Source organism: Ictalurus punctatus, chromosome 3 (genome assembly GCF_001660625.3).
Source record: "Ictalurus punctatus breed USDA103 chromosome 3, Coco_2.0, whole genome shotgun sequence".
Taxonomy (NCBI): domain Eukaryota; kingdom Metazoa; phylum Chordata; class Actinopteri; order Siluriformes; family Ictaluridae; genus Ictalurus; species Ictalurus punctatus.
The window spans coordinates 27735381-27796497 of NC_030418.2; the positions used below are offsets into that span (position 1 = coordinate 27735381).

At 37.2% G+C, this 61117-nt stretch overlaps 4 protein-coding genes across 8 annotated transcripts; 2 read left to right on the plus strand and 2 right to left on the minus strand.

The window, feature by feature from the left end:
* Window positions 1-5697: 5697 nt before the first annotated feature.
* Window positions 5698-19920, minus strand: vwa11 (von Willebrand factor A domain containing 11). The gene is made up of 17 exons (XM_017463093.3): window positions 19819-19920; window positions 18261-18451; window positions 17871-18149; window positions 17641-17734; window positions 16253-16381; window positions 15731-15917; window positions 15458-15627; window positions 13004-13116; window positions 12777-12893; window positions 12403-12582; window positions 10074-10206; window positions 9618-9770; window positions 8738-8830; window positions 7855-8123; window positions 7596-7729; window positions 7196-7355; window positions 5698-6463 (listed from the first exon to the last, which is right to left on the minus strand). Exons 1-17 carry the CDS (start codon window positions 19868-19870, stop codon window positions 6074-6076), a joined length of 2844 nt encoding a protein of 947 aa, XP_017318582.1. The 5' UTR covers window positions 19871-19920; the 3' UTR covers window positions 5698-6073.
* A 7259-nt stretch (window positions 19921-27179) lies between these two features.
* On the plus strand, window positions 27180-43941 carry cabp2a (calcium binding protein 2a). Of its 3 annotated transcripts, XM_017463130.3 has the most exons (7): window positions 27180-27488; window positions 28107-28292; window positions 41523-41553; window positions 41824-41958; window positions 42814-42923; window positions 43029-43176; window positions 43811-43941. In XM_017463130.3, exons 1-7 carry the CDS (start codon window positions 27432-27434, stop codon window positions 43834-43836), a joined length of 693 nt encoding a protein of 230 aa, XP_017318619.1. In that variant the 5' UTR covers window positions 27180-27431; the 3' UTR covers window positions 43837-43941. The 3 variants fall into 3 exon arrangements, with proteins under 3 accessions (XP_017318619.1, XP_053535826.1, XP_053535827.1); XM_053679851.1 differs by lacking the exon at window positions 43811-43941 and having other exon boundaries at window positions 43029-43302; XM_053679852.1 differs by lacking the exons at window positions 27180-27488; window positions 28107-28292 and adding an exon at window positions 33793-34116.
* On the plus strand, window positions 38480-40793 carry LOC108262804 (kelch-like protein 10). The gene is made up of 2 exons (XM_017463146.3): window positions 38480-38730; window positions 39263-40793. Exons 1-2 carry the CDS (start codon window positions 38573-38575, stop codon window positions 39534-39536), a joined length of 432 nt encoding a protein of 143 aa, XP_017318635.1. The 5' UTR covers window positions 38480-38572; the 3' UTR covers window positions 39537-40793.
* A 909-nt stretch (window positions 43942-44850) lies between the features above and the next one.
* Window positions 44851-53574, minus strand: slc43a3a (solute carrier family 43 member 3a). 3 transcript variants are annotated; one of them, XM_017463113.3, is made up of 12 exons: window positions 53074-53574; window positions 52458-52599; window positions 51038-51084; window positions 50872-50948; window positions 49049-49141; window positions 48761-48900; window positions 48507-48655; window positions 48187-48330; window positions 45867-45974; window positions 45588-45774; window positions 45388-45508; window positions 44851-45211 (listed from the first exon to the last, which is right to left on the minus strand). In XM_017463113.3, exons 1-12 carry the CDS (start codon window positions 53264-53266, stop codon window positions 45065-45067), a joined length of 1548 nt encoding a protein of 515 aa, XP_017318602.2. In that variant the 5' UTR covers window positions 53267-53574; the 3' UTR covers window positions 44851-45064. The 3 variants fall into 3 exon arrangements, with proteins under 3 accessions (XP_017318602.2, XP_017318603.2, XP_047009974.2); XM_017463114.3 differs by lacking the exon at window positions 48187-48330; XM_047154018.2 differs by lacking the exons at window positions 50872-50948; window positions 52458-52599 and having other exon boundaries at window positions 53074-53573.
* Between the last annotated feature and the right edge of the window lie 7543 nt (window positions 53575-61117).

Consider the following 61117-nt stretch of genomic DNA (forward strand, 5'->3'; position numbering starts at 1 on the left):
GTTATGTCACAGCCTTATTCCAAAATGGATTAAATTCATTATTTTCCTCAAAATTCTAGAAAAAATACCTCATAATGACAACATGAAAGAAGTTTGTTTGAAATCTTTGCAAATTTATTAAAAATAAAAAACAAAAAAAGCACATGTACATAAGTATTCAGCCTTTGCCATGACACTCACAATTGAGCTCAGGTGCATCCTGTTTCCACTGATCATCCTTGAGATGCTTCTACAACTTGATTGGAGTCCACCTGTGATAAATTCAGTTGATTGGACATGATTTGGAAAGGCACACACCTGTCTATATAAGGTCCCACAGTTAACAATGCATGTCAGAGCACCAGGACTCTTCCTAGAGCTGACCGCCCGGCCAAACTGAGCGATCAGGGGAGAAGGTCCTTAGTCGGGGAGGTGACCAAATACCCGATGGTCACTCTGACAAAGCTCCAGCGTGTCTTTGTGAAGAGAGGAGAACCTTCCAGAAGAACAACCATCTCTGCAGAACTCCATCAATCAGGCCTGAATGGTAGAGTGGCCAGGTGGAAGCCACTCCTCAGTAAAAGGCACATGACAGCACGCCTGGAGTTTGCCAAAAGGCACCTGAAGGACTCTCAGACCAAAGATTGAACAAAGATTGAACTCTGTGGCCTGAATGGCAAGCGTCATGTCCGGAGGAAACCAAGCACCACTCATCACCTGGCCAATACCATCCCCACAGTGAAGCATGGTGGTGGCAGCATCATGCTGTGGGGATGTTTTTCAGCAACAGGAACTGGAAGACTAGTCAGGATCGAGGAAAATATGAATGCAGCAATGTACAGAGACATCCTTGATGAAAACCTGCTCCAGAGCGCTCTGTACCTCAGACTGGGGCGAAGGTTCATCTTCCAACAGGATAACGACCCTAAGCACACATTCAAAATAACAAAGTCGTGGCTACAGGACAACTCTGTGAATGTCCTTGAGTGGCCAACCAGAGCCCAGACTTGAACCCGATTGAACATCTCTGGAGAGATCTGAAAAATGGCTGTGCACCAACGCTGATAGAGCTTGAGAGATCCTGCAAAGAAGAATGGGAGAAACTGCCCAGAAATATGTGTGCCAAGCTTGTAGCATCATACTCAAAAATACTTGAGGCTGTAATTGGTGCAAAAGGTGCTTCAACAAAGTATTGAGCAAAGGCTGTGAATACTTATGTACATGTGCTTTCTTTTTGTTGTTTTTAAAAAATAAATTTGCAAAGATTTCAAATAAACTTCTTTCATGTTGTCATTATGGGGTATTGTTTGTAGAATTTTGAGGAAAATAATGAATTTAATCCATTTTGGAATAAGGCTGTAACATAACAAAATGTGGAAAAAGTGAAGCGCAGTGAATACTTTCCGGATGCACTGTATATACAGTGTTCACATAACAATATACACAGTATAAATGTAGAACTCAATGGACAGATGTACTCAATGTACTGTCCTGTATAATCCTTTTTCAAGTCTATAATTATCCAACACCCAGACCTCAACTATGCCTCATACCAGATTAGAGATGTAACGGTATGAAAATTTCATTTTACGATTATCATGGCCAAAACTATCACAGTTATCAGTATTATCATGGTATTGTTAAAATGTGCTGAAAATGTACAAACAGTACTGACACACACACTGAAATCATTTAAACAGGTTTGATATTAACAATATAAACAAATATAATGAACAGCATAACACTTGCTCGAGTGTCTGTGTCACAAGTGTAGATGAGCATCACTGGGTTTACCTGCTGCATGCACACTCTGTAAATATTGGAACAGCAAGTGCAGTATAATAATAATAATAATAATAATAATAATAATAATAATAATAATAATAATAATAATAATAATAATAATAATAATAATTATTATTATTATTATTATTATTATTATTATTATTATTATTATTTTTATTATTATTATTATGCTCACCATGGCTTAGTGGTTAGCATGTTCGCCTCACACCTCTAGGGTCTGGGGTTTGATTCCCGCTGTGGCCCTGTGTGTGTGGAGTGTGCATGTTCTCCCTGTGCTGCGGGGGTTTCCTCCGGGTACTCTGGTTTCCTCTCCCAGTCCAAAGACCTGCATGGTAGGCTGATTGTCATGTCCAAAGTGTCTGTAGTGTATGAATGGGTATGTGAGTGTGCCCTGTGATGGATTGGCACCCTGTCCAGGGTTTATCATGAATCCGGTAACCGTTCCATCCCTATACCAGATATATTATTATTATTGTATGATATAATAATAGTCATTCATTCATTTATATTATTCATTCATTTATAATATTCAACTGGCTGTGATTTGTTTCCAGTCATGGAGTCTTGAGCAGTTTGCAGTGGAATCACATCAGTCCCATCTTCAGTCCTAGTTTTTTAATGCTGTCAGTAAGCCTTCACATTGCTAAACCAGCATATTCACTGTCACAAAAGCAGTCATAAAATTGTAATGATGTGTTAGGGTTAGGGTTATGAAGTGTAGAATAGGCTACTCAGTAACAATCCAGGTTACTTATTGCTGTGATCACATGTGGAACAACACACAGTTGAAAGTGTTCATGCCCCTTATTTTCTGCATGACTGTTTCCAGCTATTGCAGATATAAACTACTGCGTGTGGTTCTAGAAAGAAATAATAATAAGCTACTTTTCTTTGTATATTTGAGTTATAAAATGTTTGAACTAATTAGCTAAATGTTTACTTCTCAGGTAAATGACTTTAATAATAATTTTCAGGGTGGTCTATAGACTTTGGCAGAGTAGCATACATCTGCTATCAGGAAAGCCAAATCAGATTATTACCTGACCTTATTACAAGCTCTCATTCTTATACTGAAAGTCTTTGGAAGGCTGAAAATTCCATAAAAATTGATAATATCACCTGTGTACCTCATTACTGTATGCTTGATGAGTGCATAGTCTCTGAACAAAAAGAGGGTCTGTTTAGGATTTAACAAGCACCATTATTAGGGATCATGTGCCCCCTGCTGGCCATAGACCTAAATACATACAGTGTTGATGACAAATTATTTATTAGCACTGTGTATTGTTGCTGAAGACAAAACTGCTCAATACTGTAAAACCCCAAAATGTTCACTAGTGAGTATTGATGTAGACGGTTTAATAAGGTGTATATCAATGTTAAACAGTATTTTTAATATATATTTGTCTGATTGAATTTGTAATTACTTTACAGTATCGACAAACAATTTCTTGTAGTTCTTTTAACTTTTACGTTTTTACTGTTTGTCAATTTTAAATGTCTGCTTTATACTTCTGCACCTGCTGTTGCAAGATGTGATGTCATGAACTTCAAGTAATTCTCTTTGTAAAATAAGCTTTATGAATAAAATTGCATTTCTGTAAGCAATGTCAATGTCTTCAATATCTTTTAAGATATTTTTTTTGCCACCCAAAGGTTCAAAATGGCTCTGTCACTGGGGTGATACCCTAAAGATTCAAAATTGTACCGTTTATTAAGGTACAATTTTGTGTCTTCATTGCAGTGTGCACAATTGGTCCTTGGGGTACAAAATTGCCGGTTAATAGTACAAAGTTAGAAGGTACAATTTTGTTCTTCTAACTAGAGGCACAAAAAGGTCCCCTTAAGAGTAACACCCCAGCGACCGCCACTTGTACTTTAAAAGGTACAGTTTGGTACTTTTTTTTTCTGAGAGTGTGTGGCTGAATGAGCAAATCCCCCAACCATGCTCCAAAATCTAGTGTAAAGCTTTCCCAGAAGAGTGGAGCTTATTATAACAGCAAAAAAATGGGGAATGAATCTGTAATGGGATGTTCAACAAACAAAAAGAAGAAACAAGCAATACACTTTAAACCCTTGATTAAAAAACCTGATCTTGACCGTCTCAATTGTCCAACTATAGACCAATATCAAATCTCGCCTTCATCTCTAAGATTTTAGAAAAGGTTGTAGCAAAGCAGTTATGCTCGTACTTAGATAGGAATAACATTCACGAAATGTATCAGTCAGGATTTAGACCTCATCATAGCATAGAGACAGCGTTAGTTAAAGTAGTAAATGACCTTCTACTGACTTACGATCAGGGTTGTGTCTCGCTGCTTGTGTTACTCGACCTTAGTGCAGCTTTTGATACTATAGATCACACTATTCTACTTGATAGATTAGAAAATGTTGTTGGTATTAAGGGAACAGTCCTCTCCTGGCTCAGGTCTTATCTGACCGATCGTTATCAGTTCGTAGATGTAAATGGTGATTTCTCCATGCGTACTGAGGTTACTTTTGGAGTTCCACAAGGTTCTGTTTTAGGCCCACTGCTCTTTACTTTATATATGCTACCCCTAGGTCAAATTATTCGTAAACATGGAATTAGCTTCCACTGTTATGCTGATGATACACAGTTGTATGTTTCAGCGAAGCCAGAGGACAGACAGAAGCTTAGTAAAGTTGAGGATTGTGTAAAGGACATTAGACATTGGATGTTAATTAACTTCCTTCTACTTAATTCTGATAAAACAGAAATACTTTTATTAGGCCCACGTGTAGCTAGAAGTAATCTTTCTGATCACATGGTTACTCTGGATGGTCTTTCTGTTTCATCATGTACAGCAGTTAAAGACCTTGGAGTGATTATTGACTCCAGCCTATCATTTGATGCTCATGTAGATAATATTACTAGGATAGCCTTCTTTCATCTCAGAAATATTTCTAAAATAAGAAACATATTGTCACTACATGATGCGGAAATACTAGTTCATGCATTCATCACCTCTAGATTAGATTACTGTAATGCCTTACTGTCTGGATGTTCCAGTAGGAATATAAATAAGCTCCAGTTAGTCCAGAATGCAGCTGCTAGAGTCCTAACTAGAACTAGGAGATACGACCATATCACACCAATATTATCAATACTGCATTGACTCCCAGTAAAATCTCGCATTAATTATAAAATACTTTTATTAACCTATAAAGCACTAAATGGTCTCGCGCCACAATACCTTTTGGTTTTATATGATCCGCCACGCCTACTTAGATCAAAAGATGCAGGCTATTTGACGGTACCTCGAATAGTGAAGGCTACAGCAGGGGGAAGAGCTTTCTCTTATAGAGCCCCGCAGTTATGGAACAGTCTTCCAATTAGTGTTCGGGACTCTGACACAGTCTCAGTGTTTAAGTCTAGGCTTAAAACGTATTTGTTTACTCAAGCCTACCCTGACTAGATTCTGTTCTACTACTTCGCAGTCATAATTATCTTTTTTCTTCCTCTCTCCTTTCGCCGAGCCCCACACGAATTTATGGAGATACTAGAGATCCAGATCCTTTCTGCCTCTGGATGCAGCTCAAATCTTCTTTAATTCCAGGCCGCTGGGACTACGGCTGCTCCTAACGCCATACAGACTTCATATAAATCCATAATGAACTTTTTCACACTATCTGTTGTTACCCAGATGAGGACGGGTTCCCTTCTGAGTCGGGTTCCTATCAAGGTTTCTTCCTCTTAAAACATCTTAGGGAGTTTTTCCTTGCCACCGTCGCCACTCAGTGGCTTGCTCAGTTGGGATAAATTCGCACCTTTAATATCTGTATACCATGTTGAAATTTCTGTAAAGCTGCTTTGAGACAATGTCTATTGTAAAAAGCGCTATACAAATAAAATTGAATTGAATTGAATTGAATTGAACACTTTTGGCCATATAGTGTATTTATGAATATTTATACGCATGCACTCATAAGCAAAAGCAGAGTATAGATTAAAACTTGCTAAACAGATTCTCAGTTCATATTTAATTAATAGTTGAATAAGATATGGATGGCCATTTAGTGACTGAATAAATTTAGGCTTTGGCGTATCAAGTATCTTTGCCAGAAAAAAGATTTAAATTGGTTTAAATAGAAATGTATAGCATTTCTAGCAATTTATTAAATTAAACTGATTTAAAATAATATTTGACAATAATGTGATAGTATTTCACTCACCTTTGACCTTAAACACTGTGGTGTAAGTCATTTTTATTGTATCGGGGACGTTTTTTATGTGCTTGCTCAAGGACTTTATTATTTATATTTTTCATTACATTGGAAGCACATCACGCATTATGTTCAGGGCTGAAACCACCAGACAGGCCCACAGAAGCAGAGACAGACTGTGGGAAACCCCTCCGCTCCTCTGGACAGAGTGTGTGCATTTCCCTACATTTCCCACATTATCAACAGCAGTCACAATTACATCAGGTGAGCAGCAGGAGGCAGTGTAGTAACCCATCACTACGGTTATACCCCCATCCTCCACAGTCTCAGAGAAGAATTTGCCACTGCCTTTCTGGATGGAGATATGTTCAATACCAGTACCATTGCCGTCTGTGATGTTGAAAGACAGGTTCCAGCTTGACTGGGAGCAGTTAGATGGACAGATAGCAGTTGTGCTAATAATCTCACACTTCGGAGGAGCAAAGTCAGTCACCTGTTCAGAATAAAGAAAAAAAAGATGAATAACCAGTTAAAGAATAGTGAATGCTGAACTGTCTATGCTGTACATGTGTTCACAAGAAGAGGATGATACAGTGTGAAAGTTTGAATTTTTTTGAAGACACTTCTATACAGATGTATCCCACATCAAGACAACAATGAAATGTGTTACAATTAAACAAATGATTTAGTTCTGTGCTTTTTTTTTGTAATGATTAAATGCCTCATAAATACATGCCTTCAAATCAAAACCCTCATTCATGAAAACATTCATAGGGTGAATGTGCAGTGGGGTGGGAGTTTGAGATTGGGGGAGTTATAAAGTTATAAAGACAAAGGGTGGATTTCCAAGGTATTAGAAGATACTGAAATTATTGAAGCCATATCATTCAGATTTTGTCCACTATTAATAAGCTCACATGGACCATTTGCTCCTTTTCTTAATTGTAACGTCATTGCAATGAAAGAATGTCTGTGAAAGCTAACATGTTAAATGTCTTGTTGCTATAAATGAAATTTCTTTGTCTTCTTTATTCTGTCATAAAGGGATGCCTTTTTCTGTACCACATTGGAAGATCATTCTCAATCATTAATAATAATGACCTATTATTTATAAGGTCTTTATATTCTTTAATAATATATTACCAAATCTTTATAAGGTTCCTAAGATCTGCTTCAAGCCCCTCAAAGGTCTTAGTTACTATGGTAACAAATACAGGCAAGTTACCTCGGCGAGGACTGAAAGGCGGAGCACGGCATAGTTAGAATCAGCAGCTCCGGGCCCTTCAGCCAGAATGGTCAGTGTAACATCACTTCCTGACGTGGTGTTTGCAGGAGGTTTGACAGTCACTGTGCCTGAAGTATTACCTCCTGTGTTCACGGTAAGGCTGAAATAACACAGAAATATTATACATGTTTTTGTGCAGATCTGATACCAATATTAGTCTTGCTTCTACATGTGTTAAGACTAGAACTATATGTCTTATAGCTATATGCTGTATGTCTATATGCAGCTAAAATATCCAGCATTTCAAAATAATTTCAGCAGTGAAGTCAAGGATTACACTTAAATTTGGATTGATGCACTGACTGATTTGATTCATCACAAAATGAGGTACTATATTTACCTGGGGTCATATGTCAGAGGAAAATCTTTGTCATTCTTAGCATTGATGCTGAAGACTCCACCGGCTCCATTAGTAGTTACTGTAAAAAGTACTTTAAAGTCTTTTCCTGGCACCATTGTGCTGCTTACTACAGCCTAGAGGGAGGGGGAAATGAAATATATTCGATGAGACAAAAGAGAAATGAGGGAATAGCCTATTCTGTGTGTATTTGAAGTATTGAGATTTCTTAATGCCATGTAAAATAAGAGGAGAGTTGTACCTTGACAGTGACTTTGGTCTGGGACATCTGTGTTGTAGTCTGCCTTTGGAAGTAGCTTGAGGTGGTTGTATCTTCTCCATTCATCATAACCACAAATTCTCCTTCTGGAACTTGATTTACAGTAACCAGAAAGTTTCCACCATCCATTTGTTCCATGGTTCCATTCGCCACATTGCTGTTTGAAACGTCCACTAGAGCAACTTCCTGTAGCTTCAGAGCTTCAGCACCCTTCTGTCCAGTTACTGTCAGTAACAGCTTAGCAGGTAAGCCTAAAGTACCAAATAAAGGACAGGCATAGGGATTAGAGAGATAGATACTATGTTTAGGTTTTTATTGAATTTTATTCTATACATTCATAAAATGGATGTATGTTTGTCCACCAAGCATAATAATGAATATGTATAAACCAGGGGTATTTAACTAATTTGGAAAGGTCCAGTTATTTAAAACAGCTTGCCTACAAAGGTCAGGATAAGCAACTAACAGGACCGAATTCATGTATTCAGCAGTTACTTTTCAATGCATTACCATGACTGATTAGTTTCTGGCTATAAATGAGACAATCTGAAGTTTTTAGGTTTCAGTGGCATGGTGGTGCAGTGGCTAGCCACCGGTTCGATCATGAGCTGAGGTTATCCTATGTGTGGATTTCTCGCCTTGTCTGCATGGGTTTCTTCCAGGTACTCCGTTTTCCTCCCAAAACCATGCCTGTAGAATGACTGCCTGTGCTAAATACTAATGAACATGTGTGTGTGCCATTACTTCATACAATTATCATGCATTTGCTTCTGGTCAGTTGGTGGACCGTTCAGCATTTAATTTTATGCTTGGCTAAGTTGGATTAAAACAAATAAACTGAATGAAATGTAGTGACTACTCCAACCTTTCTGCGGGCGACCATCAATAATAGCAAATCCTGAGTGGGGTCCACTGAATTCCTCCACGAAGTTGTAAATGAAAGTTATTGCACTTTGACCTGAAATGAAAAAAAACCAAAAAACGTTTCCCTTCAACCAGTGTTGTTATCAAGTTATTCTTATTTCTACTCTTTGTTACATGTTAAATGGATAAATGGCGATATGACACAAATATCATATCCTGATACTTACAGACATTTCTGCACGACATGATATGTATGTAGGTTAGCTTCCAATTACAGTTATAATTTGTTGGTGTTGTTATTTAAAAAGCATTAAAATGTTATTTTTAAAAAATGTGACTCATTGTGACACTATTATATTGTCATATTGCCCAATTCTATCTCTTTTCCAACCTGATGAAGACATTCTCAGATTATTTACTCATTTATAGCGAACTAGAAAGCTAGGTTACTACTTCATTTTGTACTCAATTTCCTGTAGCAACTGTAGGGTAAATCTCACTAGAAGTCTCACAAGTCACACCTCTACCATTTGCTAGAAATTCTTTTGACAATAAATATGGCCAAAAAAAAGCTAATTTGACAAAAGAGGCAATTTGACTCACATCGGAAATGACCGATATGGCTGAATTTTTCCTAAGGCCAACATGCAAGATTATCTTGTTTACCTGCCAGTAAGTACTTCATAGAAAACTTTTAAATAATTTTGAAAGATGGGATTCTGTTATATTATACAAGAAAAACTCACTGTCCCATGTTAAAAAATGTGTCTTCCTGCTGGAAACCAGCACACAGAATTGCAGCGATCCCAATCAGATTGCAACCTTCAGGATCCTGAATGTTGTCACCAGAAAAGTGTTCAAAAGTTATCAGACTAGCTCACCTGTCACTTTGATGGTGTAGGCCTCTGTGGATTCCATGCTGATGCGCCACAGGCCCGTTTCAGTTAAATTGTTCAAGTGAAGCCGCTGAAGGTTCCCCACGGTCTGAATCGTAGCGAGAGGCCCATTATTTGCAGTGTAAGGCTGAGACACACCTGATAAACACCTTTAGTTAATGTCAGGTCAGAACTGTTCTTGGTGAAATATTTTAAACTGAAGCAAACCTCTCAGCCTCTCAGGATTTCCCAATTCCAAAACCACTAATAATTAATACAATATATTATTATTCTGTTAGTACAAAAGTTGATGAAATGATGAGATTTGCTGGTGAGATTTATTATTTACAAAGCATTGATGTGGTATATCATTGGTGTTGTTATAGTATATTTGATTTACACTTCAGTTAATATAACATTCAATAATTGTGCAGTACAATTCCAATGCTATGTTGGACTCACCTGATGGGCTATAGAGAGTGAACCTGAGGTTATTTCCTGTCAAATAAGCAATAACATTGGACAAAGATGCATCTAATAGGAAGGGGAAATTCTCCACACGACCTGGGTTCCTGGCTCGTTGCAGGATCGTTACCTGGGATAGACAAATAACACACCATGGATAGACAATTTCCTCATTATTCTTGCTCGGCCTGGTTCTGAGCTGGTAATACACTTCTGCTGGCTAAACAGACAGCTGATAAACAGAAGGAAAGGAAATGTATTTCAGGCTAACCAAGCTAACAATACATGTATACAGTGAATATAAAAAGTCTACACCCCTGTTAAATTGCATGTTTTTGTGATGTAGAAGTGCAATCATGTCAAAACCTTTTCTACCATTATTGTGAAATTGCAACATATAAAAATCAAGTGACAGAAATGTTTTAGGAGTAAAACTAAAAACAAAAAAGCTTCCAATATCCAGCTTGCATAAGCGTGCACACCCTTTTATAACTGGGAATGTGGCAGTGTTCACAATTAACCAATCACATTCAAACGCATGTTAAATACTAATTAGTATACACCTGCCATCAATTCAAGTGACTGATTACATCCAAATAAAGTACAGCTGTTCCTATAGGATTTTCCGGACATTGGTAACATCCAACTGGAAAAGTCATGGGCTACAAAGAGCTGACAAAGCAGGTACAGGACCTCATTGTTGAAAAATATCAATCAGGAGTGTTACAAAAAATTCCAAGGCATTTGATATACCATGGAACACTGTGAAGACAATAATCAACAAGTGGAGAAAATATGGCACAACAATGACACTACTAAGAACAGGACGTCCCTCTAAAATTGATGAGAAGATCAGGAGAAAACCAGTCAGGGAGGCTGCCAAGAGTCCTACAGCAACATTAAATAATTGCAGCAATTTCAGGCAAGTACTGGTTGCTACCTACATGTAACAAAAACATCCTGAATTCTTCATATCTCTTTATGGCATGATGGAAGCCTTTTTTTTTTTTTTTTTTTTTTTTTTACCAAAAAGTAAATAAAAAAAATAATCCAATCCCAAACCATATGGAATAATGTGTTATGGTCTGATGAGACCAAAGTTTAATTTTTGGTCACAATATCTAAAGATATGTTTGGCAAAAAAAACCAAAACAAAACAAAACACAGCACATCACCAAAAGTACACCATCCCCATGGGGAAGCATGGTGGTGGCAGCATCGTACTTTGGGGCTGTTCTTCTTCAGCTGGAAATGGAGGGAATAATGAATATCTCCAAATACCAGTCAATTTTGGTGCAAAACCTTAAGTCTTCTGCTAAAACACTCAAGATGAAGAGGAATGTCACCTTTCAGCATGACAACAACCCAAAGCAAACCTCCAGATCAACAAAGGAATGGCTTCACCAAAAAAAACTTAAGGTTTTGTAATGGCCCAGCCAGAGTCCAGACCTAAATCCAATCAAAAATCTGTGGGGTGACCTGAAGAGAGCTGTGCACAAGACATGCCTAGCCAGTTTCACAGAGTTTGAATGCTTTTGCAAGGAAGAATGGCAAAATATTGCTAAGTCAAGATGTGCCAAATTGATAGACTCTTACCCAAAAAGATTGAATGTTGTGATAAAATCTAAAGGGGCTTCAACTAAGCATTAGTTTAGGAGTGTGCACTCTTATGCAACCAGGTTATTGTACTTTTTTTATTTTTTCCCATAAACTGATTCTTATCATTTTTCACTTTAATTAATAGGTTAAAAATTCACAATGTAGGTAGAAAAAGTTCTGACATGATTTATCTTGGTTGAATTTTTTTACATCACAAAATCCTGCCATTTTAACAGGGGTGTGTAGACTTTTTATATCCACTGTATGGTTTTCTGATAACAATACAAGATATATAAAATGATGCTATATGGTGAAGACCATGTGAGGACGGCCAATCATCAAGTGGTAATAATTGGATATAAGAGGAGAAGTTTTCTACCAGAGCTCAAAAGAGTCTTTTACCAATGGTTGAACTACTGAATTTTGCTTTGATGTGAGGTATCATGACTGCCTCAGATATTACCAAACAAATTGTAAAAACATGGCACTAGATTTGTTGCACACCTACCCCTGCATGTAATGCACAGAATAAAGGTGGGGTTACAAAGAAAGTAACTAAGGAAAGAACCTCAGGAAACAGTGACCTCTCAGAGATGATAAGCTAGAACATTATGAAAATCTTCAACCAACCCAATGTCCATATTGTGTGAAGGTACAACACTGTAAAGCAATAATGGGGCCAAATATGTTTATGCATTCCTGCTTCAACATAAATTAGATTTCTTACCAAAGCAGATGTGGAGGTGTCTAAGATGATGTCAGTAGCACTGGGCAGGCTGGCTTTAGAGACTTCTATAGCTTGACCTCCAGAGGCCAAAGCCATGTTATAATACACCAGGAAACCTGAGCGTACCTGCGTGCTCAAAGATCTTGCTGTTCTCTTAGTTTTTGTTATGAAGAAAGAGACCTGAGTGTAAGAGGGAATGAGTAGAATGGCACAAGTTATAAAAAAAAACAACAACAACAAAAAAAGACTATTTCACATTTTATAATATTTAAACATTGTATATGTTTTCTACAAATAATAATAATAATAATAATAATAATAATAATAATATTTTCTGTAATCATCATGTGAACTCTAAAAACTGAAGTGTTTACTGTGGACTTGGTGCTGCGGATGAGGGCGATGACGGTTCTTTCTAAGTGTATGTCTTTTGCAGAGGCGTCAGTAAAAACGTAAATTTGAGAGGATGAAGGAGCTCCAGTCAGAGCCAGCTGAGAGAGACAGAACCACAAATGCATCATTTCAAAGCTATATAAATTCAATTGTGGTTTAGTCTATGTTGGATTCTAAGTATCTTAGTAACTGCATCAGGTTGTTATACCTGCAGTCCTGACAAACACATTTCTGGTTCATCGCCACCATCCTTTGCATTGAGTTTTGAAATCTCAGTCTTCATCTTGTCTGAGTTTGTTGTCCTTATAAGTGGTCCAAAGCCTATAAAGAACACAAAAAGTAACAAAGCATGCACAGTTAAAATAATATAAAAAAACAACAACAACAACTGTAGGTCTGTGAATCAATTTTTATAATCACTGCTATGCACAGGTTTGAGTGGTAACTACTCTTAAAACACCTGACCAAGCTTGTGAGCTAACTAAAGAGGTACCTTAACAGTTAAGGCTCTGGGCTACTGTTTGGAAGGTTGTGAGTTCAGCTTCCTCCACTACTTAGGGCTGTTATTGCTGGGCAGTGGTAGCTGTTGGCTTACTGATCAGAGGATCAGGAGTTCAAATCCCAGCATTGCCAGGCTTCTACTGCTAGGCCCTTGAGCTTCAACTGCTCAGTTGTATAAATGAGATAAATGTAAGTTGCTCTGGATAAGGGTGTCTGCCAAATGCTGTAAATGTAAATAAGGTGTCATACTTGTGTGATGTTCTTAGTTTCTCAGTTGTAAGGTGCTTTGGATTTTAAAAAATGAGCTATTATAATTCTGAAGATCATTAGTCCAGGGTTGGTGCAGTCCCCAGTCCATTCCTGAGCTTGATAGGCTATCTGGCACTGTGTACAGTTTTAGATGTTCTTCCTGTGTCTGCATGGGTTTCCTTCCATTTCCCAAAAACATGACGGTAAGTAAACAGACTAAATCTCCCCTTGTGTAAATACAGTATACAGTGAATCTGGAAAGTATTCACAGCGCTTCACTTTTCCCACATTTTGTTATGTTACAGCCTCATACCAAAATGGATTAAATTCATTATTTTCCTCAAAATTCTACAAAGAATACCCCATAATCACAACGTGAAAGAAGTTTGTTTGAAATCTTTACAAATTTATTAAAAATAAAAAACAAAAAAGCACATGTACATAAGTATTCAGCCTTTGCCCAATACTTTGTTGAAGCACCTTTGGCACCAATTACAGCCTCAAGTATTTTTGAGTATGATGCTACAAGCTTGGCACACCTATTTTTGGGCAGTTTCTCCCATTCTTCTTTGCAGGACCTCTCAAGCTCTATCAGCGTTGGTGCACAGCCATTTTTCAGATCTCTCCAGAGATGTTCAATCGGTTCAAGTCTGGGCTCTGGCTGGGCCACTCAAGGACATTCACAGAGTTGTCCTGTAGCCACTCCTGTGTTATCTTGGCTGTGTGCTTAGGGTCGTTGTCCTGTTGGAAGATGAACCTTCGCCCCAGTCTGAGGTCCAGAGCGCTCTGGAGCAGGTTTTCATCAAGGATGTCTCTGTACATTGCTGCATTCATATTTTCCTCGATCCTGACTAGTCTTCCAGTTCCTGTTGCTGAAAAACATCCCCACAGCACGATGCTTCCACCACCATGCTTCACTGTAGGGATGGTATTGGCCAGGTGATGAGTGGTGCCTGGTTTCCTCCAGACATGACGCTTGCCATTCAGGCCACAGAGTTCAATCTTTGTTTCATCATGGTCTGTGAGTCCTTCAGGTGCCTTTTAGCAAACTCCAGTCGGGCTGTCATGTGCCTTTTACTGAGGAGTGGCTTCAGTCTGGCCACTCTACCATACAGGCCTGATTGGTGGAGTGCTGCAGAGATCGTTGCTCTTCTGGAAGGTTCTCCTCTCTCCACAAAGACACGCTGGAGCTCTGTCAGAGTGACCATCGGGTATTTGGTCACCTCCCCGACTAAGGACCTTCTCCCCCGATCGCTCAGTTTGGCCGGGCGGTCAGCTCTAGGAAGAGTCCTGGTGCTCTGACATGCATTGTTAACTGTGGGACCTTATATAGACAGGTGTGTGCCTTTCCAAATCATGTCCAATCAACTGAATTTATCACAGGTAGACTCCAATCAAGTTGTAGAAACATCTCAAGGATGATCAGTGGAAACAGGATGCACCTGAGCTCAATTTTGAGTGTCATGGCAAAGGCTGTGAATATTTATGTACATGTGCATTTTTGTTTTTATTTTTAATAAATTTGCAAAGATTTCAAACAAACTTCTTTCATGTTGTCATTATGGGGTATTGTTTGTAGAATTTTGAGGACAATAATGAATTTAATCCATTTTGGAATAAGGCTGTGACATAACAAAATGTGGGAAAAGTGAAGCGCTGTGAATACTTTCCGGATGCACTGTTAATATATGGCGCGATGGACTGGTGTATTCCTGCCTCCCACCCAGTGCTCCCAGGATAGGCTCTGGATCCACTATGTCCATGTTACTAAAGAGGAATGAATGAATGAATAAGTTGGGACTCTAGTACTGGAGTTGAGAAGCCCTGTGCTATGAAAATGATAGTTGTAGTGATGCGTTTGAGACAGAAAGAATATGCAAATGTGGAAAAGTGGAATTGGACATTCACTTACTGGGATCATTAAATGGGACCAATATATATTCTGAAGGTTCATCCTGTGTCCCTTTCTTACTGTCAATGATTTGGTATGCAACTCTCTTGGCCTCGGCAATATCATCAGACATGCTGCCTGTTGTGTCAATTACAAAGCATAAGACAGCAGTACGAGCAATGCCCATCATCCTGAGACAGAAATGTGGGGAGATAAAAAGAGAGGGAGAACATGTTAAAAACAACAAGTTCTACATGTTATTGACGTCCTCCAGCACTCAATCCTGTCTCCTACCGCAAATAATCTTTATTGCCAATGGCTCCACGAATATCCTCCAGGAGCTCAAGAGTAGCATCTGTTGCCAGTGCAACTGCGGTGTCGTGTAGGGCTGCGTTATGGGCACGGCGCTCATCTTTACTGATCCCACCACGAGGATTCTGGGTACTGCTCAGATCATCATTTCCACCATGACTGCATTTACCTAAAATAAATACAAAAAAGGGTTTTACGAGTAACAATACTCTCACAGGTGTAAACAGAGAGGGGTTGGTTTGTTATTCTACTAATCATGTGTATCATGTGTGGCTTTCTTCTCTCCCAGAAATTAGCTCAGCTTTATTTCTCTTTAAAAATTAAACCATAACATTGCATAATGTTTGAAAAGAGGTGGATTCAAGAGATTCATTTGGGAGCAAAGGGAGACAAGTGGGTGTTTTAATTGCAATTGCAATTGCAATTCACTTTACAGGCAGCGGAGGTCTCTAATATTACAGTCTGCTCTGTTAAGTGTAGAGTACTGCATATGTTAATCCACACCTTTAGGTTTGTTGGAAGAAAACAGGCCCATGTATCCTGATGTGAGTTTCCTCTGTTTTATAATAGAGGGCAGCACAGGGTTTGAACAAGTACCGCTGGCACAGTCACTGCAGGTTGGGGTGTCCACATCTACAGTACACACACATATATTCAGGGTGAGTGTAATGTGGGTCAGTGATCATAAAAAGGAAGTCAATAAGCAAAACAAAATAGATATTTAAAAAAAAAAAAGCAAGGTCAAAATTTAAAAGCAATGTTAAAACACACAAATAGAATATAGAATTCAGGCAATTTTACTGGGGTTATCTCATACAGTGTAGCAAGTAATAATCTGGAAAGACCTTTGTAATATGACAGTCTAAAACTGGATTTACAGAGAAGCATTAGTAAATGAATCACATGTAAATGAATCACATGTAAATGAATTACTTGAATATGAATCACATGAATATGAATCACATGTAAATGAATGACATGTAAATGAATCATATGAAAATTAATAAATAAATTAAAGACAAAACATGAAAACACACAAATACAAATAAGATCAAATAAAATAGAAGAAAAATATATGAAAGAACAGATTAGATAAAACAACATATTACAAGGCTGAGTTAGCTGAGCTACAGAGAGCTGAGTAAAAAGGAATGTCTTAAGCATTTTTTTTAAAGGACACAGTAGCGGCAGGTCTTAGGTTGACAGACAGTGTGTTCCGCAAAGAAGGATGACTTAAAACACTTTCACCTATTTTAGTTTTAATTCTGGAAATGACTAAAAGACCAGCCTTTGACCTGCGAGCAGGGAGCAGGTCTGAAATTTGTGAGTAAAGCCATTAAAAACCTTTTAGGCATTAAAAGTACTTAAAAATAAATTCTGTATTTGATTAGAAGTGGAGTTGTCTATGCATAGAAGCAATATGACAGCTGAGTAACACAGAATTATAAGGATGAGAGAAAAGAAAACCTAAAAATTGTGACATAAATAAAAATAATTCTAGAGGAATCCAGAGACATGTTAAGGACTGGAACACTTGCACTGAACAAAATATAGATTATGTACTAGTAAAATTTAAAATAAAACAATGCAAAATTTAAAAAAGGGTTGTTTTTTTTTTCATTTGATTCTTGAAACTTGTAGTATAGTATAATATCCACTTATGTATTTATTTTGTTCCTCCATCCATCCATATTCCACTTTGTGGATGTTGTTGGGGAGCCTGTAGCCTGTAGGATTCGAACCCCCAACCCTGGAGGTGTGAGGCAAATGTGCGAACCACTAATTCAAATAATTTTACTACCAATTATTTCTCACTTAACTCATTTAATATAACTTATTTGCTACAAGCCATTGCAAAGGGGAATTTGACAGTGTTATCACACAACATTTACCTGCAACATTGTCGATGGTGAGATCTGCTCTAATGAGGTTGACATATATTTTCTTGTTACCCAGATCCACCCAATTAGTGTGGCTGTAAAAATCCTGAAAGACACATCTGTACATTAGTCTACAATTAGGTTGTAATATTACAGCATTTTTTCCCCAAGGAAAGCAAATTGAAGTTATATACTTACACTTGATTTAGTTGATCAATTCTTTAACAGTGGGATTCTCTCACCTGTAGAGTGTGTAAGACTCTTCCTAGTGTTTCCCGAGCAGCCTGTAAGTTATCTTTACGAATGCTGGCTTTGACTGAGGCGATACCCTGGATGATCAGAGAATGTCCCTCCTTAAAAGCCTCACTGTTGAAGTGATGCGGGTTACTGGACACATAGTCACGATCCACTAGTCCATTCTGCATGTAAATCTGATTCAGGGCTTCATGGAACTTGGCACCTGACACCTGACCAGTGTCTGTACCCAAACACGCACGTAACAGTTCCTCTGCAGAGGAACCCTACATCACAGAGCACAAGAGGAAAGGAGACGAAAAAGTTCAGAGCTTAACTCATAGCTTAACCCATAAATTAATAATGAGACAATAAAGTTTAATCAAAAGCATACTCACTGTTGGTTTGAATGGTCTTCCTTCTGACTCAGCCACCGCCTCACATACTTCAGAGATCTTTTTCATCACAGCATTGCCGGTGATGGTCACATGCGTGTTGCCACTACCTATTGGCACAAATGTGTGCACGCCAGGCAGAACCAGAACCACCAGAGCAATAATGCACACTGATGACCTCATCTTCAGCTGACCTATAAGAAAGCATATCACTTTACTGTATGTTGGTGCGTTTGAATTTCATTAGCAAATACAGTGCTCTCTACTAATATTGGCACCCTTGGTAAAAGTGAGCAAAGAATGCTGTGAAAAATTGCCTCTCAAAAAATTCACAAAAAATACTCTGCTACTACTCAACAGATATTAAATGAAAATCTGACTGCCTCTGCCAGAAAGATTAAAATGGGCTGTGGTTGGATTTTCCAGCATGACGATGGTCCAAAACACACATCAAAATCAACACAAAAATGGTTTACTGACCAATAAATCAAGGTTCTGCCATGGCCATCCCAGTCCCCTGACTTGAAACCCATAGAAAACCTGTGGGTTGAACTGAAGAGGACAGTCCACCAGCGTGGACCTTGAAATTATAAGGATCTGGAGAGATCTGTAGATTCTGTATGGAGGAATGGTCTCAGATCCATTGCCATGTATTCTCCAACCTCATCAGGCATTATAGAAGACTCAGAGCTGTTATCTTGGCAAAGGGAGGTAGCACAAAGTCTTGACTAAAAGGGTGCCAATAATTGTTGCACACATATTTAACAAAGATTTTTTTTTTAACAAACCTGTGATTTGTTTGCAATTGTTTGATATCCATGAAAGCAGAGTGAATTGTTTTATTATTTATTTATTTATTTATTTATTTTTTACAAAATATCAAAAGATTAAACAATAAAGACAATTTTTCACAGCCTTCTTTGCTTATATTTACCAAGGGTCCCAATATTACTGGAGGACACATTAAATGCTTAGCTCTGGTATAATTTTCCAATATTCTAATTGGAAAACAAAGACAAATTATACAATTCATCATGCCATACACTTAGTAACATGGGATTTTCACTATTTATTCCACCAATCCAGCACCAATCACTTCAGATTTTTCTGATTTTACCAACATATTTACCAACACATTTTTAATTTGAAAACGGTCTTAATACTCTATGCCATATTTTGCATGCATTTGTATATCAGAGAAAAAACTTTCCACCTCTCATTCATTGATTAATAAAACATGGAAATAAGAATTTTTACTATTATGTCACACTAATAATGTAAATATAGTGTATATATTTCTTTCCTTTCTCTGGTGCCTGATTTTTAAATGCAACCTCTTTAATTCGCTAAAGATATTTGTAGTTACATTTACAATTAATAGCATACATTTTTATACAGTCTGTCCATCTGCAGTCAAAGATATCCTAGAGATTTTAAAGTAATCCAGAAATCATGACGTAGATGATACACTATCAACATTGTTGTTGTTGTTTTTTTTTTGTTGTTGTTTGTTTGTTTTTTAAAGCAATACTACTAAATCCTAGTATGTAATTTTTCCTACCTTCACAGATCCCACACTGGCTCTGAACTTTAACTTTTTTCTGAGATAGCATATACTATAATACAGTCTACTGACCATATATAGATGTTGTAGTGCAGGGTGTGGCACTGTTCTGCAAGGTAATCAACTGTTAGGAGGGTTACATTAGTGTCTATTTGATGTTGCAATCACAGTAATCAGATACAAGACATACACAATAATGGGAAACACAGGGACATTGCGACATTTCTGTCATCTGTTTTTCATCATTCTGCTTACAGAATTACACCACAATGTCAACTATCACAATGATACAGTGAATTAATTAACATTAGGATTGTTGGACTTGACAAAAAATAAACTTGTAAACTGGCGATTATAGAATTATGATAGAGTCAGTATCCAATAATGTTTATTGCATAGTGAATTTACAGAATGTCACTGGGAGTGGATCTTTTTTTTTTCCCCAATCCTCACCACATAAACCACATAATATCCTTGTTTTGAAAGAGATTTTGTGCCATGATAAGAATAAAAGTTCTCCATTTAATGTGTCTGTAATCCCTATATCCAAGGTAATATATAATGATGTCTTCCAATATAGCTCACAGATATATGCACTTGCAGAAATGGCTTTATGACTGCTATTCAAAGGTGAAGTTCCGTGCAACGATCATCTTATTTTGAAGAGCTCTTATTTGATTACATTTAGGATCATATTTTAGTCTTTACCAGGTCTATGATGTACTGTATATGTGGATATACAACCCCAATTCTGAAAAAGTTATGACAGTATGGAAAATGCAAAAAAAAAAAAAAAAAAGCTTCATTTGAAAATTCAATTCATCCTGTACTCTATCGAAAACACTTTATTAACACATTATTTATGCTTTACTTTGTGAATTGAATTTATTTTTGAAAATATACACTCTTTTCAAATCTGATGACTGCAACACACTCCAAAAAAGTTGGGACAGTGGACTGTTTACCAATGTGTAACATCACCTTTTCTTTTAATAACACTTATTAAGTGCTTGGGCGCTGAAGACAGCAGTTGGTTAAATTTAGCAAGCAGAATTTTCCCTTATTCATCCATTATGCATTATACACATTCTCAATCGGAGATAGGTCACGACTGGAGGCAGGCCACCCAAATTTCTCTGTCTGGGCATGAATAAAATATGATCTTATTATTTTATCTTATCTTATCTTATCTTATGCTAGCACCCACATTCTCTGATTATGCAACCATGCACTTGTAATCTGGGCAGAATGTGGTTTGGCATTGTCCTGCTCTGGATGGCAGCATATGTTGCTCCACAATGTGTACATATCTTTCTGCATTAATGATGCTTTCACAGATGTGCAAATTATCCATGCCATGGGATCTGACACACCCCCATACCATGACAGACGCTGGCTTTTGGACCTGACGCTCATAACAGCTTGGATGGCCCTCTTGAAGGACTAGGCCTTTTTTGGAGGCTCCTTATATACTATGATTAGACGATTGCCTCACGTGTTTCACATCACCTTCTTATTTCACCTTGTCACATCGCTATTAGTCCTAAATTGCCCCTGTCCCAACTTATTTGGAACGTGTTGTATGCATCAATTTCAAAATAAATTTTTACCTTCAAAGAGCTAACATTTAATTAGGTAAAACATCAAATACCTTGTCTTTATACAGTTTCTATTTAAATACAAATAAAGTACATTTACAAATTACTCCTCTTTGTTTTTATATTAGTATTTTCCATACTGTCCCAACTTTTTCGTAATTGGGGTTGTAGCTCGGTCAGTATATAATCTATTTTCAACATTTCATAGTACATATCTAATATTAGTGACTTTTCCATTTATGGCAACTCATAATGGCTCAGTTAGATCCTAAAATAATATATTTTGCATTATGTGCAATCCTTCATAATATCTTCCAATATAAAGTTGTGTTCAAAGTGTGCTCAAAAAGTCTCCATACATAGGGGACTATGTTTGCCAACATCACATTGGTTGTACCTTCATCAGTGGATGTTCACTGACATTGTGTTGGTCTAGAGACTTTTGGGTCAAACGGTAGAATAATGACACTGTTCACATTTATTGCCTCTGTAGATAGAGAACTGAAAAATTTACCACAAAAAAGCTTTATGTAATATCCTGCAAAAAGGCACAAGTGTGGCCATATCTACTAATCACGCACAAGTTTCATAATTTCTTTCCTGCTGTGCAGCTAAAGATAAGGTTGCATACACGGGTATTACGTGCAAAAAGACACAAAGGCATACTGTAGACTTAACCAGTTATTCAGATAACTTAGCATCCGTGCCTAATGTGTAGAGAAACATATCAGGATTTTAAGTGTGTACAGATATGACTGCATAGCAGACAATTAGTAATGAGATCATGTATGAGAATTTTGTTCAATAAAATATCTGCACAGTAAAATAAAAACGTCACAGTTGTTTTTCCTAAGTTTTGGGGTTAAAACACAATAAATTCATTGAAGTTAGCCACTTAGTAGATTATAGTATAACTAGATTGTTGTGCCACATTGTCTTCCTACAAGTGAGAAACAGTATCTCATCTACAATATTGTAAACCAGTCATGTGTTCCGAGTGTGACCGGCCCTGTTCTCATGTTTTGTTGTGAGTTTATACCATGTGCATTTGGTTTATATTGCATTGTGCCTTTGTTTTGGTCTTGTCTCTGCCCCTGCCTTGTCATTGGTCTGTTACTTAATGTGTACACCTGTTCTGACTTCAGCCCTTGATTAGTTTTACCTATTAGTTTTTCATATTCATTCTAGATTTTGACTATTTCTCGTGTTTTGGTTTTGACCACGGATTATCCTTGTTTGATACTATCTGCCTATTATCTGGAATATTGATTAGTGTTTTTGGATTTTTCCTATTAAACAACATGCTGAGTTTATGCACTTACAGTTCCAATCAAAATTATTCAACCCACATTGAAAATCAGGTTTATTGTCAAAATGTACAGACTTTCTTTCTTTTTTTTTTTTACAGAATTGAATCCATCACAACAGCACAAATATGCAAAACAGGTGTTGTCTCAGGCACACCGGAAAATAACTGGAAGGGGCAGAACATGGAAGCTATCAATGGCTGCAACTAGATTTCTGAGAAGGTAGTTTGTGAAAACCCTCGAGTGATTGCAAAAGACCTGCAACAAGACTTGGTGGCAACAGGCACTGAGGTTACACTGAGCACAGTAAGGCATGTACTAAAAGCAGAAATTTTCAGTGCCAGAACTCCAGGACGTACACCACTACTGACCCAAAAGCACAAGAAAAGTCGACTCAAAATCATAAATAAACCACAGAAGTTTTGGGATTCTGTTCTGTGGAGCGTTGAAACAAACTGGAACTTTTCGGCACGATGGATCAGAAGTATGTCTGGAGGAAGAAGAATGAAGAAAGAACACTCTGTCCACAGTCAAGCATGGTGGTGACTCTGTGATGCTCTGGGGCTGCTTTGCATCCTCTGGCACTGGAAACCTGCAGCGTGTGGAAGGCAAAATGAAGTATCAGAAAATCCTAGGAGAAAATGTCATGCCATCTCTGAGGAAGCTGAAGCTTGAGCGTCATTGGACCTTCCAACAGGACAATAATCCCAAGCATGCCTCAAAATCCACCAAGGCTTGGTTGCAGAACAAGTCCTGGAAGATTCTACAAGGCCATCACAGTCACCTGACTTGATCCCCATAGAAAATCTCTGGTGGGATTTGAAAAAGGCAGTTGCAGCACACAAACCCAAGAATATTACTGAACTGGAGGCCATTTCTCATGAGGAATGGAATAAGATTACTCAGGAATGCTGCCAGAAACTGGTGTCTGGCTATGCATCTCATTTGCTGCAGGTCATAACAGCAAATGGGTGCTCTACTAAGTACTAAAGATGCATTAAGTACTAAAGATGCTTGCCATGAAGGGGCATTACAAGTTGCATATTCAGTTGAATTTGGGGAAACCACTTGAAGCATTCGTTGTGTTGAACAATTTAAATTGCTTTTGCTTGATTTGTTCATTGCAAACAGCTGAAAGTCTGTAAATTTTGACAGTAAACCTGATTTGCAATAGGGGTTGAATAATTTTGATTGCAACTGTACATCCTGCCTGTGACTCATATACATGGACACTACAGTGTGATTGCAGGCTGTGGCACAGAATGTAGTTGCATCCTTAGTCAACATACCTATAAGTTAATCCCACATGTTCTACTGCGACATGCTTTCTGGAAGAGGTAGGAGAGCATTAAGCAATCATAAAGGATAACTAAAACAGGTGGGCTGAGGACATGCCCTATTTTTCTACTGCTTCATTATCAGCTGACTTGAGTTTTTTAGGCAATCTATATTACAGGAATTTGACAGACGCTCTATCGACTTATTTCATTTATACAACTGAGCAGTTGTGGGTTAATATTTTGCTCATGAACTGGGAAGTGCTGGGATTTTAAGTCACAGTCTTCAAAGTCCAATATCATAACCACTGAGCTTATATCATACCTTGCTAAACTTTTTGCTTTAGTCACTACAATGATTGCCCTCTGTTGCTCACCAAGCCACATTTTCTATTTGTTTTGGGTGGTGGCTCAGTATTCCTCAGAGAAAACAGCTGTGGTAGTGGTGGGTTTGCCTGCATCAACTGTCTTTGCCTTTCTTAACCGTATTTATGCTTTCTTCTGCCTGCACATCTGCCAGCACATCTGTCTTAGGATTAGGCAGTCTTTGCTTTTTTAATGGGCTGGTGGGGAAAGTCACAACTCTAGTCTTGAGTAACAGAAGAAGGAAGAGTTCTCCATTTCTCTCAACCCCAAGCAGTTCACTCAACCTCACAGCTACCAAATATCAAAAAGCTTTGTGAGCCATTTCAGCTTTAAGAGTTTCTTTAAGAGAATCAAGTCAAACTTGATGAGAGATTCCAGTGTTTAGCTCAGGAGCTTTCACTAGATTACTCTGGAAGAATAGTAGCATTGCCCTTTAATTAAAAACAACATAGGTCAAAGAAGTTACAGTGTAAGCATTGCATTGTTATATAATTTAACCTTTTTGACAATTTTCTTCTTTCAAATCAGATGCGACAGTCAGTCATATGAACTTTTATAAATCAAACTTAGGATTTATTTGAGCTAAAACTAAAAATAAGATCAGAATAAGAATATATAGTTAAACATCTATACTCCTAATACACGTATTTCTTCTGACACATGTTATATTTGCATAAACAGATTCAGAAATTCAGAAATTGCCTTGTCCAAGTATGTCAGCAAATAACAGAATGTGATAAATGAGCAATGGAAGAAGGACCTCACCACATTGTTTACGAAGAGGGGAAACAAGAGAGTATTAGCAGGTTAGATGATGGTAGGAATATCCTTTTTGATTTTCCCCAATACCAAAATTATAAGAATATTATAAATAACTGGAGGGGAAATAGCTATCTGATAATCTGATAATAATTTCCTTCACAAGTGTATTCTATGAAGCTTTATTTTGTAACCAGAAAAATCTGTTGATCTGTAATGTGTAGCTCATGCTTACAGTGTAGTAGTAGTAGTGGTATTCTGAGTAACATGGAGAGGCTATTGCTCACAAATACCATTAATGTCATGCTAATTTTAAAGCATTTTAAAATAATAGATATGTAATAGATATCTACCCATTCTGATAACAGTACTAAAATCAGATCCTAGTTCAGCAGTGCTACTTTTCAATGCTTTATAAATAAATAAAAACAACCATCAAAAACAAAAACATACTGATATTAACTTGAGTGATGGGGAAAGGGACATCACTCCACTCTTCATATATGACAGATTCTCTTAGTGGTATTAAAGCTGCATACATGCATCACTGGAACAAAATACAGACATCCAGAGATGAACACATTAAGCCTTACATTTGCTCACAATCCTCAAATACATATTTCTATGATCCTTTTTTTTTTTTTTTTAACAAAAAGGGGTTTGTTATTTTTATGCTGCAGTGGTTGAGCAGTAGTGATAATTAGCATGGAATTAGATTGAAAAAGGTAAGGAGAGTTGTATGCGTTTGTGAACTTTTTTGTGTTTTTGGACTACTCTCAAACAGAATTTTTTTTTTTTTTTTTAAAGATGAACACTTTTTTTTTTTTTTTTTTTAAAGATGAAATGGGACAGCAGTAAAGCACCTACTATAACAGAAAACACTCAAACCAGGTACACTCAAAACGGAGCACACTTAACTGGGTCAATTGACACAAAGCACACTCATACATATTCAGATTTTTTTTTTAAACAGTGAAGCTATTAAAACTACAAGGAAGGAGGGATGTATTCAAATGACAGTTAATGTACTGAGATTTTGAATAAACTGAAAGTGGTTAACTATCCACTGATAAAGATTTGACCTCTAGAAATAACATTTGTGAGATCTTACCTGCAGAAAAGAACTAGAACATGATCAATATGCTAACTGTCTCAAAACGAGGGACATTTTCACACTTATCCTTCCGACATATAGCTTTACACAGGTGCACCTTCCCTACAGAGAATTAGAGGTGTTGCTTGAATTCAAATGACAGTCAGATTTATCTTATGAGACATTATTACAAGCTGGACCTTAAGAGAAATGTTCTGAACTGCCAACACTTTAGCTACACTACCCAACTTCGAGACTTCACTGGAAGGTCAGTGCTGCATCAACAGAACAATGCTGTTCCAAAAGCTTACAAGGGAAGTTATCTCTTGTAGACTGTATGTGACCTTTGGCACACAGGCATGGATGGTTCACAGGAGTGTTTTTACAGTGGGAGGTTATATACAGGTGGTTATCTGTATGCATAAAACATCACTAAAACCATCTACGCTTTCCTAAGTGTAGTGCCTGCCTACATTTTTTTAAACTTCTTTTCTAAATATATAAATGGGACAAAGGTTTATAATCTAACAACTTGGTCTCAGGGTCGTACAAATATTATATGACTGAAATGCTATGATTTTTTATTACTGTTTTTAACTGAAAATTTCATACAGAAGACAAAGGCTGGTGTAGCACTAATTAGTGAAAATGTAGTGAGGCCTTAATATTGAACTTTAAGAATTAATGGAGGTGGAGGTGAGGAGGACAATAGACAAGATGAATTAAATAATTTGTATGCACTGCATATAGGACAGGAAATGCTGTGGAATTAGATCTAGATGCCCATTTGATCATTATGGATGCTGTGGATATCCACATATGCTGTGGATATATGCATTGCATATAGGACAGGAAATGCTGTGGATAGCATGTAAGTTAGAGCGCTAGAACCAACAAAATTGGTGTTTGATGGGAAGGTGCCATGTTTATATTTTGGTATTTTGATAACTGCGGAAAGGTTAGATTATTACACCAGGGAACTCATTTGTTAATTTAGCAATTCCTTCACCAAGCACAAACTGTGTATGCTGGAAATGTGAAAAGAGAATGAATAGAGAAAGAGGAGGGGCAAGTGATTACGAGACAGAGATGCTTTCCAAAGCTGCTTTCTGAAGCAGAATGTGGAGGGGAAAGGGACAACGAGAAACAGGGCCAGAAAGACAGCTGGACTGAGGGTTGGATATTGATGGTAATGTAAGTAATAATCACAATGGAAGCAGGAAGCATGGATACTCTCAACGTCCCACAGGATAAGATTGTAAAAAAGGTGAGCATTTTGTCTTTTCTTTATATTTATATTACTTGTACTTGTACATTTTCTTTAGAACATACGGTTACATTTTCACACTGTGATTATAAATTATTAGTAAAGTTACTTCAGCACTTGATTATAATGTGCAACACAGTTTGGAAGTTTGTTGCCCTCACACTATTTGATTAAAAATAGTCTCACATGACCAGATATTATTTGAAGCTTTTTAAGAAAGATTTTTTTTTTTTGAGATTTCTGAAACTCTAAAACTGTTTATGTTTGTGGCTTTAAATTGCCGTGTATTATGTAAATAGTAATCACAGGTGGTTCATTTATTAGTCAATGTTCTTAAATAAAAAATATCACACACTTTGCAAGTTCCTGGGCATTTTTACTTTATTTAAACTGCAAATCGGGAAATTCATGTTGTTGACAGTTGCATTCCAACTAATATTTCATTCCATTTTTAAATCATATAATTTGACAAGGACTCCCCCACTTAGTTGAGTATAGCCTAGTGAGATTATGCTTTTTCATTCTGGATCCATTAATTTCTTACTTTACTTAATGATTTTGAGTATTAGGACCATTTTTTGCCAGATGATTTTAATTCCCTGGTTTGTCTCCATGCAGGGATCAATTAAAAACAAGGTTGAGAAACTGAGGAGATGGAGCACCGCCCCAGGTGGGAGCTTCCAACACCCGTCCAAAATGAAGACCCTCAGCTTGAGGTCACCCACAGAGGCAGAAGAAGACCTACGTAATGACGAGACTGAGCGGAGGAAACTCAGACCTATGGTGGCGTCTGTTTTTGGTCAGGTATAAAAAAAAAAAGCAGCGGGGTCATGGCATTGGCTCTAAGACAATTTTTGTACAGGAGATACTTTGGTAGCCATCCTCTGACATATCATTGTGATTCTTGGTGATTATGTGCAGTGAGTGGTACACATCTAGGTGTTTTTGGTCATTTCCACTAAGTTTAATCATAGATTGTTTCTTATTGTTGTCTGAGAGTGCAAAGGCTGCAAAAACTGAGCGCATAAAGCATACAATACATGTCATCTTTTGCTTTGGTTGTCATCTGTGTGTCTCAGATCTCTCAGATCTCAAAGATCTTAAAGGGCATTTGCTCTCAGGTCACAATGGTGAAATGAAGGTTATTTATTGACTCAGTGCAGAGAAAAAAGTTTGGAATAAAGAGCGATTGTGCATTTGCTGGTCCACTGGTAAGGTCTGTGTGCTTGTAAACATGAACAATGAGTTTGCAGCTTCCATTCTTGTGTGAATCTGTGTCATGGAAAATAAGGGAGAGAAGTCCTAATGCCGGGCTGAGCATATGGACAGAGCATTTGTTGTTTCTGGCTTCATACCCAGTGTGCAGCTTTCTTATGTTTGCTCCATATGTGCTGCCAGCCTGGAATTCTTGATATACTCATCACCTTTCAGCTGTGAATGGCTTCACAGTACCTGTCGAGAGTAGGTAGAGAGTAATGACTCCCACTGAAATAGCTGAGCTAGAGCTTCTAAGAATAAAACAACTCATTTGTGTAATTTTCTCGAGTCAATTCATATTAGCATAAAAGACACTTTTGCTGCCAATCCTGAGTTTGGTTACTGTCAATGAAGAGTTTCCCATAGTCTCCTAAAATGTGTGGTTTTCTCCAGTTTGCTGTTACCTCCCAAAACATGCTGGTAGGTGGATTGATGACCCTAAATTGCCACTAAATATGAGTGTGTGCATAGTGCTCTGCTATGGGCTGACGTCCCATCCAGGGTGTATTCCCACCTCGTATTATAACCCTGCACAATATAAAGAGGTATGTCCTGCAAACTGCATACCAGGGTATACTCCAGCTTTGTACCCAGTGTTTCTATCTTTAGCTCTGAATTGCTGAATTGCATCATGTAAACTGAATGCATAAATGAATTCATTAAAAAAACAAATTAGTTAAAGTTAAAGGCAAAACTTTGATCTGAGTAATTTACATCAATATGTATTCTAAAATAATTTACAGGCTGCTTACCTCTAAGCCTAAATTTCTGGCAAGCATTCTTATGTGTGTTCAGGCATCCTCTACATCTCCACTGAGATGATGAAAGAAGATGTGTGTGACAGATTTAAATGCACAAATTATTTGTTGCCCTTAAAGGCAAGTCGGGGCAGGATTACAGCATTAGTCACCAACCTTGTTGGATTTTACACACACAAAAAAACTGATAAGAAAGATTAGAAGGCTGGATGTTATGTTGGATCTGTAATGTCACTCCCTGGCTGTAATGTTACATAATGGCATAAGGTTGTATAAGCATTGTAAAAAAAAAAAAAAAAGCAATGCATTCCAGTCAACAGTGATAAACCAATGTTGTTACCATTTTACTATGACTCAAAAGAGGTTGTAACTTTACAGCACTGGTTAGTTTTTAATTGACACCAATCAACCCATCCATTTCACCCACTGAGTATTGCTCCTCTGTTTTTCGCTCTTTTTCTCACCCACTCACCCTTCAGCCATTTGGGCTTTGCTGTAATCCACTGGCAAACCACCTGTGTGTGGACTATGACCCAAATCCCAGATAATAAAACATAACACACACACACACACACACACACACACACACACACACACACAGAGTGAGAGAGAGAGAGAGAGAGAGAGAGAGAGAGAGAGAGAGAGAGAGAGATTTACACAAGGCATTAGTAACAAAATGAGATGCACTAAATCTTGTTGTTTGTAGAATGGGAGCCAGAATTGTCTGGCATAGCCCTTATTCACGGAGCAGAGTTCTGCTTGTAACCCTAATCAGTTTGGCAGATAAATCATTATTTATACCATTTACAGATTCTCTCATTTGCTTTCACACATTTCAACTGTCAAATGTACTAAAATTTCTTTAAAAAATAAATAAATAAATAAATAAAATTATTTAAAAAAAATCTTTTTAAAACCTTTTTCAGATCTTCCAAAATTGTTAACAAAACAAGACTACTTGATGTTTTAAGCAGACACTACCTTCAAAAACATGATCACTTAATTAATTATTGATTATTAAAAATGAAGATTGCTAATTTACACACAATCTGATACAGTGTGTGTGTGTGTGTGTGTGTGTGTGTGTGTGTGTGTTGTAGGTGATTTACAAATAGTCCATTAATAATATCCAGTATTATGTTTGGAATGTTCAGTAGTCCTATTTAAAATGATTAGTAGTCCTGTTTGGAGTGTTCAGTAGTTCTATTATTTCAAATGTTCAGAATGTCCAGTCATCCTGTTTGGAGTGTTCAGTAGTCCTGTTTGGAATGTTCAGTAGTCCTGTTTGGAGTGTTCAGTAGTCCTGTTTGGAATGTGCACTGGTCCTGTTTGGAGTGTTCAGTAGTCCTATTTCAAATGTTCAGAATGTCCAGTCATCCTGTTTGGAGTGTTCAGAAGTCCTGTTTGGAATGTCCAGTAGTCCTGTTTGGAATGTCCACTGGTCCTGTTTGGAGTGTTCAGTAGTCCTGTTTGGAGTGTTCAGTAGTCCTGTTTGGAGTGTTCAGTAGTCCTGCTTGGAGTGTTCAGTAGTCCTGTTTGGAGTGTTCAGTAGTCCTGCTTGGAGTGTTCAGTAGTCCTGTTTGGAGTGTTCAGTAGTCCTGCTTGGAGTGTTCAGTAGTCCTGTTTGGAGTGTTCAGTAGTCCTGTTTGGAATGTGCACTGGTCCTGTTTGGAGTGTTCAGAAGTCCTGTTTGGAATGTTGAGTAGTCCTGTTTGGAGTGTTCAGTGGTCCTGTTTGGAGTGTTCAGTAGTCCTGTTTGGAATGTCCAGTAATCCTGTTTGAAATGTTTAGTATTCCTCTTTGAAGTGTTGGGTAGTCCTGTTTGGAGTGTTCAGTGGTCCTGTTTGGAGTGTTCAGTAGTCATGTTTGGAGTGTTCAGTAGTCTTGTTTGGATTGTTCAGTAGTCCTGTTTGGATTGTTCAGTAGTCCTGTTTGGAATGTTCAGTAGTCCTGTTTGGAGTGTTCAGTAGTCTTGTTTGAATTGTTCAGTAGTCCTGTTTGGAATGTCCAGAATTTTCAGTTGTCCTGTTTGGAATGTCCAGAATGTTCAGTAGTCCTGTTTGGAATGTCCAGAATGTTTAGTAGTCCAATCTGAAATGTTCAGTAGTCCCACTTAGAAGCTCTTTAGCTAAGCATTGTCTGGCAGGTGCTGTCAAGAAATATTTCATTAAATAAATGATTGTTTGGTTTTTCATATAAACTGCATACATGAAAAACATTTATTTATGTTGTAGTGTTTCTGTCTGATTTGAAAATTGTTACATCTACAGCTGTGCTTTAGTTTTTAGCACCATCTTATTATTTGTAAATTTGGATGGGTTGTTGGTGGCCTGGTCTTAATCTGCCAGCTGGTGGTGAAATAAGTGCACTACAGTGTATGTGTATCATTTATTTCAGTGTATACAACGACAGGAGCCCTCTAGTGGTTCGAATTATATACATGCCAAAGTAAAAATATGCACTACACTGAAACAAATCAGTTGGAAACTTCACTCCCCATCCAGATTACAGGATTAAGTGTGTGAGCATCTGTGTTCAGTTAGCATTTAATATTGTGTGTATGTAGGGTCTATAAATTACCTTACAATTTCTGGTGACCTGTTGCCGATAAACGCTTGCAGAGGTGTAAACAAACGTTTTAAAAGCAACAATATTAGTACAATTAAGTACAATTTAAGTACAACACATTTGGTAATAGTGTGATTTCCTATAGTACAGAAATGTTTTTCATTGCTATGTGGATGAACAGCGATTTATCATTTTGAAACGTATAGTCTAGTTTAAAAAAAAAATAAAGAAATATTTTTTGCAAGTAATCCTTCTATGTAGTTCTTGTAAGGGTAAAATGCAACAATGCTGAATGCTGTCTGCAAAACCCGAGGGGATCAAATTGTATTTTTGCAGGCTGTGGCTCTGTAATATACTAATAATTTATCTGGACAGGGGAACTCATCTTCCTGCTTCATATGGGCAGAGGTAAGGGAATGCCGGCATCGTTTAGATATATTCCTTTCAGCCCTTTTTAAACAGTGGTCAGGCTAAATGTAAGGACAAATGTTAGCTTTTGGAGCAATGTTTAAGTCTTGTGACGTAAATTGGTGCTAGAACACTTTTGGATTAAACACAAAGCATTCAATTTATTAGACAAAGTACTAGCAAGACTCTTTCTTGTCTATTCAAATCTTTTTTTAGTCAGTTCTCATTCTTTTTACCCTTCTTCTTGTGTCCCAAAACCACCACCTAGCTAGCCTCATCTTTCACTTCATCGGTTGCTCTTTCTTTCATCCCTGCACCTTATCTTCATTTTCTGTCAGTGGAATTTATCTCTATCTCTGTTGTTTGGTCTTCAGCAGTCCTGCTGGTGCCAGTCCAACTTCTCTCTCTCTCTCTCTCTCTCTCTCTCTCTCTCTCTCTCTCTCTCCCTGTGTGTGTGTGTATTTGTTTACTTTGTCAGCACTCAGCTCCTGTCATCAGCACCAATGTGATTTCACTCGCTGTGTAATCTCAAATTTTCCAGATTTAACAAACCCTCCAGTGTCCCCATATATCCTCATCCCCACCTTCCTCCATGTCACCCCTCCCATTTCCCTCTCTATCTCTCTCTTTCTCTCTCCATTCATCACCTTCATGCTGATGCGGAATCAGTAGCTTGTAGTTCTATATAGTAGAAGGTATATTTTTGGAAAGAAAAAAATAACCTACATTGACAAAGTGAGGCAGAAAACTCTATGCTGAAAGGATGAAACGTGACAGAGAGAAAATGGACAACAAATCCAAGACGAAGGTAAAGAGATTAGAACAGGTTAGATAACCGGATAGCTGCTTTCATCATCTGATGTATAGAACTGCAAAGGAGATCTAAAGTTTGTCTAATATCCGATCACAGGAAGTAAGAGTGAGTTAAGGGGAACGAAGGAGGGAGCAAAGGGAGGGAGTGAGAAAAAAGTTGAAGGCAGGGGGATGTAGAGCAAAAACTGGGAATGGGAGCCAAGCCATCCAAAAGAGATAATATGATAAAGGTAAGACATGTCCAGTTTTCTTTTATATATATATATATATATATATATATATATATATATATATATATATATATATATATATATATATATATATCTGACCATACTGGAAAAGAGAAAAAGAAAAACGTGTGATCTAGTGGTAGAATCTTAATGCAAATCGTAACACCATCAACGTATTTGAATGCCTTTTAGAATGCATTGTATAGTCAGTTGTTTGAAATCGAAAGCTGTATTTCAAACTGTGTGCTATACCTTTAAGCAGCACAGCTGGCTAATCTCATTAAACCAATAATTACTACTGCGGGGATAATAAAGCTGTGAGCTTGGTGTTTGATTGCTGGATAAATGGCACTTGGCTCTGTTCTGACTGTTTGGTTCCTGCTAAAGGGTGTTGTGCCCCTAGACTCTGGCACAGTGGCGATGCTTGGAGTGCTGCAGGGTACAAGGGGTGAAAACGATGAGGATGAGGAGTCAGGGAGTGAGAGAGAGTTTGATGAGCCCCTATGTGCTCTGGTCCAGAACTGTACCATGCTGCACAACATCTTAGGTCCTGCCTGCATCTTTCTCCGACAGGGCTTTGCTCAGTCCCAGCTTGTATGTACACACACACACACACACACACACACACACACACAGGCATACTCACATACTTTCATACATGCACTATACACTATAGCAGTTCCTCTTTCAGCTAATTGCTATGCCTTTACATAAAATCCAATGTGTTAGTGTTTCTAACATCTGGAGTATCAAACTACTTTTTTTTTTTTTACAACAGTAAGTACATTGTGTATCCACACTGTACATAATTGCATATATGCTTCATGGCCTCCACCTTCCAACAGTGTGACTGCCAAAATGGAAAAGGACTCAGGAAGTTCATGGGGCTGAGAGCCACTGCTATTAAGTATCTGGCATGACTGGCATGATGTGTTTACATATCAACACATTTGAACAACACATGCACACAGTTATTTATCCCCCAAACGCTAATATATGTTGACATCCCTGACCATATGTCGGTTCGTCCATTTGTTTCACCTTCTCAATCTCCAGTCATTCCTTCATAACCACCACATTCCAGAGTTTCCCTCCCCCTTCAGCCCAACATCATCACCTCTCTCCTGATGAACCCTGAGATTGGATACTTGTCTACTGACAAGCAGCTTTTCATGTGAGTTTGTTTTTAAATGTGTGTTAATGTTCCACAGCGCTGAAGGACTCTAAAGACAATTGTTTTAATCCTGCAATTACGATCATGTTAATTCAAAGCATAAGTCTTCCTTCATGTCCGAGCTTCAGCACTGACCTCACACTGCCTAAAATGTGACTAGTTTCCATTGGCTTTATACACATAATTGAGTTCTAAAATGAAAATGCATGTAAAACGTTTGAGTTTTGCTTCAGACAGCTCAATTTTATTATGTTAGAATTTCTGATATAAAAATAGTTTCATTTTAAAAATGTTGTTGGATTGTGTTGGGTTGTTCTCCATGTTTCTTTCATATATATCAATTGCCTGATAAAGGTGACAAAAACAATATGGACAAAATCTGCACACAAAACAAAGCTTAATGTTTCTTAGCTTCTTATCATTCTAATCTCCACACTCAAAGCTGACTATATATATATATATATATATATACACACACACCACACACACACACAAACACATACATATATTACGCTGCCTTTAGTTCATCATACAGTTAAATTTGTTGTGCTGCATCGAATTTTCTTGGACTGGCAGCCAGTCATGTGGTTTTAGCACATATTGTTAAACTGGGAAATTTAAATGCAATAAACATGTGGTTAACTTGATTATCAGGATTATTATTAGGATCCTTTCCACCTCCTGGTCATGACAATTATACTCTTGATATATTTGCAATATAGATGTTTATTTCCATCTTTGCTTACTTCAATTGTACATGATCATATCATCCTACCTATGTGTTAAAGTATGTGATGAGTATGTCATAAAGAGAGAACACAATTTTGGCCAGAATTTGGTTTTGGCAGCTTGACAGAATTCACACACAGTGACATTTGCACTGCATACATGATAAAATAAATAACAGGTCCCAGCCTATGCTATCTGATAGTCCTTTAAGTGTATTGTGTGTTGTTGAACATTTGAATGTGATTACTAATGACAGTAACTTACGTAATGCCAACTGTTCCCTGACTGCCTGTGCACTTACTAAATGAAACATTTAGCAGAAACAAAGGATCTGAGCTTTAATATGTAATACTTGATCAATATACACGACTGCATGAGAATCCCACTATCCTTTTTAGTATGGCTAGTGAACTACACCCACTCATTCCTTTAAATTTATAGCAGATATTATACTGCTCTCTCAACTCTCTCTCTCAAAGAGAGAGAGAGAGAGAGAGAGAGAGAGAGAGAGAGAGACAGTGTGCTCCTGATTGGTCTCTCTTTGTGCTAACTAACCTATCAGTTTACTCGGTAGGCGGGCTTTGCAATCTACCTCTCTCTCTCTCTCTACCTCTCTCTCTCTCTCTCTCTCTCTCTGTGTGTGTGTGTGTGTGTGTGTGTGTGTGTTAAATTGCATTTTAATTGCATTCAAATGTGTGTGTACTTTCAAATACTCATGTATCTGTGCATTATGTAAGCATGCTGGCGAGTATTTGAACATGTTCAAGCTCCATTAGTTGCCTGGTTGTAATCTGCCAGCTGCAGCCTTGCCAATTCACAACAGTAATAATCCTAAATATGCAGAGATTCAGCCAGGAGGTCACACTCAGTCACTGCCAAAACAGAGGCTCAGTCCATCCTATTACAGCTTAAATCTATTTTTATCAGATAAGACAAAATAATAAATAAAGAATTGCGGGTGGTTTTCATGGACAAGTAAGACAGTGAATTAGATTTGGAACAATTAAAAAGTAGAAGAGGAGTAGAATATTAACAAAAGACGAATAACCTAAATAAATAATGTATCTATTAAATATTAGACAGAGTCTTATTTAACAAACAAAACACAAGACATTATATAGTGCCACATATATTAGACCATTTGTCATCTCAGAAATATGATTTTTAAAATTTTAAACTCCTGGTAACTATTATTTAAACCTTTCAATTTAAATTCTTTATGGATGGTAGTTACTGTTTGGGAAATGCATCATATGAGCTCAGTTTGTGATTTCATGAAATACCAAAACTTGCATGCAAAACTAGCCAGTAATTTTGCTCCAATCATTTTGATTAGTTTGGTATATTTTAAAGTTTTTCTCAATTTAGCACTAGTTATGACTTTTGAAAAACAGCACCAAACCCCTATTGCATCTGTTGATTAACAAAATTAATTAGACACAAATGTTGAAAACAGACAAAAATATTAAACAGTGATTAAACAAATTAACTAATAATTGCATAGATCCCCCCCACCCCACCCCCCAAGTGGGAGCTAACACCATTTTAAACCTCATTAATACACTTATTATATTGTGGACCTTTTCATACTGTGCCTATACTATTCCCAAAATAGCCCCACAGCATTGTACACCCTACACCATGCTTCACTGATGGAATGCAGGGGGTTTGTTCGTGATATCCAGGTTTGCATGAGCATAATATCCAAAAAATCTTTATTTATTTTTATTCATTTATTTATTTATTTATTTACTTTTTCCAATCTTGTGAGCTTGGAAAAAATCTTTTGAAAGAGCCATTTAACAACAATCTATTCTGTATTCTGAATAGCAGGAAGTATTTTTATATATGTAAAGATAAGTAGAACTAGTAAACTATAATTAATTTCAATTCAATGCTATTTAAGTGTTTTATTTGAATGTTACTGTCAGGTTTTCCACATAATGAAGGTTAGAGAGAGAAATAGTTTGCAGGTTTTGTATGCTAGCAAAAATCACTTGTCTGCCTCTCTCTCTTTATTAAAAGCGCTTATCTGCACTTGCATCCGTCCTAACCAGGGAGAGATACTTTGTATATTTCGTATATCACTAATTGGATAATTGGATGTGACAGATCTAGGTCAAAAGTCATCATCAAATATAATTATGTTGACGGGTGAAAGGTCATCACCAACTGTCATTTTCTTAACAGTTGTCGTTAACGGTCATCATCATCAAACCTAATTATGTTGAGAGTTGTATATCAAAGATAATGTTATATACATTCTGCACTTATGGTCTGCACTTAGATCAATCAATCCTAATTATGTTGAGAGAATCACTCCAAAGATAATATTACATATGATCTACACTTATGTCATTAAAGGTTATTAGCAACCGTCATTATCTTAACAGATGAAAGTTAAAAATGGATAATGTTTTATGTAATAAAGGTTTGTTTTAATCTGTTGCGTCCCCCCCCCCTCCACACACACACACACACACACACACACACACACACACGCGCGCACACACACACACACACACACACACGCATACACACACCCACAGAGAAGATAACCACTGACCAATCAGAACAAAAGAAATTAAAACGCTACATCCAGTAGGTGGCGGTAAATCAATGAGAATTATTTTTATTTTATTTTATTTTTTTTTACAAGTAAAAATATAAAAATAAAATCTATAAAGTTCTGTAATATATTCAGCCAGGTGAATGTGGTACTTCCAGGTTTATTATAATATCAATGTCATTATAATATACTATGTTTGATGTTGGGCAACTTAAACACTAATGATGAAATCATGCAGTGATGTAGTTTGAGGCCACAGCTTAGTGACGTAAAGCAGAGGGTTTATTTCACAGGCTTCTCTCCGATAAATAAAAAGGACAGCAATAATAATAATAATAATAATAATAATAATAATAATAATAAAACAATGGCCATCAAAAATAAGTAAATAAATAAATAAGCTAATAAATAAATAAGAGAAGCTGCTGTTGATTCTGAGATCCTTCACTATGAGCTGATTCTAAGAATGCTGGAATTCCGTGATGCTGGAATTCTAGAGATTCGGGTCTTTATAAAACAGCCCTGTGTGAACGCTCATCATCATCACGGCCTTTTACAAAGAAAATTACAGATCTGATATGAGTTTTGAGAGAGAGAGGAGTGCAGCCCTGACAATGTGCAGTGTGCTGAACGACATACGGTTGGAGGAGGAGCTATGCGACGCGGTCCTCAGAGTGGACGAGGTGGAATTCAACGTCCACAAGACCGTCCTCTGTGCGCACAGCCCATATTTCAGGTAAAAGCAAGAAAACCCCAATCACATTTATTCGTAAAAGTGTTAGCTAATGGGAAAAACTATACAGCAGATGAGCGAAGGGTGAAATGATGTGACTAAAAAGAGAAAACTGAGTAATAAAAAAAAAACGATATAATACAGCAGCTAATAAGTAGAGTAAAATAAAACCAGTTCATAACTAGACAGGAAACTCAGTAAAACTTTCACATCACCACCATAGCAACTCGTGATGCACTGAGATTACAATAATTCACTGACGTACAGTGTTTGTAAATACACAGATCCTCTTTAGTTGGTCGCTAATACCCTCATCGACACCATCGTACATCATCTCGTGTTTGCACTGTACCTGAGCGAACACACTTGATCGGCTACTCTGATTGACAGGCCAGAGACACGCCCTCTATTTAAACTCTCTAAAAATACAGCTTTCACATCACCATCATCATCATCATCAGGATTCCAATTCGTGATTTCCAGACTATAGAGCAAACTGTTGTTCCTAATATGTTTCCTCTTCCTGATATTCCAGAACCCTGTTCATGACAGGGAGCAGCTCAGATCAGAAGGTGTACACCATGACGAATGTATCTCCAGACATTATGGCGATTATAATCCATTACATCTACACCCAGGAGATTCGAGTCACCACTGATAACGTGCAGGCTGTGTTGGTCATGGCCGATTACCTGCTCATGCGAGACCTTGTTCGTGACTGCTACGACTTCCTGAACGCACATCTCAGCCCGGAAAATCGCTTCAGGATTTGGCAGGACGCCGACGTTCACTTGTACAGGGAGCTGTAGGATCAGGCCTACACCTACACGTTGCACATCACGTCCTGGACATGAATATCGTTGAGCTGCTGTGTGATATCCGGGCTTCCCGACGTACACCGTCCTGTATGATGACCTTCTCTAGACGTGGAGCTTTTAAAAACGCTATTAAACTACATCCCATTGGCAGAACCTCTGTCTCCGGCTGTTTATTTCAAACGAGTTTATTCGTAGAACCGTTCCGGAGAGGTGAGGGGGTGATAAAACATCTGAGGCTGTTAAAAATCATTTCAAAATCAATGATCGTTTGAACTATGACTCACAAAAAAAAAAAAACCCACAACACTTTATTACAAAGGTTATCTTTTTATTGCAGTCCACATCTTGATTTTAGCCCCATACCCATAGCAAAGTGAACAGTGGCATGTTTTTTTTCTCCAGTGGATGTGACCCGGGACCGAGAACTTGAAAAGCACAACGTCTCCTTTTTCTGCATCAAAAAAATCTTTACATGTTCTAAAATTTTTTCTAATCTTCCCCAAAAAAAGAGTGAACTTTTTTCAGTTCATTAGGGCAAGCCATGTTGAAAGCTCATACATGTTGTGTTGTAAGTACAAAGTATTTTAAATCAAGAGGGTGGGTGTGGTCTTCTTCTTCTATAAAATTATGGTGTATATACCACCACCTACTGGATGTAGCATTTTAATTTCTTTTGTTCTGATTGGTCAGGGGGTATCTTCTCTGTGGGTGTGTGTGTATGTATGTCTGTGTGTGGGAACACAACAGATTAAAACAAACCTTTATTATATAAACCATTATCCATTTTTAACAACTGTTAAGAAAATGAGGGTTGGTGATGACCTATATCTGTTAAGATAATGACGGTTGCTAATAACCTTTAATGACATAAGTGTAGACCATATGTAATATTATCTTTGGAGTGATTCTCTCAACATAATATGATTGCTTGATCTAAGTGCAGACCATAAATGCAGAATGTATGTAACATTATCTTTGATATACAACTCTCAACATAATTAGGTTTCATGATGAGGACCGTTAACGACAACTGTTAAGAAAATGACGGTTGGTGATGACCTTTGACCTGTCAACATAATTATATTTGATGATGACCTTTGACCTAGACCTGTCACATCCAATTATCCAATTAGTGATATACGAAATATACAAAGTATCTCTCCCTATTTAGGACGGATGCAAGTGCAGATAAACGCTTTTAATAAAGAGAGAGAGGCAGACAATCCAAATCATAAGACAATAGCATGGTCAAAAACCGGTAATGGGTCAGGCAATCAACAAACAGGCAAAAACGATTCAAGGCAAGAATCGAGAACGAGACACCAGAAATAAGATCAAAGAACATGAATCAAAACGAGGAACAGGGAACAAACACTTGTTATGGTGATAACACTAATACTTCGCAAAGTCATTGTGTTCAAACAGTTTCTTTACACTGTTGTTGTGAGTGCTGTGAATTTGATGCAGGTGCGCGTGATTAGAATGAATGAGTGTTCTGGGAATTGCAGTCCATGGCGGCCCTGTTTGTAGGCCACAGTACAGGATGGGAAAGGTAGTCACTGGTTTGCTGTGACAGGACAGTTACTTGTTATTTGTTAAGTCACAAATTTTTGAACACACAGTATACACTCTCTGTGTACACACAGTACACACACATATCACTACATTAATACTTACAAACACATATCAAATTAAATGATGTTTGTAAAAATTTAAATCCATTTTTTATGATCTTGTTTCAATGTATGTAATAAGAGACAAAACAGCTATTCTATTCCCAAACCTAGCACCCTTCCATCTCTGTCACTCAGGTAATGTGTAATATTCCACTGTGTGTCCCAACATAAGTAGATTTAAGTTTCAATTTTCACACTGTAAACATGAATGGGTATACTTCTGTAAGTTTGGGGTGTGGTTCTGTCTGTCCTAAATTACTGTTTGTCTCTGTGTGTTTGTTGTAATTGGTAATCACTACAGGACAGAGATCTAAGGCCAGAAGAAATTGAAGGTACAATAATCTGTTACATTTCACCTTTCTCCTGTAACCATGATTATAACAAATAAAGGCTTAATAATCAGCGTCATCCGTCCATTAACCAATCTGACCGAAGCTCCCTTTTCTGTCCTTTTTTCTAGCCATTTCTCCATCCTCTCTCTGCTTTCACCCACTCTGTGCTAAACTGTAACCTTCAGTATCCTCCAGCTGCACACCGCTTAACCAATTCTTCTAAACATTCTCAAACCTATTAAACAAAGCTAACAACTCTTTCTCTCTTAGAGCTGAAGGAAGCCTTCAAGGAGTTTGACAGGGATAAGGACGGCTTCATCACCTGTAAAGATTTGGGCGAGTGCATGAGGACAATGGGATACATGCCTACAGAGATGGAGCTGATTGAGCTCAGTCAGCAAATATGTATGTACAACTGGATGCATGATGTAACACAGAGACAGATACTCAAGTTTACATTCGGAACAAAACATGGTCATAGGAAAATAATCAGCCTCGTGGTGGTGTGATGGCACTCAAGTTTAGATTATTTTTGTTAAAACAGCACATAAGTGCTCCCTCTTTTACCACAGCAATTTACCAGCAATTGCAATTTTTATTTTATTAATGAATGCCATGAGTTACATTTAATGTTGTGGAATGTCCATGAAACAAGTTAGTTGCTTTTATCGCTTGCATTATAGCATCTATATGCAGTCACTGCCTCACCAGAGTCTCTTTTTTTTTTTCTCTTAAAGTTAATAAGTAACAATAAAATGCAGCACAATGTTCTCTGTCCTGAACACCTTGTGCAAAATGTACTGATTGTGTACTGGAGACTCCTTCCATAAATGTTACATAATCATCTCATCATAGAAAGATTCACCATGTAAACAATTATACTTTTCTTTCTTAAAAAAGAAAAAACAAAACATTTTTGTATGTTTATTATAAGCCTTAGATTATTTAGGTCATCTGCTATACTAGTCCATGTGAATGAGATGTTACTACAACAACAACAAAAACCCAAAACACACAAACATAAAAACCAACACTAATATAAACCAGTGACTTAAATGCTGGCCATCCTGAAATAAAAAGCAAAAGTGGCAGGAAGAGTGTCGTGCATAATAAATTGCCAGTGAACATAAACAGAAGACTTCTTTCATGCTTTTATGTACTAAAGCACACAGACAGTCAATACACACAGCATGCACATGAACTGTTTCATGAATATTCAAATTCAGAAAAAACCTGTGCTGCTGTGCTGTCGTTGTTTAGGTGGAGGCCGAGTGGACTTTGATGATTTTGTGGAACTAATGGGGCCTAAAATGTTGGCTGAGACAGCAGATATGATTGGAGTGAAGGAACTGAGAGATGCTTTTAGAGAGGTTTGTGAATTGGTGTTCTACAAATCAATTAAACGAGGCTGATGCATATAAAATGCACAGTCAAATCTGTACCTTTTAATGAATTTGTTCCTCTCTCTGCCTCAGTTTGACTCTAATGGTGATGGTCAGATTAGTCTGGCAGAGTTGAGGGAGGCCATGAAGAAGCTGATGGGTCAGCAGCTGAACCAAAGAGAGATTGATGAGATCCTCAGAGACGTGGACCTGAATGGAGATGGCTTGGTCGATTTTGAGGGTGAGAGACAGAGCAGATATCGAATAGCTTGTGAAAAGCATGTATTATTCTACTGCTAATAAGATATTAGGGAGCATTTATTTCCTGGTTCTGATTCATGACCTTGCCAAAAATGTATAGTTTACATCTGCAAAAAAAATAAAATAAAAATAATAATAATTAAATTATTTTAATCTTTAAATGATTCATTTAACAGAATTCAATTACAATTCCATGTTTTTGAGAGGTTACATGGCTAGGAAAATGATAGCAGAGGCTGGAGTAGAATGATAGATGGTAAAGCTGCACTGCAAAATCCTCAGCATTGAATGAACCCTTAGAGGTCATTTATAACCTTTGAAAATCTTGAGACCTTGGAATTATAAGGCCATCTTTGAAAATTCTGTCATCTCAAGATGTCCAGCCATACTTCTGACCCTCAATAAGGTCACCGCAGGTTCTTTTATCTGCTTGTATTTTAAATGAATAATTTACTGTAAAACGTACCACATACATTCAGTAGTGTGTAAATAATGAAGTTACAACAAATGATGAAAGTCAACTAGAACTTTACAATGTTAAGATTTCGATTTCTTAAAAACGTTCTTTAAACCTTTTTATGTGGTGAATACTTTACTGTTATTTTTCTCTGCAGAGTTTGTGCGGATGATGTCTCGCTAAACCCACAAGTAAACAACAAAGACCAATAAATCTGTTAAATCCTGCTATGAAGAGAGAAATATTGCCCGTCTAAAAGAAAATAACCTAATGTAGTATATCTCATAATGCTCTGATCTTCTGTTTTTGTTTGATGTTTAATATAATGAAACTGAAAGATTCCATATAAAATCTCAAAGTTAAGAATCATCCGTGATCATGTATAATATTAAATGGTTATAAACACACAATTCTCTGGCAGTGAAAAAGAACGTAGGAAACTGGCTCACATCACACATTTCAACTTGATATTATATTATAATATATTTATTAATATAGTGACTGTAAATATTATTATAGTTGTTTTTTTTTGTTTGTTTAATTTAACTAGCCGTACATATTTATATAAATTATACAGTATATTTGGGCTTTAAATGACACAAAATATATCGCATATGTGGATCATTTAACTTTCATATGTAAACATTTCCAGTTACAAAAATGTTCATTTTTTCAAATCCAATCATCATTTGTTACAGGATCTGATATCCGATATATATTCTCTAATATCCGATCCACAGTTTTTTGCTGGTATGCTGTTTTTGTTTTTTGTTTAGTTTTTTTGTCTGGTACCAACATTGGTATCAGATCGGTGTCCTCTCTAACTCTGTTCTCTTCTATTCTATTTGTTGTTGTTGTTTATTTTATTTGATTGTCATTCATAATATAAGTTATCAGATTTGTAACTGTAGATATACATAATAAGATGAAAATATCATTATTTTCTATGTGCATATGACTGAATATATTTGATTGGGTGCAGCACAAAATTGCATAAATTTCTGATGCTTTACATGAACATCGCTATTAGAGATGCTTAATAATACAGGAAAGAACTACAATGTTTTTTTTTTATATTATTTATAAATATTTCCTTTTTTGTGTGTCTATGTTCATTCATCATTTCTTCTTGACATCTCATGTCAATGGCATGTCATCTTTGTTCTATATTGACAACCAAAATAAAATATATTCCCAAAATTTTAATGATTTTATTGATTTTTAATAATTTGATTGATTTATTTATTTGATTTATTTTTGATTTGGCATTATATTTTTTCCACGATTCAGCTTAAAGTAAACTGCATAATTTAACAGAGATATAGAAATGTAATCCTTCAAACCATAATTTTGTACAAGTAGCCATGAAATGTAACATACTACTATAACTATAACTAACTAATTATAGGCACTATAGTGTAGGTCCTGTTCTTGAAGAATCAGCAGGCAGCGTGCTCTGTGTCATTTCTCTCTGCGTGGCCATGCTTCTACAGTGGAGGAAGACGTTCAGAGGATGGACGAAAGCCAATAACGTCAGAATGGTCAGAATAAGGTTCACCTAGAATAACGGAGTAGAGTAAGTATAGTAAGAATAACAGTATAGTGTAAAGTATAGACTGAATGTGAATGTTCAAGTAAATGATCATGACTATGACAATATCTATAACCAAGTTCTGGCATATTTATCACATTTTGGTGGCTGGTGAAGTCACAATATGAGCCAATAAGACTTACATAGAAGGGATCCCCTCCGAAAGCTTTGACCAAGGCAAAACAAGGATACTGCAGCAATGACACCACAGCTGAGAGGGACATCATGAGCCCGTACATCTTTCCAAAGTGTTGGGCAGGAAACCTGTTCAAACCAATTCAAAAGTTATTCACAATTTTTTTTTAAATTCACCTACATTTTCAATACTAATTATCATACTCACGCGATGCTGATGAAAGCAGCATTCCCGCCGTACAGGAAGGATCGATTGAGGACCTGCAGGATGAATGTGACGTACTGCAGAGGAAGAACAGGAATGGTTGTACACACAGAGAAGATAAGGCACTGCAGAGAAGTAAGGAAGAGGGACAAGACGGTCGAGCGCAAGTCGGCTTCTTTCTCTGTCTCTCCTTCAAAGCATGGGTGAAAAGAAGAAGAGAGATATTATAGGGACTTCTGTATCTGGGTATAATAATGCATTTGAACAAATTCTGCTTCTGACCTGGCTTCAATGCCTTCCCTTTGTGTCTGTCCATTAACAAGCCATTCCAAGGAGCACAGAGGATGCCAGTCAGCTGAGTGAAGGCAAATGCATTGGTGTACCGGCTAACTGCGAGAGGACAAACAGATGTTTAAGGGAAAATGTACTGGGAATACCAGAAAGTAGCAGTCACCTGTATTCATAATCAAAAATAAACCTGCTAGACCCAGTATTACAAAAAAAATAAACAACAACAATCTTGAAATGTCCCAAAATATTATACAAAATAGTACGTTGAAATAAACACTACACTTATAGGTGTAGCAAAAAGAAAATAGCATGGCTACCATTGGATATCATCATACCACTGTAAATTTGTTTAAATGAATTGCTCTAAATTTATAAACTTTGATAACAATTTAGCTGCAAAATAAATTGCTAGCTATGGCAGACGACCAGAAGTATAAAATGCAGCAGGTGTACCAGTCTGGCATTAGTTTGGCATTGAGCTCTTTTTTTTTTTTTATTGATTTCTTTCCCATGAGACTAGATCATAACTAATTTATGTTCATAACTAGTACAACGTTCTAACTGTGTGGTATGATTTTATAGTATGTATTACAGCAACAGGGGAAATTAGAATAAACCGAATAATACATTTTAAGTGCACTGCGTTGTATTTACAGCTGTCTCATCATTGACTGTCTCTCATGTTCCAATGACACTGTTGTCCATATGAACATTAGTTTTACTTATTAAAGCAAAGCACTGGGTTGCAATGGTAGTGCTTATGGAACATAAATGGTCAGTTAAGCAACATAGGCATGCTGCATAAGTGTCATGTCTGGTATAAGATAAGAATGAGCAAGATCTATAAAAAAAAAAATTCACATTACAATATACCTAGTTTAGTACACAAAGCCCAACCTGAGCATATATGGTATGGGGTGGCTGTGGCTCAGTAGGTAGAGTGGGTTGTCCACTAATCGTAGGGTTGGTGGTTCGATTCCCTGCATGACTCCACATGCCGAAGTGTCCTTGGGCAAGATACTGAACCCCAAGTTGCTCCCGATGGCAAGTTAGCACCTTGCATGGCAGCTCTGCTACCATTGGTGTGTGAATGGGTGAATGAGACACAGTGTAAAGTGCTTTGGATAAAAGCTCTATATAAGTGTACCATTTACAGTATGGAAAGTATTTTTGTGACTGACATTTTTTTTATGTATTACATAGCACCACACCATATTTTTCATTTAGAGCTACATTTAATTTTGTGGAAAGATCCTGAAAAGCCCTCCATCCTTACACTTTCTCAGGAAGGAAAACATAAAGTTAGAGCTTTACCTCTGACAATTACAAAATGCTGACACTGGAGACTTCTTCCAGAAACGCTACATCAACATATCCTTACAGAATATTTCACCATATCAACAACGGTTATACTTTTTTCTTTGTTACTTTTTATACTTTCTACAGTCCCCTCGGAAACTACTGCAATGGCGAGGCCAATTCATTTCTTTGTGGTCTACACCAAAGACATTTGGATTTGAGGTCAAAAGATGGATATGAGACGAGAGTTTAGGATTTCAGCTTTTATTTCCTGGTATTTACATCTAGATATGTTAAACAACATAAAACATTGAACCTTCTGTATCAGACCACCCAATTTTTAGGTGAGCAAAACTATAGGAACAGATAAGCCATTTGGTATCTGTTGCTCAGTACTCCAGTGGTTTCTTTCTTTTTCGGGACATTCCAAATTGTTGTATTGCTTACGCACAATGTTTCCACAAGCACTATGACTGATTTTCCCTTTTCTCACCTTCAAAATGGCTTGCTTTTCTCCCATAGACAGCTCTCTGATCTTCTTAGCTTATGCTTTCTAACAATAAATGTAGTCATCACAAATGAAACTAAAGGCTAAAATCAAGAGTAGATGTTCAGAGCTATTTATTGTTTAAACAATTCATCTAACTGGACACACCTGGGTCACATGAAACACCTGTGAGTCACATTTTCCAGTATTTTTCTTGCCTACAAATTAGGTGGTCTGATACAAAATTGGCTATGTTCTATGTCATTTAACATGTACTCTACATATAAATACCAGGAAATATCAGCTGAAATTCTAAACTCTCTTCTCAAATTCATCTTTTAATCTCAAACCCAGATGTCTTCAGTCTACAACAAAAAAAAATTAATTGGCCTTGCCGTTCCAATAGTTTAGGAGGCGCCTGTATTATAGAAAATGAACACCTTCTGACCAGTCAGTGTGGAGAATTCAACAGCGCTGTGGTATAACAGTTTAAATACTGTGTTTTATAGCTTTAGGGCTATTTACCAGTGGCTGGGTCTTGGTTTGCCAGTCGGTTCAGCATTGGGTTCAGCGTTCCAATGAAAAGATAATGACGCAGCTGCATGAGTGAAAGCCACATCAGATGCCACAGAAAGAACCAGGATAGAACACAGCTCTTAAAGCTTCTGTCTGGAGAAAGAGCGAGTAGGCGAGCAAGATTTATGGTGATAAGGAGCAGGAGAGAGAGCATAAGAAAAGAGCAGGTAAGTAGGTGGTCTCAGAAAAGATGTCTTGTGATAAGGGCCTTCCATTTTCAAGCAATAACAAGAATGTGAGCCCTCAACAAGTGAAATAATGAGCAGTACCTTTGCTTAAGTTTTGAGGTGAGTCATCTGTCTTTAATTGGTCAGTGTCTCTGCTGTTGTTTTGTCCTGCTCTGTCCGGTAAGTCCTGCAACTCCTGCTTGCTCTCATACTCTTCAACATTGTAGCTCCTTGACTTACGACAGCTTACGCTGTATCATGAGCAGAAAATTTTTTTTTAAATAAAAACAGGTGCTAGGCATAAAAGATCTAAATGTCATTTAGATGTTATTTAAAACTGAGTTATAGATGTGTACCCATAAGTGTAGCTCTCTGGGATTGGAGAAGGTATGTGTGATTTGGGTAAAAGGAAGAGAGTTCGCAGTAGATGAATGATATCACAGGCAGACAGGAAGAGGAAAGAGGTCTGAAGAGAAATCCCTTTCTCATACAGGACCTTAGTGAAAGGAAATTGTGGATGTTTATGAAATTCACTTGGATGTAAAACATCATTAAATGATCAAATAAAAAAATCAATGCAAACAGATAAATGACAAGCAAGAGAAGCTGATGATTGTGTTTTTGTGATTAGGTCTCTTACTTACTTTGATGATGAGGAAAATTGCAGATGAGGAGTCAAAAGCACCGTTATAAAGAGTAATGATAGTCGAACGATGAGTGTCACAAAGGTTTCCCACCTGGAGAGGTAAATGTAAAGAAATAAAGCACTCATTTTTTTATAAATAAGGCCACACAGTGTAAAGTATGAGGATGATCAAGAGCCTTGTCACTCAGTTGTTATTCTGACAGTAGTGCCAACTACAATAAAAATCGCAGGTTTATAATAATGCACTCATACCGATATGCTATATTTACTATAGCAGCAGCTAATTTACTAACGGATTTGTATGTCAGACAGTGTGCATGATCTAACCCTAATAATAAAACAGATTTTCAAATGTACTGCTATTTAAAAAAGAGAAACATCTAATCATTGATATGGTGAAGCGTTCTGTAAGGAGAGGTTAACGGTTTCCACCACAGGAATGAATGTCTTCAGAATAGAGGAATTTTTGTGCTTTCCAGTTTCTCTGTAACATAGAAAGCTGTGCGTTGTTTTGGGTTTTTTTTTTTTTTTGGTCTTAAATTCGAGTGAAAAAATAAATAAAGGCTGGTGAGGGAACAACTGTTTATAGCTGTTTTATGGATGTTCCACAAAATTAAAATAACTAGCAAACTCAAAAAAGTTATGATGTGCTGTTCTTTATTAAATAATTAATAAATGTAACCGAATTGCTGTAGCATAAGAGGAATAAAATACTACAGGATGTGCTGTTATTGGAAAATAATCTACTTCAATGTTGTAATGGCCCGCCGGTATGTGGATTATTTTCCTACGACAGCACACCCCATGTTTTCATACTTATTTGTATTAGTGACATTTAAAGAAAGAGTTTAGCTAAAACTTGTGCACAATGTCCCCCATCGTAAAATGTAGTCTATCAACCAAGTCAGGTATGGTATCCAAATTTTACTTCTTTAGTTTTGCTCCCAAGCCGTTAAACTAATGCTGCTAATAAGTAAAATAATCTTTTAACTAACAGTTTAGCATCGTGCGACCTCCATGGCTAAATCACATGGCACGTTTGCCTCAAACTACACCGTGTTGTCATGGTAATCTCAAACAGACATACTGTATGTGGTTTCTGACACTGTTTGACATATCCATGAAGAAAAGAATCAAAGAACATCATGGTCATCTTGAAGTCGGAATAACGTTTTCTTCCTCAGCACAGTTTGGTATCAAGCTGAACAAGGGAATCTGGCCGAAAGTTGCAAGCTAGCAATAATTTGGATGATATAACAGATCCAGATGTATTTGTATATATACAAATACAACCTGTCTAACAATAAATGTTCATTGATGTATTCTGCCATTTTGTATAAACTATCTCAATGGACAATGCATTTTTTTCTGCAGGTTTAATCTGATGTTTGATGTGATTTTAGGTCAGTCAAGCGGCCTTTCTTCTACAGCATCAGTTGTAAATTTTCACTAAAGTCATGTTCCTCTTTCCATCTGTTCCCCAAAATGAGACAAAATGACACAATATTCTATGTGGACTAGAGTAGTATTAGCCAGTAAATAAAATCATATATATATATATATATATATATATATATATATATATATATATATATATATATATATATATATATATATATATATGCAATGCACAAAGCAAATCTGGAAGCAATATTCTTCCCTTACTTGTTAGTTACATTAGGCAGCTAGCCGTAGTGCAAAAATAAAGAAATAAACTTCAAATAATGATCAGATGCTGGATGATCATGGATTTCATTTTTGACCAAACTACTCCTTTAATACAAATGTACTTACATGTACAGTATCTATTACATTTAATACCTGCATGTTTGTGAGAAGTAACAAAATGCCCCCCACAGCAATGAAAGAAAGGGCAGGGAAGAGCAAGAGGGAGAGAGCTGGAGGGAGAAAAAAAGTGTAATTATTTTTTTCAGCCTAGCCAATTAATTGAGAATAATGATTTTAGTGTCCCATTTTTGCTTTTTACCTTTACTTGAAAACGCCACAAGCAACGTCCCTGTGGTATAGAGGAATCTGTGAGGGAATTCAAGCAACGATTACTCGCAGTTATATACTGGCAGACATCCAAGTGTTGAGTTTTAGCTAGTTAATTATGATGTGTTACACTTTGAGTGTATAACAAATTAAACCAAATTCAACCGAGCTAAATAATCTCTCAATTATTATCAGAGGAGAATTAAATTGCCTCAGTTTTCATAGCCCTTTCATCAGAGATCTTTGTATCAATTTTTAATTTCTTACTATAAGGCATATTGTACATGCTGTGATTAACTGGAGTCCCAATCGAGGTGTATTCCCGTCTCACCCCCAGTGCTCCTAGGATACGCTTCAAATCCACTGTAACCCTGACCAGGATAAGCACTTACTGAAGATGAATGAATGAATGAATGAATGAATGAGGCATATTTGACAACAGTGTAACCAGAACCTTTGACCAAAGTTCAATAAATCTGCCTTAATTCCATGCTTATCTAAAACTCTATCAAGCTAATAATTTCCTTCCAGTTTATTTAGCTTATCCTATCCTTTAAAGCCAGGGAGGACCATTTCCAATGGTCCATGATGTATTTTCACCTTGTGAGTGTTACTGGGATAGGCTCCAGATCCATACCAGGATGAAGCAATTACTTAAGATGAATGTAATAAAATATGACACCAATTTTGCTGAAGTGTTATTTAAAATGACTTATAGAAGCTTTAATTAAATTGTGGTTTTAACATTGTTATGTGTCTCATTTGTTGATTAGTTATTGACTTTATAATTAATTACTTAATTATTTTTACTGTTTGAAGCACAGTGTGTGTGGCACATGTGATCTTTGTAGGTTTAAGTAATGTACCTCATAACTTTGTATAAAAACACTTCAGCCCAAATAACATTTTATATATTTGTACAGTACAGTGCTGTTTTTTTGCCCAATTTTACCCCCAATTTAGCTTTTGCCAGTTACCATTTTCTACATTATCAACGTCTCTCACCGTCAAAAAACATCTACCACTTTCAGTAGACCCAAAGGTACCCTGCTTCCTCCTAGATACCTTAAGGCAGTCGCCAGCTCTTTGTTTATCACCCGACACCATAACTGAAAGTGCTTAGAGGAGTGCACTAACTGGCCTATTCTATATAGTGTGTGATTGGCAAGCACTGGACTAATTTAAAATGCAAACAGGACAATCTTCTTCAGCAAAGTATGAGTTAAGCTTTCTTGGACTCCTGGGCCATGGATGATTGTGGCATCATTATGATTTGAGCTATGAACCTTAAGGTTGCACTCCACATTTAATGTGTTATTTTACATATTGAATCATCTACACCACTATTTCTCAATACGTTTTCCTGATACTGATGGGTGTCACTTCTGAATGTGTCATTTTAATGCGCTCACATTGCCAGAAATCTTGTAGCCATCGTTCCATACAGGTCAAAAAGGAAGCCGTTGGGGAAAGTGAGAAAGTTGTTCATGAAGGAAGCAACAGTGAAGATAAGAGAGAACTGCTCATCCTGAGCACTGCAGTCTAGGAGAGTAACTGTGTGTGTGTGTGTGTGTGTGTGTGTGTGTGTGTGTGTGTGTGTGTGTGTGGAGTGTTAGTGAGTGAGAGAAAGAGAGAGAGAGAAACAATTAAATATTAAAAATGCATTGTCAGATGTATTATATTGGAAACATAGGGCTGGGCCACATGATATAATAATTATATAGTGATAAATAATGCTACAGTGCATCACCAAATTTCTCTGTAAACATATTTGTACTCATAAGGTCAGTTTTTAGCATCAGACAGCTTTAACAGATAACAAACAACAAGAATAAGACCTGATACCCACACAGTAAAATCCCTAGTGTTGAATTAACACCCAGAGTGTTTATTTGAGACAAATGGACTTATATAAACACTGTAGCGTGTAAATTCAACACTGTGGGTGTTAAATCAACACTGGTGATTTTGCTGTGCAGCATTGTGACCTAAGATTGATAATATCAGACACATATTTTTCATTCTTACCTTTAGCTGATGTGCCATTTGCTTCAGTCACATTGACACACAGATCACTAAAGTATCCATCTGTCTTCAGAACGAAGACAAGAGAAGCCCATCCAAACACAACCCCAGCAAAACATAGGCACTCCAGCAGACCTGTAACCAGGGTCAGTTTATGTCGAACTCTTGTTCCTGATTCTCCGTCGCATCCCAGCATTGTGCTCTGCTGCAACACTGCTGCTGTCTTCGAAAATACAGCCTGCTATGAGCTTGACTCAGCTGTTTTCATACCACAGTCGCAGTTGCTGGTGTTTTACCAGATGCTCCCGTGTGATAGATACAGAGAGAGCTGAGTGAACAGGGAGAGACACAGCATGCAGAAACTAGATAAAACAGATCACGTTTTGAACCAGACGCCTGTACAGGTTTGGCCTCTTCACCGCTACTGAAAGAGGCATATTTGAAAAGCTGCACAAGAAAAAGTGAGGAAATAAGAGGAAATTGAACATTACCAGTGGTAATGTGAGAGTGTGACAACAGTTGTGAGCAACTTGCCTGATCTTTGATGCAATTTTAGGTCAGTCAAATGGCCTTCCCTCTACAGCATCAGTTGCAAATTTTCACTAAAGTCATGTTCCTCTTTCCATCTGTTACATAGTTCCCCAAAATGAGACCACAATGAACAAAGACACGATAGTCTATGTGGACTATAATAGACCACATACATACATACATACATACATACATACATACATACATACATATACATATATATATATATATATATATATATATATATATATATATATATATATATACACACACACACACACACACACACACATATATATATATATATATATATATATATATATATATATAGAGAGAGAGAGAGAGAGAGAGAGAGAGAGAGAGAGAGAGAGAGAGAGAGAGAGAGTCATGTGAAAAAATAAGTACACCCCACGGAAACATTTTTTTTCTTTTCTTTTTATTTATTTAATTTTTTTAACATATTTGGACAAGCATACATGTGATCCTTTTTGAAACAGAGCCTATTAATAAGTTCATACACTCTATCAAATGACATAAAATTGACATTTTGTAGCAATTTTCCACAATTTAAATGAACACAAAACAGATCAGCCACGCCCCTACATTTATCACACCTTCAAATTCATAAAATTCTAATCGAGTGTTCAAGATAGGCTGCCAGGGATTAGATCCTGCTTAGGGAGTGCAGGTGGAACCTGTTTCCTTTGTTATTGAGGTGTGTGTGGTGTCATGATGCCAACATCTAAAGAGATCTGTAAGGCCTTTCGAAAAAAGGTTGTGGATGCCTCTGAGTCTTGCAAAAGATTTAAAAAGCTCTTCAAATTATTTGAAATACATCATTCCACTGTAAGGAAAATCATCTGCAAATGGTGCAGCTTTCAAACAAGTTCTCCAGGACTGGCTGTCCCAGCAAATTTGGCCCAAGTGCTGACTGTTTGATGCAAAAAGAAGTCTCTAAGAACTGTCTGTCTGCGTCCATGGCTGGTACACGCATGTCCAATCTAGATCACTGCGTCTGTCAACTGTAATCTTACTGATCGACTGATTTTCTTTGAGCAAGGTGATTAATAATAAAATGCACCCAATACCTATGATACTGCCCAGTCACTCACACATGACTTGCATTATTTGAGCTATTAATTAGAAAATATACAGTGAGATTAACTAACCATCAAATTCTCCATAGCAGACTAACAGCCTAAATGTGGCAAAGTAAGATTAGATTAGATTAGATTAGATTAGATTAGATTTAGATTTAGATTTATTGCCATTTGCACAGGTACAAAGCAGTACGTGTACTGTGGAATTCTTGTGCATAACTCTTTGAGTCAAATTTTATCAGAATGACACAATAAACACAACATTTAAAAGAAAAAGAAAAAAAAGAAGAGGTATTAAACTGCTGCAGCGTTTGTTGCTGTTTGACATCAACATGTTTAAAATGCATTTACCACACGTACCACTGTATATATTAAATGTAACAGAAAAGCTTACCGTCGTTATCCGCTGGAGTGATAGCTTTATTCATGCATGCCTGTGCTCCACTGTAGTCAAAGGCTTAGCGACTGCCAAATGAGTCGTTAAATGGGTCGGAAGATTCATTCTCGTGATTCATGGGAATCGATTCTCAAGCGGTGGAGTTCAGATTTCAGCACACACGAGTACAATAAGATTGTATGTCTAATTTCCATGTTGCAATATTTCTGCTTGCTACTCTGGTTGAGTATTAAGAAATCAAACAAACCGATAATCGCACAAAGGTGTGTATATCAAAAGAATCGACTCAGTAAAATGTCATGTTTCATTATGGCGTTAGTCAGCGTTACATTGCATGTATTAGAGCTGATTCATCCGTTTGAACAAGCACCGACATGACCATTTGGGGCTTGTTAAATCGCAACCCCAATAATGTTTCCAGGTCATTGGCTAAACTTTATATCTGGAAACCCTGTCATCACTGCACAAACACACGTCAATCGTTATATGACTTGTTACAGGCAAATACAGTCAAGCTTTGGTAACTGTAATGCTAAAGAAATCAATACTAGCCCTGCCACAAGCAGAATTACAAACTGGTTTCTCTTCTACACAGACATCCCAAAATGTGTAAACAAGGACGTGACATTTTATTATGACAGAACACAACTATTTATTTTACAACATTCTGCAACTTTTTACACAATCTAATGCAAATAGCTTTTCTGGTGTATGCAGAAAATGTGACATTAAAATATGTACTTACATTGTTTCGTATTATATTATACTATATTATATTACTGTATTATTCCACTCATGGAGTCATTTTTATATTCAATAACTACTTTACACATGTCTACAGGGAGTTTGTCCTCATCACCTAGACATCAATACAGTAGCTCCTTATAGCAGCTAGTTAAAATAACGTGAGCTATAGGCTACTGATGGACGAAGGACAGTTATTAAATACCTCAACATGTCTTTTACACTCATTTACCCCACCATGGGCAACTGAGAAATCACTGTTGCATACAGTACAGAAAGCTACACTGTCGTTGTCTTTTATCCTTATTATGAATGGGTACACTTTAGTGTAGTCTGGGGTGACGTGCGTTTTGTAGGCCTACTTGTTTTTATTTTATTTTATTTGGACACTGGGGAACTGCTGCCATGAAGCAGCAGAAATTAAATTGAACCGAATTGATGGACGCACTGAAGAGAGGGCGATAGAGAGAGAGAGAGCGAGAGAGAGAGAGAGAGAGAGAGAGAGAGAGGTTGATTGTAAAGCCCGCCTACCGAGAAAACTGATAGGTTAGTTAGCACAAAGAGAGGTCAATCAGGACGCGCGCTGTCTCTCTCTCTCCCTCTCTCTCTCTCTCCAGAGCCCGTCTACCATTAGAAATGACCATTGAGCTGTCTCTCGCTCACTCTATAAAAAAAAAAAAAATCGATTTCCGGGATATTGTATATAATTTGCGGGCGTCAGGGAGCCGCTATTAAAATGAGGGAGATTCCCGGAACTTCCGGGAGAGTTGGGATGCCTGGTACTTTACTAATTATATATTAGGGGGGAATACTCTTTAGAGCACAATGTTTTAAATCAAGTTAATTTTTAGCTGCCAGACACCAAACATTCTGTACTCAAGGGCCATCACACCACAATGACTGCAATAGATATGCTGCAATCAAAAAGAGTTTTCTTCTATCTGAAGCTTCTCTCTCTCTCTCTCTCTCTCTCTCGCTCTCTCTCTCTCTCTCTCTCTTTATGGGCTATTCGGAGTTTATAATGACAATTCAAAACCACGAATATAAACACAGATTATCCTTTAACAAAAAGAAGATTAATTTTCCCATATTTTCCCTTATTCATAGAGGGAAGACTGAGTGAAAGACAAAAAAATAACTCATAAAAAAGGGAGCAGTACATGATGTTCATCTTATACAATTCAGATACAGTGTAGTCGGATCTATATTTTGACAGTGTTCCACATAGGCTTCTCAGTACAGCAGGCTAAATATGTGCACAATAGCAGGATGAGATCATTAATTTATTATCCAAGTCAACATTGTCCATTTTTCCCCCTGAAAGGATTAAGAAGGTAGTCCATATTTCTTTAAATCCATTTAATGCCTTGTTATTTTCGAATGTAAGGAATGATGTCATTTCCATTAACCACTGTGATACACCAAGATTTTCCTCCTTTTTCCAGGAGTGAGCTATTTCCCACTTGGCTTCGAAGAAAGAAATGAAAATCAGGAAGGATTCTTTTTTATTAGTCTCAATCTGATAAGATATGGGCTATATAATACGAATATGGAGAATACATCATTTATGACTAAGAGGGATATTGTTTTAATAATCTGTGAGACTGCATGAATCACACATTTCCAGAAACCCAGGATCATTGTGCATTACCACATGCTATGGAATAATGTAGCTCAGTCCTGTTTACACTTAATGCAAGTATCCTGAATATTTGGGCTAAAACTGTCTGAAGTTTTTAATAGTGTGACCTATCATTGCTTTCTCATTGCCTGTCATAACTAATAGTTTTGTTGGTTGCCAAGAAGGATTGAGGAGTCCAGGAAATTTCAGGTAATTGGAATACCTCAAAAATTGATGCTTAGGCCTCACCTTGTCACATCATATTCCACCTCATAGGGAAGAATTATCCAATCTCAAAGCTTCGGATACCTCTGCCTGTCCTTTCTTATTCTACCCAACCATCAGAGTTGGATCCTCTGGCAAAGTTTTAGATTGGTTTCATTTAAATCTTAAGATTAATTTAAATCTCAAATACAGTGAGGGAAAAAAAGTATTTGATCCCCTGCTGATTTTGTACGTTTGCCCACTGACAAAGAAATGATCAGTCTATAATTTTAATGGTAGGTTTATTTGAACAGTGAGAGACAGAATAACAACAAAAAAATCCAGAAAAACATGTCAAAAATGTTATAAATTGATTTGCATTTTAATGAGGGAAATAAGTATTTGACCCCTCTGCAAAACATGACTTAGTACTTGGTGGCAAAACCCTTGTTGGCAATCACAGAGGTCAGACGTTTCTTGTAGTTGGCCACCAGGTTTGCACACATCTCAAGAGGGATTTTGTCCCACTCCTCTTTGCAGATCTTCTCCAAGTCATTAAGGTTTCGAGGCTGACGTTTGGCAACTCGAACCTTCAGCTCCCTCCACAGATTTTCTATGGGATTAAGGTCTAGAGTCTGGCTAGGCCACTCCAGGACCTTAATGTGCTTCTTCTTGAGCCACTCCTTTGTTGCCTTGGCCGTGTGTTTTGGGTCAATGTCATGCTGGAATACCCATCCACGACCCATTTTCAATGCCCTGGCTGAGGGAAGGAGGTTCTCACCCAAGATTTGAGGGTACATGGCCCCGTCCATCGTCCCTTTGATGCGGTGAAGTTGTCCTGTCCCCTTAGCAGAAAAACACCCCCAAAGCATAATGTTTCCACCTCCATGTTTGACGATGGGGATGGTGTTCTTGGGGTCATCGGCAGCATTCCTCCTCCTCCAAACGCGAGTTGAGTTGATGCCAAAGATCTCCATTTTGGTCTCATCTGACCACAACACTTTCACCCAGTTGTCCTCTGAATCATTCAGATGTAAACTGGCAAACTTCAGACGGGCATGTATATGTGCTTTCTTGAGCAGGGGGACCTTGCGGGCGCTGCAGGATTTCAGTCTTTCACGGCGTAGTGTGTTACCAATTGTTTTCTTGGTGACTATGGTCCCAGCTGCCTTGAGATCATTGACAAGATCCTCCCGTGTGGTTCTGGGCTGATTCCTCACTGTTCTCATGATCATTGCAACTCCACGAGGTGAGATCTTGTATGGAGCCCCAGGCCGAGGGAGATTGACAATTCTTTTGTGTTTCTTCCATTTTTCGAATAATCGCACCAACTGTTGTCACCTTCTCACCAAGCTGCTTGACAATGGTCTTGTAGCCCATTCCAGACTTGTGTAGGCCTACAATCTTGTCCCTGACATCTTTGGAGAGCTCTTTGGTCTTGGCCATGGTGGAGAGTTTGGAATCTGATTGATTGATTGATTGATTGCTTCTGTGGACAGGTGTCTTTTATACAGGTAACAAGCTGAGATTAGGAGCACTCCCTTTAAGAGTGTGCTCCTAATCTCATCTTGTTACCTGTATAAAAGAGACCTGGTAGCCAGAAATCGTTCTGATTGAGAGGGGGTCAAATACTTATTTCCATCATTAAAATGCAATCAATTTATAACATTTTTGACATGCGTTTTACTGGATTTTCTTGTTGTTATTCTGTCTCTCACTGTTCAAATAAACCTACCATTAAAATTATAGACTGATCATTTCTTTGTCGGTGGGCAAACGTACAAATTCAACAGGGGATCAAATACTTCTTTCCCTCACTGTACTATGTTGTGGGTACTTTTGTTTTCAAGCACCACCACAAGCTTATTTTCTTGTTTTCTTATTTTCTTTAGATTTCAACCAATATGTGTGTCCACCAGCTGGTATCATTAACTAATTAAATATTTCTTTATATCTCTACACATGTCACACTCGTACATTTTAAATGTACTTAATGCCGGATGCTGAGTGGTCTGTCAGCTCCTTGCTTAGATTTGTGGATGTGCAATAATTTTATGTAGTCCTAGTTAGACAAAGATAAGCCAGAGGCTCTTATTATTGGGAGGAAAGATATACTGAGCTATCTTGGCTCCCTGCCTGTGAACACCAAAAAACTATCTCAATAACCTAGAAAACATTATTCATAGTGACCTACACTTTAACAAAATTCACTTGTCTACAAAACACCATGCTACCACCACTATAACTTTTAAGGTCAAAGAGAAAAGTACACGAACAGATTAGAAAACAGATTTCTCTAACAGCCTCCTATCTTGCATATAAGAGCTGTAAAAAAAAGTTACAAAGAGTTAAGAATACTGCTGCCAGAATAGAGAGCACATCAGGAAAATAGATCATACCACTTGTTCATAAATCCCTCCAGTGGTAATGTGTATCTTTTAGGATTTATTTTAATCTCATTTAAAAAAAAAAAAAAAACAACAACTTTATTTCTGCATTGTCTTCCAAGAAATGATTATCAGATATTTCCCTGAAAGACCCTAAATATAACCAAAAACGTGGCTGCAGGTCTTTTAATAGCTTTTTGTTATTATATGGACCTAAACACTGGGATTTTCTACCTGAACATCCTGTAATCCATAGACACGTAAAATAATCTGAAACTGTATTTATTCAACACTTCATTCAGGTTGTTTATATTATACAGTGGTGCTTGAAAGTTTGTGCATTTTCAATATTTCTGCATTAATATGACCTAAAATATTATCTGATTTTCACACAGGTCCTAAAAGTAGATAAAGAGAACACATTTTCTTTTTTTTTTCTTTCTTTTTTTTAAATGAGACAAATATATTGTACTTGGTCATTTATTTATTGAGGAAAATTATCCAATATTACATATCTGTGAGTGGCAAAAGTATGGGTTCACAGACTTTCAGGCATCACTGTATGTTGGTTGTTGTTATGTTTCTATTTAAAGCAGGCATATTAAAGTGTCATGATATAAAAGAAAAATATACACAAAACTTTGCTCTTCACATATTCAACATTGGAAGGAAGTTGTGGTCAGGACAGTAAGTAAGCCATAGCAGAACAATCCTGGAGCAGTTGAAGGAAGGTGGAACTTTGCCAGTGGTGGAATGTGAACTCTCACCCTTTCAATCAGTAAAATCTTAACTGTTGAGCCACCACCACCCATTACTGAGACATCACTGACCTGCCTTTTGAGCATTTAAAAAAAAAAATATTTTCTTAAAAAAAACTTTTTATTTTCTTTATAATTTTACTTAAATACTTATACTACTACTACTACTACTACTACTACTACTACTACTAATAATAATAATAATAAGAAGAAGAAGAAGAAGAAAAGAAAAACATGATGCACACATCATGCATCATGTTCAATAATGCTTTATCCTGGTCAGTTACAATGGATCATACCTATGG

Excerpts from the sequence above, each read along its gene's own strand:
- vwa11 (XM_017463093.3), bottom strand. The coding sequence starts at position 19,870 with ATGCTATCTCAGAAAAAAGTTAAAGTTCAGAGCCAGTGTGGGATCTGT. Across the intron at positions 12,583-12,776 it reads TCCGCAGCACCAAGTCCACA|GTCTCTTTCTTCATAACAAA; the intron begins GTAAACACTTCA and ends TCTTACACTCAG. Across the intron at positions 9,771-10,073 it reads CACTCTCTATAGCCCATCAG|GTGTGTCTCAGCCTTACACT; the intron begins GTGAGTCCAACA and ends GGTGTTTATCAG.
- cabp2a (XM_053679851.1), top strand. The coding sequence starts at position 27,432 with ATGGAAGCAGGAAGCATGGATACTCTCAACGTCCCACAGGATAAGATT. Across the intron at positions 41,554-41,823 it reads AAGGCCAGAAGAAATTGAAG|AGCTGAAGGAAGCCTTCAAG; the intron begins GTACAATAATCT and ends TTTCTCTCTTAG. Across the intron at positions 42,924-43,028 it reads TGAGAGATGCTTTTAGAGAG|TTTGACTCTAATGGTGATGG; the intron begins GTTTGTGAATTG and ends TCTCTGCCTCAG.
- LOC108262804 (XM_017463146.3), top strand. The coding sequence starts at position 38,573 with ATGAGTTTTGAGAGAGAGAGGAGTGCAGCCCTGACAATGTGCAGTGTG. Across the intron at positions 38,731-39,262 it reads GCGCACAGCCCATATTTCAG|AACCCTGTTCATGACAGGGA; the intron begins GTAAAAGCAAGA and ends CTGATATTCCAG.
- slc43a3a (XM_017463113.3), bottom strand. The coding sequence starts at position 53,266 with ATGCTGGGATGCGACGGAGAATCAGGAACAAGAGTTCGACATAAACTG. Across the intron at positions 49,142-50,871 it reads TACTTCTCACAAACATGCAG|GTGGGAAACCTTTGTGACAC; the intron begins GTATTAAATGTA and ends TTACCTCTCCAG. Across the intron at positions 45,212-45,387 it reads TCGGAGGGGATCCCTTCTAT|GTGAACCTTATTCTGACCAT; the intron begins GTAAGTCTTATT and ends CCGTTATTCTAG.